The sequence below is a fragment of the Dendrobates tinctorius genome, unplaced genomic scaffold (assembly GCF_039654945.1).
Source record: "Dendrobates tinctorius isolate UK_male_01 unplaced genomic scaffold, ASM3965494v1 ptg000062l, whole genome shotgun sequence".
NCBI lineage: Eukaryota > Metazoa > Chordata > Amphibia > Anura > Dendrobatidae > Dendrobates > Dendrobates tinctorius.
In genome coordinates, this window is record NW_027361730.1 from 40062369 (window position 1) to 40116364 (window position 53996).

A 53996-nucleotide genomic window follows, 5' to 3' on the forward strand; every position below is an offset into this window, starting at 1 on the left:
AAAGGGTACCGTATCCCCGGATAACATGTATGGATAGCGTACACATTCAAAATATATGTCTCAGGAGGCAGGCTCAGACGGTGTCAGGCACAGTATGGATTTGACGGCCCAGATTACACAGTGGAGGAGCAGGGAGAGGTAAAGATTGCAAATGCTGGGGCCCTGCCCAAGCAAGGGGGGCCCACTCGTGGGCGTCGGTACTGGCACTGGGCCCCTCATAGTACAGCGGTGTGTCTGACGGCAGGTGTGCACCACCACCGTCAGAGACACTTGATTGCACTATGAGGGACCCTGTGCCAGTGCCCGCGCCCAAGAGTCGGCCTACCCACCTGTCCAGGGCAACGGCACTCGCACGGTGTCGTGCGGTAGGTGGTGACCCCGGCCATGGGGGGGAGGCAGCACAGTTAGGGAGTTTTAGAAAGTGGCATATGTTGATGTTGGACATTCAGCTGATGCAAAAGGCGAAATAGGTGAAGTACCAGGAAGAGGTGGACCAAAGCAAGCCATTTTTCTGTCACCCTATGTGTCATCAGGGGAAGGTGGGACAAAATCCTTGGAAACCCATGCGTGGTTCATTTTAATGAAGGTTAGATCATCCACATTTTGGGTTGACAGACGGGTCCTTTTTTCTGTCAGGATTGATCCAGCTGCACTGAAGACTCTTTCCGATAGCACACTTGCAGCTGGGCAAGCGAGCTCCTGTAAGGCATATTGGGCGAATTCAGGCCAGGTGTCCAGTTTAGCGGCCCAATAGTCAAAGGGGAATGACCTGTGTGGGAGAACATCGATCTGGGAGGAAAAGTAGTTTGTTACCATAGTTGACAACTGCTGTCTCCTGTCACTTTCCATCGATGCAGTATTACCAGTTGTGTGAGCGGTATTTGAAAAATCAGTCCACAACATTGTCATGAAACCCCTGTCTCCAACGCCACTTCTGCTGTGTGCACCACGAACACCTCTGCCAAGCTGCCCCCGGCCCGTACGGCTCATGTGAGAACCATCACCGCTGCTGTGTGCTGGGAATGCCTCAAGCAACCGATTTACCAGAGTTGCTTGTTTATTAGCCAATATTAGGTCAAGGTTCTCCTGTGGCATGATGTTTTGTAATTTGCCTTTATAGCGTGGATCCAGGATGCTGGCCAACCAGTAGTCGTCATCGTTCATCATTTTGGCAATGCGGGGGTCCCTTTTTAGGATCCGCAAGGCATAATCTGACATGTGGGCCAATGTTCCCGGTGTCAATGATGCACTGCGAGTGCTGGGTGGAGGAGCACTTTCTGGCAAATCCACATCCCTCCAATCACGCACAAACCCTGTACCAGACCTTGCCACGCCAACATTTTCACTTGCCCCACGAGATGCATCCTCCTCCCCTAAGTAATCATCCCCATCATCCTCCTCCTCCTCCTCTTCTTCCTCCACCTCGTCCAGGAGAGGTCCCTGAGCAGACAATGGCTGAATGTCATCAAGGATTCCCTCCTCCTCTTCCTCCTCATCAACATTGGCTGCAGACGCCTGCTCCTTAAGGTGCGTCAAAGTTTGCATGAGCAGACGCATAAGTGGGATGCTCATGCTTAGGATGGCGTCGTCTGCGCTTACCAGCCGTGTGCATTCCTCAAAACACTGAAGGACTTTACAAAGGTCTTTCAGCTTCGACCACTGCACACCTGTCAACTCCATGTCTGCTCTCAAAGTGCCTGGCCGTGTATCCTCCCACAAATGCATTATGGCCTGCCTCTGCTCGCACAGCCGCTCCACCATGTGCAGGGTGGAGTTCCACCTTGTTGCAATGTCGATAATGAGGCGGTGGTTGGGAAGGTGGAGCAATCGCTGCAGCTTCTGCATACGAACGGAGTGTACAGGTGACCGGCGGATGTGCGCGCACAGTCTTCGCACCTTCTGGAGCAGGGCTGTTAACTCCGGATAATTTTTGAGGAAGCACTGCACCACCAGGTTCAAGGTGTGAGCCAAGCAAGGTATGTGGCTGAGTTTTGAAAGGGCTATGGCTGCCACAAAATTACGGCCGTTATCACTAACTACCTTGCCTGCCTCAAGATGTACACTGCCCAGCCATGACTCAGTTTGTCGCTTCAAGTACTCGGCCAGCACCTCGGCGGTGTGTCTGTCGCCCAAACACATCATCTGCAACACAGCCTGCTGACGCTTTCCACTAGCTGCTCGATAGGGGGACACATCGTGTGCAACAGTGGCAGCTGCAGATGGAGTGCTCGTACGACTGCGCTCTGTGGACGAGCTTTCGCTTCTGGAGGAGGAGGAGGAGGAGGAGGGTCGAACGCCTACAGCCAACTGTTTCCTATACCGTGGGCTAGGCAGCACTGTCCCACCACCGCTGTCCCCTGTGGACCCTGCATCCACCACATTAACCCAGTGCGCAGTGATGGACACGTAACGGCCCTGGCCATGCCGACTGGACCATGCATCAGTTGTGAGGTGCACCTTTCCGCTCACTGACTGCTTGAGTGCATGGACAATGCGGTCTTTCACATGATGGTGGAGGGCTGGGATGGCTTTGCGAGAGAAGAAGTGGCGACTGGGTAGGTCATAGCGTGGTACTGCATAGGCCATGAGTTCGCGGAAAGCTGCGCTTTCCACCAACCGAAAGGGCATCATCTCAAACGAGATTAGTTTGGCAATGTGGGCGTTCAAACCCAGTGTACGCGGATGAGAGACTGAGTACTTTCTTGACCTACTCATAGTGTCTGGGAGGGTGAGCTGGACTTGAGAGCTGCATATGGTGGAAGTAGCGGTGGACAGGGCGGACTGAGAGAGGGTTGATGATGGTGATGGAGTTGGTGTTCTTTCTGATGGCCTAGAATCAGTCTTTCGTTGATATAACAGTGGGATTCCCTGACTGCTGTGGTCTTGCAACGACACCTCAACATTTGCTGCTGTGCTAACTGGTGGGCTTACAGTGGGGGAAACAATGTAGCGTTGCTGACTACCTTCGTTGTGATCAGTTGCACATGTGGCACTTGAGGTTTGGTGTTGTGTCCACGCTTGCAAGTGCATGCTGGTTAAATGTCTAAGCATGCAACTGGTATTCAAATTTTTCAGATTTTTCCCTCGGCTAAAGGTCTTTGCGCACTTCTTACAGATAACCTTGGCCTGATCATGAGGATTTTGTTCAAAAAAGTGCCACACTGCACTCTTCCTACTTTGGCAGACATTTTGCGGCCTAGCACGCTGTGATCTTTTGACCCTCTGGACAAGCTGTCCAGCAACTCTTTTGATGTTTGGAACCTGTCTTTGGAGTGCTCCGGGCCTGCCAGATAACAGCTGTTGCGATGTCGATGTCTGCTGTGGATGCTCCTCATCTGAGCTATTGGAAGCAGCACCCTCTTACCCCAATGGATGCCAATCTGGGTCAACAACTGGGTCATCCATCACCTCCTCTTCTATGTCATGTGCACCTTCCTCTGTGTCACCGTGTATGGTGGTATAGTGTGCGGGAAGGGGCACCTGAGTCTCATCAGGGTCAGAATCTGGCTCTGTACACTGCGAGGACAATGTAGTGCTCTGAGTGAATGTACCAGCAGAATCATCCATCAGCGGCTGTGCATCAGTGCACTCCATGTCAGATTCATCTTGGCCTGGGTAATTCACCATTTCACTTGATAATCCAGGCATGGTATGTGAAAACAGCTCCATGGAGTAATCAGTAGTATGGCCTGCGTCATCCTTCAATCTTGGTTGGGGTGAAGGACACAAGGAAAGGTGTGGTTCATGAACATGAGCCTCCAATGACGACTCAGTGCTTTTACTTTTTACAACTGAAGAAGAGGAGGCGATAGAGCTGGAGGCTGAGTCAGCAATGTAAGACAAAACTTTTTCCTGATGCTCTGGCTTTAAAAGCGGTTTGCCAACTCCTAGAAAACTAAGCGTTCGAGGCCTTATGTAGCCAGACGATGACGCAGGGTCAGCACCTCCTGCATTTGGTCCTATTTTGCTCTTGCCACTACCATCAGATCCACCACCAACACCATCATTACCAGCTGCCAACCCCCGCCCAATTCCACGGCCTCTTCCACCAGCCTTCCTCATTTTTGGTAGAAATGTAGACAAAATCCAACAAACTATATAGTAATGTAAAACAAGGTACAAGGTGTCTATAGGACAGGGGAGATTTTGAACTTCTGCAGACACTTGTGGACAGTGGACACTTTTGGGTTGTGTGAGGCCCACTGATATCTGAGCGCTATGTGACAGGCTCGATGGCACAGCTGTGACAAAAGTGACTAGAGGATAAGGGAGATTTTGAATTTCTGCACACACTTGTGGACAGTGGACACTTTTGGATTGTGTGAGGCCCACTGATATCTGAGCGCTATGTGACAGGCTCGATGGCACAGCTGTGACCAAAGTGACGAGAGGATAAGGGAGATTTTGAATCTCTGCGCACACTTTTGGACACTGGACACTTGTTGATTGTGTGAGGCCCAATGAATATCTGAGCGCTATGTGACAGGCTCGATGGCACAGCTGTGACCAAAGTGACGAGAGGATAAGGGAGATTTTGAATCTCTGCGCACACTTTTGGACACTGGACACTTGTGGATTGTGTGAGGCCCAATGAATATCTGAGCGCTATGTGACAGGCTCGATGGCACTGCTGTGACAAAAGTGACTAGAGGATAAGGGAGATTTTGAATATCTGCACACACTTGTGGACAGTGGACACTTTTGGATTGTGTGAGGCCCACTGATATCTGAGCGCTATGTGACAGGCTCGATGGCACAGCTGTGACAAAAGTGACAAGAGGATAAGGGAGATTTTGAATCTCTGCGCACACTTTTGGACACTGGACACTTGTGGATTGTGTGAGGCCCAATGAATATCTGAGCGCTATGTGACAGGCTCGATGGCACTGCTGTGACAAAAGTGACTAGAGGATAAGGGAGATTTTGAATTTCTGCACACACTTGTGGACAGTGGACACGTTTGGATTGTGTGAGGCCCACTGATATCTGAGCGCTATGTGACAGGCTCGATGGCACAGCTGTGACCAAAGTGACGAGAGGATAAGGGAGATTTTGAATCTCTGCGCACACTTTTGGACACTGGACACTTGTGGATTGTGTGAGGCCCAATGAATATCTGAGCGCTATGTGACAGGCTCGATGGCACTGCTGTGACAAAAGTGACTAGAGGATAAGGGAGATTTTGAATTTCTGCACACACTTGTGGACAGTGGACACGTTTGGATTGTGTGAGGCCCACTGATATCTGAGCGCTATGTGACAGGCTCGATGGCACAGCTGTGACCAAAGTGACGAGAGGATAAGGGAGATTTTGAATCTCTGCGCACACTTTTGGACACTGGACACTTGTGGATTGTGTGAGGCCCAATGAATATCTGAGCGCTATGTGACAGGCTCGATGGCACTGCTGTGACAAAAGTGACTAGAGGATAAGGGAGATTTTGAATTTCTGCACACACTTGTGGACAGTGGACACTTTTGGATTGTGTGAGGCCCACTGATATCTGAGCGCTATGTGACAGGCTCAATGGCACAGCTGTGACCAAAGTGACGAGAGGATAAGGGAGATTTTGAATCTCTGTGCACACTTTTGGACACTGGACACTTGTGGATTGTGTGAGGCCCAATGAATATCTGAGCGCTATGTGACAGGCTCGATGGCACAGCTGTGACCAAAGTGACGAGTGGATAAGGGAGATTTTGAATCTCTGCGCACACTTTTGGACACTGGACACTTGTGGATTGTGTGAGGCCCAATGAATATCTGAGCGCTATGTGACAGGCTCGATGGCACAGCTGTGACAAAAGTGACTAGAGGATAAGGGAGATTTTGAATCTCTGCGCACACTTTTGGACACTGGACACTTGTGGGTGGTGTGAGGCCCAATGAATATCTGAGCGCTATGTGACAGGCTTGATGGCACAGCTGTGACCAAAGTGACGAGAGGATAAGGGAGATTTTGAATCTCTGCGCACACTTTTGGACACTGGACACTTGTGGATTGTGTGAGGTCCAATGAATATCTGAGCGCTATGTGACAGGCTCGATGGCACAGCTGTGACAAAAGTGACTAGAGGATAAGGGAGATTTTGAATTTCTGCACACACTTGTGGACAGTGGACACTTTTGGATTGTGTGAGGCCCACTGATATCTGAGCGCTATGTGACAGGCTCGATGGCACAGCTGTGACAAAAGTGACTAGAGGATAAGGGAGATTTTGAATCTCTGCACACACTTTTGGACACTGGACACTTTTGGATTGTGTGAGGCCCAATGAATATCTGAGCGCTATGTGACAGGCTCGATGGCACAGCTGTGACCAAAGTGACTAGAGGATAAGGGAGATTGGATTGCTTTTAAAAAAGCAGTTTGCGGAACAGTGGGTAAACAGCAATGCCAGCCTGTCAGGAAGCCTTAAAAGGCAGCCCAACAACCAACACCACTGATACACCACTATATAGCCTCCCCTTGCACTGCACACACAGTGACTGGTGTGTTGTGCAGGCCAAATTGCTAGCAGCAGAAGCAGTTTTTTTTTCTTCTACAGCAGGACAAAAAAAAAAATTGGGATTGCTTTTAAAAAAGCAGTTTGCGGAGCAGTGGGTAAACAGCAATGCCAGCCTGTCAGGAAGCCTTAAAAGGCAGCCCAACAACCAACACCACTGATACACCACTATATAGCCTCCCCTTGCACTGCACACACAGTGACTGGTGTGTTGTGCAGGCCAAATCGCTAGCAGCAGAAGCAGTTTTTTTGTCTTCTTCCCTGCCTAACGCTCTCCCTACAGAATCAGCAGCAACCTCTCCCTATACTAAGATCGGCAGAAGTAAGATGGCGGTCGGCGTGCACGCCCTTTTATACCCCCTGTGACGCCCACCAAAGCAAGCCAATCACTTGCATGCCCTTCTGAAAGATGGTGGTGACCCGTGCCTATGTCATCACGTTGCCCACAGTGTCCGTGGATCCTGATTGGCTGAAAAAGAGCGCAAAACAAACTTTTGAAACGCGACTTTGGCGCGTAAGTCGCCGACATCGTGGCCGACCTCATCCTTGGGTCGGGTTTCATTTCATTTTTGCTAAAAGTCGGCGACTTTTGAATTTTTTCGACCCGTTTCGCTCAACTCTAGTAGTCACTGAAAAAACACTAGTATTAACTTACCCTTGTATGGACAGGTTTTGTGTTCTTTTGGTAAAAAATATATTTTTGTCACATATTACATAGAGTAATTCTGTCTAGAGTAGACCTGTCTGCAGAGATTTTGTATAATGCTACCGAATAACTGCATCTTGTGAACAGAAAAAAATAGAATAACCTGTGAAAATCTGGCACAAAAAATCCAATGTATAATGAAATGACTGCTCAAATCTATTTTTAAAAACTTTTTATTAGAATATTGTAAACACATTCCTGAAACTCGAACAATATAATGTGCTGACATGACTGTTAAGACATGCTCACAATTATGATGGACCTTTCTTTGCAAACCTGGTTAGATTTTAAAGAAAAACTGATGTAACCTGATGGACTTCATTTAACGCCAACTGAATCTGTGTTACGAATAGAGTTGAGCGAATTTGTTCCGATTCGTTTGCCGAATCTGAATTTGCCATATTCGTGCCGAATATATGTTTGATGATCGGTTCCAAACATATTCAGTAATTTCTACTCCCGTTGACTCTAATGACATTCGGCTGTGTTCGACGAATATTGTATAAACAATATTCGATGCCGATCGTATTCGGAACCGAATCCAAATTCGCTCAATTCTAGTTATGAATCCCTCACTTGGCTTCTGTTATAAATGGAAGCCACAGAGCACATTTAAAAAGGACTTTAATAAATACAATGTATTTAGAGATGTTGTATTTTCTGGACCAAGGTAGCTGCAAACAGCCATATTATAGGTCTGAGTAGGATTCGACAAAACATCGGGTTACACCTGGACCGATGTTTATGGGCCTTGCACATATCTGATTTTTTTTCGCCTCAGATAGAATATGGGAAAAAACACCATATGCTCAAATTTGATCCAATATTTGGATCTCGCTTAGCCAGGCAGATCTATAGGTGTGTGTGGAAATCATCAGACTGTACTCGGGTGACTTCTAAGTGCAGTCTAATTCCTGCCCTCTGACGCTATGGAGAAATTTGATTAGTCATCTTCTCATAGTGTGCTCCGATTCGCTCATCCTAGAGAATTGGATCACACGACGCTGACTTGGATCAAACTTTAATCAGAGATTGATCACAGCGTAATTTGCATAATCGACCCGATTCTAGCTCCTCAAGCCCTAAATGTTAGAATAGCTGATCTCTTTGGGAACAATAGTCTTAAATTGGTATCCCCGAGGATGAAAATCCAGGTTTTACCTTTTACTAGTCAATCTTATTCCATAGACTTCATGTGTAAAGCAGAGCTGTGTCCAGAAGGCTGTACAGTCACTTGGAGGTCCCTGAAACTTCATACAGCTCTGGTGTCTGTCTGACATGTTGCTTGTCGACAATATTTCTGTAATACTACAAGAGCACACTATGATTTTTCTATCTGATTCAAAAGGACTCTGACAATAAAGACCTCTGTATAAAATCTGAGGTACATTTGGCCCCAAAGAAGTTGAATGCAACTGAAATGCAGCATGTGCACTAACCTTTCCCCTGTTTTACATACATAAAAGCTTTTTCTAACAGGGCATGTGATTGTATTTTATCCGTTTTCTTTTATGTGTTACTTAGTTTTCTTTACTATGTATATTGCTACTGTTTGTCTACTCTGTTTAAATAAAGAATTTATAACAAAAAGAAAAATATACAATAATAAATAGAAAACTCAGCTTAAAAGGGCGTCAGCTATATATCAAAGCTACCCTGCTTGAATGAAAAAAAAAAAAGAAAAGAAAGCATAGTAGTACTATTGTAATCCACACCTTCCACCTTTCTGCTCCAGCGATGTCATTTTGGCTGTCAATGCCAGACAGGAAGTGAGGACATCCTTACCACCTCTCACCTGACCCTGCAGCCGGTCAGTGGCAGCAGCGGTTAGGTCACTGGTGTTTACTGTTGCATTTTCAGAAAGAATTTTTCATGATCACGTTTTCTCATCTTTAACCCATCTGACCTTTTTCGTTCGGTCATCATATAGGATGAGAAATTACAGAACAGAGTCCCTTCTATGAGGACTACTTGACACAATAATTATACAGCATACAACTTGCTATCAAATAATTCTAATGAGAAAAGCGCTAATAAATACAAAAGGAATGTTTCCTTCATGTTCGAAAACGTCCCTCCACTGAAACTGAATGGGACCCTTGGAGTGGTTGATTGCACGAGAAAGGAGGTTGTGGTGGTGAAGAGGTTGAAGAATAGAAAATGTCATTATTGAAAAATGGATACAAAAATCCCATACCTAGAGGATGCTGAATTGTAAAAAAAAAAAAAAGTGACAGCATAAAAAAAAGGCAAACAAAAAAACAAACACACAAAATGTGGAAAAATTGGCAAAAAATAACCCACTGTTTGTAATGTGTTTCTTATTTCTCTGTTATTTGATTGCAGAGTTCTTTGTTTTTAGAAAGAATGCTGCTTTTTTGTATCATTTTTCCTGGTATTTTCATGGGATTGGGATTTTTTCAAGCATTGTGTGTGAAACCACCCCTGTTGCTCTACCACAAAGGTAACCGTGTCTGATAAAGCAGTGATTAGCATTTAGGGTTCTTTGGAGCTTGATCATGGATTTTCCAGAAGACGACAGCAGATGAACTTGGATCTTCTTCAGTCTTAATAGCAAAACCAGTGGCCCTTTTGCTATGAGAATAGCCAAATTACACAACCATAAAATGCTTTATCCTGTGCAATATACTTGCTCTTTAAGGTGGGATATGTAGTAGAAGTTCATAGTGACTGAAATTCTTTTTAAAGGATTCCATTACTGTCAAATGGATATGAATCACAGAGATATAACGGTAGACATGTTGGTTAATGCCAATATTCAGTCCCAAACACTTCAGATGAAGATAATTCAATTAAAAAATTGATCACAATTTTTTTTGTAGATGTAGAAAATATCCCACAATGTTGCATCCAGGGTAAATGAGATAGATGGCATCCTCTAGGCTAAAAAGTCTTTGTTGTATTTTTCCATGAGAATAATCTTTCATGAAAATCTATTTTTGACAAATGATTCTTATTGTGTCCTCCAAGGAATTTATGGGAATTGGGTGCATGTTGTACAAAGTCCATATGGATGTGTATCCTACTGTTTCATTTTTGAGAAGATTAATGTGGAAAATCATAGGAGTGAGTCTAGAATATGGAGAGAATTGAAAAAAATAAACATTCATAGAAGCAAGAATTGAAAAATATTATCCATATCTAATTCTGTGCCTGATCTAAAATGGACTATAAATGATAGTTACATATGATTAGCATTAATAATGGCAAAGGATGGGAGGGTCTGCAAGCGACATTAAATCCAGTATACATCATACACATTACATCTCTTCTGACGTCTCCTGTCTTTGTGCCGACACCTCAGGAACTACTTTGCTTAATGTTCAAATCAAACATGCTTGATCCTATTTTCCCTCAACAGCAGATATTGGGGACAATTAGGATGTCTGATGTACCCATTAACTCAAGATTGGAACCTAATTCACCAGAATATTCCTGATGTATACTAAGCACAGTGTAAAAACAAGACTTGATATAGTATAGCTAAATTTCTACTACCCAGCCAAAATCTTGTATTATAGTTGCATGATCAAAAAAGCAATTGGGTACAAGAAAGTGCACTAAAATGTTCAAATGTACCTCTTATTTCGCTTTTAATCCCCCCAGATAGGTATGTTTTGCTGGTCTTCCCTATATCTAATTGCTAAAAGCAACTTATGTTTCTAATTGTGTTTAAAGAGGTTCTCCAAGAATGTGATAAAACTTCAGGTAAGTCAAGCTGCAATCTGTCTTAGTCACTTATCAAGTGCAGTCTGAAGAAACAACTCCCTATACCTGTGTCTCCACTGATGAGCTGTATAGTAAACACAATAATATTAATAACAACATATACCTTTGTGAGATGAAGAAAAGTGTATGACAAAGCTGACTACACTCAGAGACTGAGGCCCTAGAACGCATACCTGGGGCCTCGCAGGCCCGCCCTGTTAATTGTTTTCTATTTTATGCAAGATTACTTTAGTTAGAACTTTGAAACTCTAGGTATTCCTCAGGTATATAGTTGTTTGTCATTTCCAGTTGTTCATTTATTTTTATGTTACAGGCATTTTGGATTAACAACTCTTTTTTGTGAATGCCCCATATTCACATACCTGGGGCCTTTTAGGCCCGTACTAGGTTTACATGTGATCCTAAGTCATTTTGTCTTCACTGTTGCTGGGGAAGTCTTTGACTCAGTCTTTATGACTCTGCTGTTGCTATGAAGATTGTGAATTCTGCCTGACTACATGGTCATGTGATCTTGGGAAGGAGGCTCCCTCACAATGTCATGCGTCTCTGACATCATCATAGGTCCTGAACACTGTTCATTGTGTGCTACTTGCTGAAGAGACTTTGGAGGAAGGAGTCAGCTTTCTTGTTTATTGAAAAAGAAACTTTCTGAGTTCCAAAAATCCAAAAGCTTCTACTGCACCTAAAAGAAAGTGGTGACCTGCTGAAGGTGAGAAGAGGGGTCTGCACTTTACCCTTAGCACACACACTAACAAAGAGTGTACAACCCTGATTGTAATCATTATTTTTTTCTTCATTTTAGTTTACTGATATCTAAGGTTACAATGGCACAGTCTACATCCAGGGGTTTGACTGACCAAGAAATCGAAGCGATCATTTTTGATAGTGATGAAGACAGTGAACTTTCTTTGTCTGATGAAGAGTACATGCCACCAGCTAATGTCTCTACTTCATCGTCCAGTGATTCTTCAGATGATGAAGAAGTAATGGATCCAGCAGAACGTACAAATAGAACATCCAAAACTAATGTTTTTTGGAACAGTACCGCTGAGGTTCTTGGACGAACCCCATCACATAATATTGTAAGAGTTGCTCAAGGAACTGTAGGAATTCCACAATTCTTGTCCAAAAGAGAGATGTTCTGTAAATTTTTTTCAGATATTGTAGATGAGGTAGTTTTGTATACTAACTTAGAAGGAAAATGTATCGCTTCAGGAAAAAAAAACATGGAAAAATATAACAAAAGAGGAACTGTATGCTTATATTGGCCTTACTCTTCTGGCAGGGAGTACAAAAGCATACGATAAAAAAAGAAAGCGATGTTATATTTGTCCTGCAAAGGAGGACAGGAAATCTGAGCGTGTCTGTACTACTTGTGGACAAAATGTCTGCAAGGAGCATTCTTCCGAACAGATAATGTGTGAAAGTTGTTGCGGTCATTAGTAAAGTAGAAAAGGAACCTTTGAAAAGAGATATTCCTGCAGAATGTTTACTGCAACTTTTATATAAAAAACTTTAAGACAAAAAAACATTATTAAGAGTTATATCGAATGCGTATATTGGGCGTTTTAAGCTCGTTCAGTTACTCTTTTGTTTTTTTTTTGCACATAGTAATGTTTTGAATTATTCACATCTTAGGCTGTGTTCCCACTGGTGCTGGGGTCTGCCAGGAGGTGATCCGTAATGGATCTGATCTCTTGGTAACTCCAGTTAAGGCTACTGGAATGCCGGGATTCCGCCAGCCTTAGCTGGAGTCACCAGGAGGTCAGATCCATTACAGATCTCCTCCTGGCAGACACCAGCGCTAGTGGGAATGCATCCTTACTTTGCAATTTTCAAATAAACTTTGAAAATTATTTTTGTTTGAGTTATTCCATGTTATTTGCACACGGGCCTAAAAGGCCCCAGGTATGTGAAAGTGTAGATTTTTATGGTCATGCGTTCTAGGGTTAAAAAAATCCTTTATGCTCAGTCAGCTTAAAAGATGATTTATTTCTGCTCATGTCAACGCCATTTTCTGGCAGCTTCTCTCGAATGTGTTCTTACATTTCAGCTCCTTTGTCAGTTGAGACATAGGTCTCAGGAGCTGTGTTTAATCATACTGCAACCCATAATGACATGTGACAAGGGTGGGCTATCGCTTGATTTATGTTGATGGGCTATTTAATTACAGTCTTGGTCAACCTCTTTAAAGTGGCAAGCAGCCCCCCTTTGACCTGGAAGTTTGCGCACATGGTATATTAACCCTGGTACAGTCCACTTAACTTATGTAGGTTATAAGCAGGCTATTAACTATGGGTAATGCAACTTGCTAGTTACCATTGTTAAATTATTATTTGAAGGAGTTATTTGAAAATAAATCAGATGCACAAGGAGTAGTTCTTAATTATTCATGCACTGTCTAAAGGTAAATTCCTGAAATAAGGACTATTTCACACTTGCGTGGACTATAGCTATGCCTTGTCCTACTCTACTGCATTTGATGGCTAAACAAGTGTGACCCAAATATGTGTTTAGGTGTATCACAAAGCATTTTACCATGGTGTCTCTGGTTGGTGAGTCGTAAACTACCAATATATGTGCAGTGAAACTTTTTTGAGATAACTTAAATAGAAATATGTTCTTACCCTGTAATTAGTCAAGGCAGTTGGAACACTAACGCCATGATAGCGCTCATAGGGAGGCTTAAGAGAGCAAGCGTTGGAAAGTTTCCGACACAAATCTGTTTTTAAAGCCTAATGAGAGGAAAAAGATTTAGTTAATCTTTTGACCAATATTTGGAATTGCTGTCAGAAATCATTAATATATTTTAATAAAATACCATTCTACCACGTCTTTCCTGAAAAAAAAAAAAAGGAAAAACACATTCCTGAAGAAAGCAGATTCAAGCCTTGCTTTGTAAACAATATGTAATCTAAGCATTACTGATTATTTCAAGAATAATGCAGCTAGTGCTTGATTATTGTAAGATGAGTGGCAAAGTGCATTCACAAAATTTGGAATAGCTATTCTATGTGTTTTGATTATATTAGCCTTAATTCTATGCTGCCTAGCTCCATGCCTTAAAAAGTTAATGATGAAGACCATGGAAACCACAGTAAAGGCCCCGTCTCACTAAGCGATCTCAGTAGCGAGATCGCTGCTGAGTCACAACTTTTGTGACGTAACAGCGATCTCACCAGCGAGATCACTGTGTGTGACAGCGATCAGCGAGCGGCCACCCTGCCGGTATCGCTGATCGCTGGAAGAAATCTCTGGACATTTCTTTGGTCGCTGGTCTCCCGCTGGCCAGCATGCATCGCTGTGTGTGACAGCGGGAGACCAGCGATCAGGTGTAAAAAAATAATAAAAAAAAATAAATATAGTTATTCTCACCTTCCGATGTCCCGTTCAGCCATCCTGCCTCTCTCCACGCTCCGGTCCCAGTGATCCTTTGCACGAATGACCGCGAGACTTTGTTATCCCGCGAGACTGTGACATCTCGCGGTCATTCGTGCAAAGGATCACTGGGACCGGAGCGTGGAGAGAGGCAGGATGGCTGAACGGGACATCGGAAGGTGAGAATAACTATATTTTTTATTTTGATTCTATTTTTTACAGGATGGCAAGCGATGCCGGGCGCTCGGCATCGCTGTGCTGATCGCTGGTGAAGCTGTCTGTGTGACAGCTCACCAGCGATCACATAGCGACTTACTAGCGATCCTGACACCTTGATATCGGTGTCGGGATCGCTGGTAAGTCGCTTAGTGTGACGGGGCCTTAATGACCATGCATGACAACTTTGATGTCCTAGATGAAAAGATGCTGCTGTGAAACCATGAGAGGAATGCCATATCCACCTCCCCCAGAATATGCCTGCCTGAAACAACTAGTGAGAGAGAGAGAGTAGGATCTGACTTCCTTCTGCACTAGTCCGTTAGGAGAGGGTCCATCTGCTAGAGATGGGTCAAGTGAAGATTAGCTCAGCTAGTTGCCAAAAAATTTAGGTCCAGTTAGATAGGTGCACTAGGACAGATCGATAAGCTCGACGAGATTTTGATTTAGCATATCTCCAAAGGGGGACTTTTAAGGATATGATATAGATATATAAATGATATATGTAAATCAAATCAAGCTTATATTACAAATGGACACTTTGCATCTCAAAGTACACTCTTATCACCAGGTTACATTGACCTCCAGATGGACTATAAAATGATTGCATAATCCATTAATCTTATCAAGAGTAAATAACTGTGTTTCTATTAATAGGGTAATGACTTTTAGTATCCCCTATAAAAATCAAAAGATCGATGTGATGCGTGAGAGACAGACGTCAGTTCGACATGGAGCATGATCGCAATAAAGATAATGTCATAGAATATGCATAATCACGTAAACAATAACTGCAATAACTTGCAATAATTATTAGCAAAAAACAAATGAAGTAATGTGGAAACCAAATAATTTTTCCTATAAATACTGTGCTGTTTAACCAATAAAATCAGAATTCATTTGAGACACAACTGTTCTGTTATGTCTTGTGTGTTTTCTCCGTGCAAGTTAAATATCTCTCTGAGGTACGATTTGGCCACAGACAATTAAGACGAGTCACCCCCTAGTGGTGACAGAATCAACACCATCATAATCCATATATGTGAACCGAATTAGCTGCAGAAAATATGATGTGTGACCTTTGGGTCATACTGTAAAATCTGAGCCCCCATTTAATGTGTCAATTATAATATTGGTGTCTTATATGATAACTGGGCCTTTGGGTCCCTTCAGGCACAAGGATCTCAGTGTGACTGCAACCTCATCACCGTCCATAACTACACCCTTGATCAATATGACTATAAACCTCCCACCTCCACATTTTTTTTTTTTTTTTTAAACCAAAGATTTTTTATTATATTCAAATGTCGTTATAATTACATTTAGGCAAAGCTTTCAAATCATCTCCATTGCATACAGAAAAAAACGGAACACGACATTCAATTTCCTCCCCGTCATAAAAGAAGAAAATAAAAAACAGAACCAACCTCCTCCCTCCTCCCTCCCCCCCTTCCCAACTGCAATACAGGCTTTCTCAATGTGATTGTCTCGACTGTAACCACATGGCCCAGAGTTTTTCAAAGTGTGCCTCTTTATGTCGTTTTCTATAAATTCTCTCTTCCAATCGGATTACATTATTCACACGAGTGACAAACTCCCCAATCGTTGGGGGTACAACATCAATCCATTTTTGTGCGATCAGCTTACGGGCAGTATATAAGAGTTTTGCTATGATGGACTTATAGGCATTTCCCACCGACGCCTCCTCCACATATCCCAACACACACGTGATTGGATCTCTTCCTATATCACATCGGTATATCTTCTCAACAAGCCCTATAACCTCTTCCCAGTATGACAAAAGTCTTGGACAGGACCAGAGCATATGAAGCAGTCCCGCAGGTTCGTACCCACATCTTGGACACTCCGCGTTGTCCCTCAAGCCCATTTTCCTCATAAGTTCTGGGGTCTTATAAGTTCTATGAATGATATATAGTTGAGATATCCTACCCGGCTCACTCAAAGAGAGTTTAGGTATATACTCTAAGATGGTCTCCCATGTCTCATCTACTATGTCCCCCAATTCTCTCTCCCATTTAGATTTTACGGTTAGAGGAAACCCAGCCAAGTAAGAGTATAATAGATCTCTATAAATGGTAGAGATAGCACCTCTAGTACCCCCGGGTGCACACACATAATCCAGCACCACATCCCTCTGTACCGTCATATTCGTTGTCTGTTTCTGTGCTTGAAATGCATGCCTAAGACCAAAATATCGAAATTCCCCACTACATGAGAGTCCAAACTCTTCTTTTAGAACAGAGAAAGGCTTGATCTCAGACCCCTCCAATAGTTGCCACACATTTTGCAAACCTCTCCTCTCCCAATCGATAAAGTCCTTCAGTTTATATAGTTCCGATAGATTCACATTATCCCAAATAGGTGTGTATATCGTCAGTTCCTCAACTCGTCTAAGAAGTTTGATATGCTGCCATATCTTGTGCATTAGTCCAAATGTGGGTATGTCCTTCCCAATTCTCCCAAAACTTCCTGCTTCCAAACTTTGTACCAATGTTCTCTTGTTGGTCAGTTGGACCAAAATTTCCACCATAACGCTCAAGTTCCCCTCCTCTCGCCAGCCCCTAAAGTGCTGCCCCTGCGTTGCTACAAAGTATATCCATGGATTTGGCGCCGCCAACCCTCCCTCTTCCTTCCCCCTTTGCAGTATTTCCAATTTAATTTTTGCTTGTTTTTTCCCCCAGATCAGTTCTCTAAAAATGGTATTAACTTTGTAAAATTTTTTCTTTGGGATCCAAACCGGGGCATTATGGAGGACATACATCAACTGAGGCATCATTATCATTTTAATTAGATTCATCCTCCCCACTATTGATAATACTAACTTACACCATGCTGTCATTTTAACTTTGAATTTAACTAGTAATGGGTCGAAGTTTAGTTCGAGAAATCTAGATACAGGCATAGATACCCATATTCCGAGGTATTTAAACTCCTTAACTACTTTCAAATGACCAACCGCCTCCCCTACAGCTCGACAGCCCAACTCTCCATCAATCCCCATGATACATGACTTGTCCCAATTAATTCTCAATCCGGAAAAGAAACCAAATTCCCCTATAAGGTCCATGACCGCAGTCAGTGTCTCTCCACCGTCTTTTAAGAACAGGAGTATATCATCCGCGTAAAGGGCGATCTTTTCCTCCAGTTCCCCATTTCTAAAGCCTTGTATTTCTTTGGAGTTGCGAATTTTAATCGCTAACGGTTCCATCGCCATAGCAAACAATAACGGTGACAATGGACAACCCTGACGAGTTCCTCTGAACAACCCAAATGCCCCCGAAGTCTCCCCATTAATCCTAATATATCCTTTCGGGTCTACATACAATAATTTAACCCAAGAAATAAATCTGTGCCCAAATCCCATACATTTCAATACTGCCCATAAATACTTCCACTCTACCCTGTCAAAGGCTTTCTGTGCGTCCAGTGAGGCCACCACCCTTTCCCCCCTATTATCTGCTGGAATTTGAATATTTAAAAACAGTCTTTGCAGGTTAATGGCGGTAGATCTGTTTTGCAGGAACCCTGATTGGTCTGGATGTATTAATTTTGGGACAACAGTAGACATTCTTAACGCCAACATTTTGGCTAGTATTTTAACATCTGATGTCAATAACGAGATTGGTCTATAGGATTCTACGGATGAGGCATCTTTCCCTTCTTTAGGAATCACCACGATTACAGCCTCCCTCATAGAGCTTGGCAATACCCCCTTCTCCACTGCCACCTCAAGTACATGCTTAAACTTAGGCGCTACAATTTCTATTAATTCTTTGTACACTTCTCCCGGGATTCCGTCAGATCCAGGTGACCTGTCATTTGTTAATGATAGGATAGCCTTCTCTACCTCTTCTACAGTGAATAATGCTTCCAAATTTTGTTTATCAGTATCATCTAACCTAGGTAATTCTATCCCTTGTACGTATTTATCCAACTCCAAGTCCGAGGCCCTCATTTCCGAGGTATACAATTCTACATAATATTCCTTAAAACATTCCAATATCCCGACGGTATCCCTATGAACTGCCCCATCTTTAGTGACAATTTTGTATATTTGTGAAGGTTTTTTCTGCGCAGCAGTAATCACTGATAATAAGTGTCCCACCTTTTCCCCCTCTTCATAGAACAATGCTTTTTGGAATGCCCTTTTCTTATCTATCCCTTGTAGATATAACTTATTTACTTCTTCTTGTGCTTCTTTTAATTCTTTCTGGGTGTCGGCATTGGGTCTAACTATCATCTCTTCCTCTGCCCTGCTGAGTCTCTCAGCAGCCTCTTGGTTTACCTGCCTCGTTCGTGTCTTCTGCCTCGAGATAACTCGTATGAATAAACCCCGCAGATAAGCTTTCATGGCATCCCATACTATGAGTGGATCCGCAGTGCCTTCGTTAAACTGAAAGAACTCAACAATATCATTCCTAATAGTTCCCATGTTTAAGCATTTGAGCCATTCCGGATGAATCGTCCCCCCTACTCTCCTCCTTTTCCCCACTCCCAATCTCAGACTAACCTCAACTGCCCTGTGATCGGAGATAAGTCTCTGTAAGTATTCCACTGTTCCAACCAATCTGTCCATGCCCATATTACCCAGTGCCAAATCTATGCGTGATAGAGTATGATACGAAGTCGAATAACACGAAAAGCATTTCTTCCCCTCATTGCGTACTCTCCATAGGTCTATCATATCCATTTCACCAACATATGTCCCAAATGGAGTCATCCTATCTTTCCTAGGGCAATTTCCCTCACTGCCCGCCCGGTCCCAATACTCATTCATAACATTATTGACGTCTCCTAATATTAGCACTGGGCAATCCCCTCTCCCCCAATCCACTCAAAAATCTCCTGTAGTTTCTTTTTCGAATATGGGGGTGGGATATAGAGGGCCACCACAATTATGCATATTCCAGAAATTCGACAACGCAGAGAAACAAACTGACCGTCCTTATCTATATAAGAGTCAATTTCTTCATAATGAGTATGAGAGTGTATTAGTACAGATACACCCCTTGCGTAAGCCGAATACATAGAGTGATAGGCCCGAGTGACCCACTTTTTCTCTAACCAATTTTCCTTTCCTTTAATCAAATGAGTTTCTAATATACATGCGATATCTGGGTTATGCTTTCTAATTTCTGCCATAACTGCCGCTCTTTTATTTGGATCTGACATTCCCCGTACGTTCCAACTTAGAATTTTAACATCACCACTCATTATGTCCTAAAAAAATAAAAAATAACCGGACTTCTGTGGTCACTATATTATATTGCAGTATGCGAACTCCCCTGTAGCCAACCCACCCCTGTCCCCTTCCCCTCCCCCCCTCCCCTCCAACCCAATCTAGCTGATTCTCTCCTTCCAACGAGAGAGAATACAGCCAGCACCCAATTGCTTCACACCCATATAAAGCCACTGAGTCTCCCTTGTTTGGCGTCCTTCACTCCCACCATCAGAAAACAAAAACAATCATCAATACTAATCAGGCCGCATAACATTTTCTAACAAGGATATTGCAATAGTCATCAAAAAACACCCGGGGATCAACGCCCCCAAAAAAGTTTTTGAAAAACCAGGTGCCTCGGAGCACAACATCCAAAAAAGAAAGGAAAGGAAATATGTCCGAGAGTCTCTACTTCATCCTTCACCGTCTCTCACTGCTCCCAGCTTGGAACGATTGTTCTCCATCCATTTGACTGCTTCTTCTGGGGACGGAAAAAACTGAACAGACCCCAACGCTGCTACTCTCAGTTTAGCAGGATACATCATAGAGTACTTCACTCCCAGCGCTCTCATTTCTCTCGCCAAATTTCATCCGCATTTTCTGGACCTCTGCTGAATAGTCCGGATATATTTCAATACGGCTTCCATTAAACGCAAGATCCTGCAGCTTCCTTGCTTCCCGGAGGATAGTCTCTCTGTCTCTACAATTCAGTATCCTGGCCAGCATAGTACGAGGAGCACTACCCGGTGGGAGGGGTCGTAGGGGGACACGGTGTGCTCTCTCCACCGCGAACACTCTGGAAAGCGTGTCTCTGCCGATCTTGGATAAGATCCATTGCTCAATAAAGTCGGTGGGGTCGCTGCCCTCTACTTTTTCCGGAAAACCCACAAATCTGAGATTGTTCCTCCTTGATCTATTTTCCAAATCATCCTGCTTTAAATGCACTGCTGATATCTTTTGAGCATGCTGGGACTGAGTCCTCTGCATTTTGTTTACAGAGTCCTCAGTGCTGCTCACTCTCTCTTCCACAGCACCCATCCTGGTATCTGCTTTGTTCAGTGCCTCTTTAATGCCAGTGATTTCTTCTTTAATCTTATCAACCCGGCTATTCAACTTAGTCAGTGTCCTCTTGCAGAACGACACCACCATGAAGACATCTTTCAAGGTTGGCTCTCTCTCAGGAGTCTCATCATCAGCTTAACTGTCTTCCTCCTCATACACACACTCAGGGCCAGCGATTTCCCCTCCCTCTCTTCTCCTGCTATCAGCTTCTCCCACGGTTTCACCGCTCACCCCCTCTCCTTCCAGCACTATACCTTCTTCAGTGTCCCCGTCCTCCTCTCTTGCAAAGCGCTGAAACTTCTGAAGGATCTGTGACCTTTTACCAAAGCTCTCAGATTGTCTCCGCGCCTCCTCCACTTTCCTGGCGCCATCTTGTGCAGTCACGCTGCCGTCCTCCCCGATATCTTTCTGCCTCCTCCTCCCCATCTCGGCGCTCCTCTGCACTCACGGCGTCTCCTCCCGACTATTGGGCACTCACTGTGCCAATAGATGTGTCCAGGTCAGTGTTAGAACGGCCTGTTTAAGGATAATTCATAAATCTGACGGCGGAGCTCTTCTACCTAGCGTCCACTCACATCCGCGCTAGGCCACGCCCCCCCACCTCCACATTTTTAATGAAAATGAAATCTCAGAGACAATAACAATCAGATACAAAATTGCATAAGATAAAATGAAAAATAAGCTTACAAATATGGCTACATATGTCTCTTCATTATACATGGTGTAAATCTACATCATTATATGGAAAATGTTTTTCTTTATTATATAATATTATTATTATATTTTCTTTTTGATTATGAGAATTCATTCTGTTTTTTAGTTTCTGGCCTCTTTTACCTGCATACTTTATATAGTAACTACACTTGTCATACACTGATCATTCACTCTCAAAAACTGTTTAACTTTGTCTACAGATCTGTCTTCAGTGAGAGAACAAATTACAACTGCTGCCTATAAAAGTCTATGGAGAAAGGCAAGCAGGGGGGAAATATAAATAGACAGACACAAACAGACACTGCTTTCCTCTAATGCAGAGGAAAAAACTGCTAAAAAATACAGAATTAATTTATTTTTCAGTTTGAAAAGTCACCTGAAAGTAGTGACATTTTATTCATTCTTGAAAGCTTGGTTTAGTTAGCCATTGTTGCATGAGGACAACCCATATTCATATGCCATATTCGGGCAAATTAACATAATTGAGGGAGTACTTTCTTCTGTAATTTTTAAGTTTTCTAGCGAATGGCTGACATTGTAAATTTTTTTTTTACAAAATGGCAAATTTTAGTTTAGTTTAGTCATTAATTTAGATTTATTTCCCCTCATCACAAATGTATCACTAAATAGATTATGTAAATATGTTGGATTTTATTTCACTAAATTTACATGGCAATATGTGAGTTATCTAAGGGAAGTGCAATATAAAAGAAAGTCACTATACATAAATTACTTATCAGACACATCTCATATGGAAACTCACCAGGACTATGACAAGAGGTATTGCCAATATGAGGAGGATGCACATGACAATAATTGCCACTCCATAACCTGGGACAGAACTTGCAGGAGGTGGATTGGTCGGTGCTACAGGACTTGTATCTGGAATTAGTAAAATTATTTGAAACACATTAATCCACGTATGCTCAGTTGTACCTTTCTTAAAATACAAGCTGTAGAATTGTGGCTAGCAACATTGACATTAATTGGGTTCATTCATTGAATTTAATAACAGGATTCAGACAGAACCTCTAATGGCGCCATTAAGTGCCAAGGGACAAAAGGAGTTCAGATATGCTCAGTTTGTGCTTTTCATGTGGTGTCCATCTTTTCAAATCGGTACAATAAGAACCTAGTAGACTACAACACAGAGTCAAAACGTAACATGATTGGTTCCTTAGTTAAAGGGAACCTGTCACCAGGAAAATGCAGCCCAATCTCTAGGCACCATGTTATAGAGCAGGAGGATTAGAGTAGATTGATATATAGTTTTATGATAAAATGTTAAACTGGGTTTTAACATTTAAACCATTTTGCCTTCTGGGATTTTCGGTTTAGTGGGCACTCCTATCAGTGATCGACAGCTACATCTGCGTGCACACACATACAAAGAAAGCTGTTAGTCACTGATAGGACCACCCACTGGACTGAAAATCACAGAAATACCGGAAGATTAAATGATTAAAACATAGATTATATTGAGCCTTTTTCACAAACCACCTCTGCTCTATAACATAGTGCCTTCAGATTGGACTGCATTTTCATGATGACAAGTTCACTTTAATGGTTTTAACTAGGACTATTTAATTTTTTTTACTATGAGTCTAAGAACTAACTGGAATTTTAGACCATTCTTCTTTGGCAAACTGCTCCAGGTCCCTGATATTTGAAGGGTGCCTTCTCCAAACTGCCATTTTTAGATCTCTCCACAGGTGTTCTATGGGATTCAGGTCTGGACTCATTGCTGGCCACCTTAGAAGTCTCCAGTGCTTTCTCTCAAACCATTTTCTAGTGCTTTTTGAAGTGTGTTTTGGGTCACTGTCCTGCTGGAAGACCCATGACCTCTGAGGGAGACCCAGCTTTCTCACACTGGCCCCTACATTATGCTGCAAAATTTGTTGGTAGTCTTCAGACTTCATAATGCCATGCACACGGTCAAGCAGTCCAGTGCCAGCATGGTAGAGACAGGAACATTCAGGTCTTTGGAGATGGACTTGTAGCCTTGAGATTGCTCATGCTTCCTCACAATTTGTTTTCTCAAGTCCTCAGACAGTTCTTTGGTCTTCTTTCTTTTCTCCATGCTCAATGTGGTACACACAAGGATACAGGACAGAGGTTGAGTCAACTTTAATCCATGTCAACTGGCTGCAAGTGTGATTTAGTTATTGCCAACACCTGTTAGGTGCCACAGGTAAGTTACAGGTGCTGTTAATTACACAAATTAGAGAAGCATCACATGATTTTTCGAACAGTGCCAATACTTTTGTCCACCCTCTTTTTTATGTTTGGTGTGGAATTATATCAAATTTGGCTTTAGGACAATTCTTTTTGTTTTTTAATTTAAGACAAATTAAATGAAGATAATAATACCAAAGAATTTGTGTTTGCAATCCTTTTCAGGAAGAAACTGAGTATTATCTGACAGAATTGCAGGGGTGTCAATACTTTTGGCCACAACTGTAAATAAGTAATACTAAAGCCGCTTTACAATATGTCTGTGGATATGTCAGTTACTCACACAGAGACTGAGGGTCCAGATAGAGATTCAGCCCTGCGAGGTTGTCTTTTTTGTTAACTATTGCTTGAGTCACTTGAGAATATGATGTAGCTTCAGAAGGAAATGTAGTTTCTACTGTGCTGATCACTGATCCTTGTCTGTAAAAGAGAAAACAAGAGTCATAAAAGAAAAAAATGTAGAATTTAACAAAACATTGCACATTTTTACGCATTGTTTGGCCACGTAGAGGGGAACAAGAAAAACCTGAAGAAAGTAGATTGTGATCTCTCGCGGGCAGGGTCCTCTCTCCTTCTGTACTTGTGTGTCCCTTGTCTTACATATGTTTATTGTACTTGTCTATATTTCCCCTTTTCATATGTAAAGCGCCATGGAATAAATGGTGCTATATTAATGTATAATAGTAATAATAATAATAATAATAATAATAAAGAAAGATGCATTTTAAAAGCAACCCAAAGACTGTACTTAACAAAAACATGACCACATCTGCATCAAGAAGAAGGGTATAGGTGTTAAATACAGCCATTTTGGTTTATATAAGATTATCGATCTTTGTAGAATACTACAGTAAGTACAATAATGTGAAATGTGAAAAGTATTGATTGGCGAGATCAAAGTGCTCAGTCTCCACCAATCCCTAAAAGAGAGGGGCAGAAGCACTCAGACAAGTGTTTACTCTTCTCTGAGACTGAAGATGGGCTCAATAAAAGGTTTATCAGTCCGTCTTCAGCTAAGAGATTGTATTCAGATGAGCGTCAAAAAAGGGCCTGTATTGGTTTCAAAACTTCTAAAGAGCAAAACTTCTCATAAGCCGTTGTGACATATGAAAAGTGATGTGAAATGGTTTTAGAAATAGGTTTGGGATTGATTCATAACAATTAATACATTTGAAAATTGTTTAATTTGTTTCATTCTGACAAGCACCTTAATGGCAGGGGTAAGATGATTTACAACATTTCTTGTAAACATAATATTTGTACCGTACTTGATGGGTTTGGGGGAATTAGAAGGAGGATAAAATACAAAATGTGCTTTTTTTTTTTTTTACAAAATACGATATATGTATATATATACTTATAAAATAAACTAATTATATTGATAAAAACCCTCATAGTCACCACCTTTCCATATCTCCTTAAACCTTCAGTTCTTAGTAAAAGAAATGAAATAAACCTCAAGGAGATTAAAACTAAGTTCACCCTCTGCATTTTTACTGCTTTTTTATGCTAATTTTCAGCTGCTTTTCACAGCACCAGCAAAGCTTTTGAGATTGCAGAAATCTCATGCACACAGTTTTTTTTCCATCAGTATATTGTGCATGGTTTTTTGGACATAAGGCATGCCACTTCTTTCAGCGTTTTTCACCTGAATTGAATGTAAAAAAACACACCAAAAACACCATAAAAAATGCAGCATAACCAGCATTTATTCAGAGCTTCTTACCTGCCAAGTTTTGCTGCAGAAAAAAAAAGCAGAAAAAAAAAGCAAAAATGCCCAGTGTGAACTAAGCTTAACACTTAACTACATATAGTCTAGTTCCCTTGCACTTAGCCAGAATGTATGACATGCAGCCTCAAAATTGCTAACAATTTATGAAAATTTGTAGTGGTTTTCTTTTACTGGGATACAAAAAACTTTATTGATTTTAAATATAGAGCTAAATCAAAAACAGAATTGCTCATTTATAATAATTGATAACCATGTAAGAGAAAGAATTCAATAAAAATATGCCCACTGCTGACTAGGTAATTCAGCAATAGGAACAACAGGGGGCAGTAATAATAGATAACAGTTGACTAAAGCTGGAGTCACACATAGTGACTTACCAGCGATCCCGACAATGATATCAACGTGTCAGGATCGCTGGTAAGTCGCTATGTGATCGCTGGTGAGCTGTCACACAGACCGCTTCACCAGCAATTAGCACAGCGATGCCGAGCGCGCAGCATCGCTGTGTTCGTTAGCGCTGATGCCATCCCTGTAAAAAAATAGAATTAAAATAAAAAATATTGTTATTCTCACCTTCAGACATCCCGCGCAGCAATCCCGCCTCTCTCCACGCTCCCGGGCCCAGTGATCCTTTGCGAGAATGACCGCGAGAATGTCATGGTCTCGCGGGAGCGCGACGTCTCGCGGTCATTCGTGCAAAGGATCACTGGAACTGGGAGCGTGGAGAGAGGCAGGATGGCTGCGCGGGACGTCAGAAGGTGAGAATAACAATATTTTTTATTATTTTTTACAGCTGATCGCTGGTCTCCCGCCTGTCACACGCATCGATGCGTGCTGGCCAGCGGGAGACCAGCGACGAAAAAAAAAGTCCAGAGGTTTCTTGCAGCCATCAGCGATACCGGCAGGGGGGTCGGTTGCTGATCGCTGTCACACACAGCGATCTTGCTGGTGAGATCGCTGTTGTGTCACAAAAGTTGTGACTCAGCAGCAATCTCGCTAGCGAGATTGCTATGTGTGACTCCAGCTTAAACCTATTAGTGATTGGTCCAAAGTATGAAGCATTCACTGTTGCAGGTACTTACTGAAATGATTGCACAAATATCTGTTTCACGTTGAAATCCTTTAAAATACCACTGAGCTGAAAGAATAAAAATATTAGGATCCAAAATTAGAAGAAATATATAATTGTTTTAAAAGTCTTCTCGCTTGCCTAGCAAAATAGAGAAAAATAACTTTCAAAACCTTATAAATAGAACTCATTTTGATATATTTCTAACTTTTATGGATTCTCTCTCATGTTTGACAGTTATGTTCAGACTTAGGACTCATTCCCACTTGCGATGAAATCAGTCAACTGCAATCCGATTAAAATTCGGATAGCATTCGGGCCAATGTTATTCTATCATTGTGTGTTCATTAGGGATGGGCGAATCCTGAAATACTCGGAATCGCTAGACTCTAACGAGTCCGACTCGGAAACTCGCTATTCGTTGCAAGTCTAGCGAGTCCAATGTTAATGAATGGGGATGCGAGTATTGCAGCGATTCCTGTGCTGCCATTTTTTTTACTCTTTAGGAATGCATTGTTCCGCTTACTTCCCGCATGTGGCTGTGCACACCATGCGGAAAGTAAGCAGAACAATTGCGGATGGTACCCACGGTCCGGAGGAGAGGAGACTGTCCTCCGGGCTTTGGGTACCATATCCCTGTAAAAAATAGAATTTAAAAAGAAAAAATATTGTTATTCTCACCCTCCAACGTCCCGCGCAGCCTTCCCGCTTCTCTTCACGCTCTCGTTCCCAGTAGTCCTTTGCGAAAATGCCCGCGATGGCGTCCGTTCTCGCGGGATCGCGAAGTCTCGCAGTCATTCGCGCGATGTCCCGCGAGAACGGACGTCATCGCGGGCATTTTCGCAAAGGATTACTGGGAACGGATGCGTGGAGAGGCGGGAAGGCTGCGCGGGACGTCGGAGGGTGAGAATAACACCATTTTTTATTTTTTTTTACATTTTATCTTTAACTACTGATGCTGCATAGACAGCCTCAGTAGTAAAAAGTTGGTCACACTTGTCAAACACTATGTTTGACGAGTGTGACCAACCTGTCAATCAGTTCTCCAAGCGATGCTACAGATCGCTTGGAAAACGCTAGCATTTTGCAAGCTAATTACGCTTGCAAAATGCTAGTTTTTCTGCCGGAAAATCGCGGGAATTTAAAATGCGATTTTCCCGCGGAATGGAATTCCGGAATTCTCGCGGTAATTTCCGCGAGAGTTCCGGTATGTGTGCACTTAGTCTTAAACTCTGAAAAAACTAGGATTGCCATTGATTTGCATTGAACTCGTTACTGTGCGAGTAATCGCTTGGAAACTCGCAGAGTACCGACTCCTGCGAGTCCCCTACTACTCGCAGAGTAACGAGTCCTAACGAGTAGATTCGCCCATCCCTAGTGTTCATCTGTCTTTTTTTCCCAGCTCGAATCGGTTCACGATTGGACTGGAAAAACAATTGCAGCATGGTGCGTTTGTAATCAGAAATCGGATCACATCCCTTAATAGAAGTCAATGGATGCAAGAAAAAAAATCGCACAGCACTCGGACCATGTGAGTGATGTCCGATTTTTTTTTTTTACACACAGATCGCATTTGAAAAAACAGCAATTCATGTGCCATGTACAGTAAAATCACACTGACAGGTTAGAATAGAATAGATGGAATAGATATATACACATAGAATACACAGATATATAGATGTCAGTGACACACACATAGATATATGTATTTATATTGCATAGATAGAAGAAAAGCCGGCAATTCATGTGCCATGTACAGTAAAATCACAGCAGGATCCGACAGGATAGAAGAGATGGATAGGATAAATAGATATAAAGATGTCAGTGACATATGCAATTAACAAGTAGAACAATGCATATTATACACAAAATATTACATTTTTTTTAAAGTTTTTAAATTTTTTTTTAGTTTTTTTATGATATATATTTTTAAAAAAATAATACAAGCAACTTGAGACTAAACAAGGAACAAATTGAGGAAAGGGTTATAAAACAAAAGTAACTGATAATTTTTTTTTTTTAATAAAAGCAAAAAATCTAAAATAAAAGCATAAAGACAGAAGTGGCCATTTGGGATTTATTTGAAGTAATGAATTTGTACAGAGAGGGAGATGACCCTTTTGGGGAGGTCTTCTCTCTTTTTCTAGTAGGTTGAATGTGTATATTTGAACAGAAATCAATTTGACAATTTTCTTAGAATGCTATAATTTAAATATATTGCTCTCTATATATCCACAACCTGGTTTTAACACTAGAATGCGTGACGTCGTAAATCTACACTTTTACGTAACGGGGGCCTCTTAGAATATTCTATAACTAAGGGCTTCGGCCAGAAACGCGTCAGAATTTCTTCTTGTTCTTAACCTGTCTGGACTCATTTTAATGACATGAAATAAAGGAGAAGTTTTTGTATCCATCTCCAGCTGGTCGATCCTTCTTTCTCTTTTTTTTACAGCTCATTACTGTGTTCAGAAGAACCTGAGATGATGTCATGGCCTTATCACTTCGTCCCAAAATCATATGACATCCTCACATGGCATGATCCACCCCCTGGCCCCTTCACCAGCAACCCTGACTACAAATAAAGTAACTTGAGACACAAGCACTGCTGAGTACACTATAAAAATAGTAGGGGCCTAAAAGACCCCCGTTTCGTACAGATGTGGTTTTCCCCAAAAAAGCATTGTTATAGCAAAATGCCTATCAAAAAAATTATATGAACATCTGGATATTACCAACAACGACTTACTTGAGGAATACCTAGAGTTTCAAAATTCTGACTAAAGTAATTTTGCAGATAATAGCAAAAAAGTAAGCGCCGGGGCCTTTTAGGCCCCTGATCCGCATTCTAGGGTTAACAATACAGGAAAGACAAGAGTTTTCAGGGTTGTAACCACACCCACATCTGATGGGGTTATATATTAAACTCTCCATATGCCACATCACTTCATACACCTGAGGAAGGCTCATTCAGAGCAGAAACACATTATTTTTTAAAAAGTTTTTTTAAAAGTTGTTTATGTTGTTAGTGCATGAGCACTTAAAAAATATTTTTTGAACAAATTTAATTGTAAAAACGCAAGTATAATTGTTATTCAAGGTCTTGTTGGGATTCCAGCTACTACAAGGAAGCGCCTCCGAAAAAGCTTTTTCCTCTAGATTTTCATTTGGAGCAGTAAATGGAACAGGACTAACACTTCCCCACCCTATTTTGATGGGCAACAAGCCATGAAGTTGGAATCAAACACCTAACAAAATAATTCATAGAGTTGTGCCTAGTCTGTACCACCCCTACAGGTGAGCATATCCAAACCCATCACCATTGTCATTTTAAAGTTTTTTACTGTGTTTTGGGTAGCGCTGTCTGTTTTCTCTCTCCCCTTCTTCAACTTCCTCCTATCATACATCTATATACAGTTAGTACAGTGTGTGCAACTGAACATGTATTTAATTATACATGCAGGAACAAAATCGGACTGATTTTAAAATTGATAGTGTGACTCCAGCCTTAGAGATTGTTGACTACCGCAGTATCGAATCGGTGACTGGATCTTTAGCAGTATTTAAATGCCTATTCATATTTCCTGGGTTCCTTACAATTGAGATGACTTTCTTCCAAAAGATTGTCAGTTCTTGTGGATCAACATCTATTGACATAAGGACTTACTGTGAGTCCCCAGTTAAACAATTAACAACTAAGTAGTATTTTCCATTTTTTGGGAGGTAAAAAAAACAACAGAAACCAGCAATTTTGAAATTGTCTTTAAGGGTTTTTCTTCACGCATTCACTGTGCAGTATAAATTATGCTTTATCTCCTTAAGAGACAATGTTACATCCTATATGATCAGATACTTTTTAGTAACATCGGAGGGACAGATACCAAAGTATTTTTTTTATATGACACACTGTGATGTTTTGTGTTCTAATTTTTATAAAACATTTTGTAATTATTGCTTTTCATTAGAGGTGAATAAAATGTTTAAAATATATGACTGTTTTTCCTTATAGTTCTTTAAGTTTTAAAATAGCAAATTTATACTAAAGTATAAGAATGAGATTCTCTGTTGTGAGTTCATTTTCCCCTTCACCATTGAGGTCTGATGAACTCCCTCTTCTGGTGAAGGAAGGTAGTGAGGCTGATTACCAAGCACCTGAGCAGAATGATGATGACTGGGTGACTGGAATTGCTAACTGGATATAAGGCAGCCGAAGCCCTTCTGCCTTGCGGGTGATTTCTCTGAGGGATTCTAGGAGACCAGTCTGATTCCTGCTCCTCAAAAGCTAAGTTTTCTGCTCTGCTTTTTGCATTTGTGTTTTGGTTTTGTTTTGCCTTGTTTTTCTGGATTTCTGCCATTCCCTGCGGGGGTAGCTGAATTCCTTTTTTTGCTCTGTCTTCAGAAAATACCTGAGTACTCATATAGTCTTTTTGAAGCCTAGCGTCTTCAGGGCTTTTTTCCCTATCAGTCTGTTGGCTCTTGTTTTCATAGGGTTTTGGCGGATTGCAGACAGCAGCTTTTCTATCCTGTCCTATTTAGTTAGCTTGGGCCCCATCATTTGCTCAGCCTATCTTTCTATCTGTGTGAGTGTTTTTTCATCTTGTTTCACCGTCATTATATGTTGGGGGCTGCCTATTGCTTTGGGGTCTGCTCTGGGGCAGTTTAGATTTCCCTTTCTGTCTTTAAGCTATTTAGTTCTCCGGCTGTGATCGAGGGGTCTAGGGCACCGTAGGAACCCCCCACGGCTACTGCTAGTTGTTGTTGATAGGTTCTGGGGTCTGCAATCCGATAGCTGCCAACTTCTCTGGTTTTCTGGACTTAGCTAGTATTTCTGTTTTTGCCTCCTACGGTGACTCATTCATAACAATTCTCTGTGTATTCTTGGTTGTTTTGATGCATAATATGTGTTGTCTTGGATAATGGGTGTCTGTGCTGGTGGCTTGTGTTGGCTTGTAGCTTTTTTTTTGAGAAACAATGATGGGGTATGTGTATACAGTATTTTATCAAGGCCGGTGCACCACTGAGTTTTTACTATAGGAATACTCTTCAGGAAAACAACAGCAGTGTTGTTCCTGACGTGTCATCTTTCTGTGGTGTTTACTGTGGTGGCTTTTTTGGCAGTTTTCATGATGGCATCCTTTGGAGGCTCATCCAAAGGATCATGACTCATCCTCTGGACTTGTGATCAGCTGCCAAATAGAATCAGCCAGATAAATGATCAGGTCACTTTTTAACCGCTTCATGGCTTTCAAAACCTAAAGTGGTTAAAATAAAGTGAAAAAGACTGAAAATATGAACAGCAAGTCATTTTGACATTACAGTGCACATGGTCATTCTTTCTCTCTCTCTCTCTCTCCTTTTCCAGACGACGGTTCCTTTAAATTTCCTGCTCTTTGCAACTTCGGCGGATGTGTCCAAAAAATGGTCCGCTGACATCCGTTTGTTCCCTAACGGAAACGGATCCGTTTTTTTTCCTCTGATCACAAAAGATTGAAGTGTGAAAAAGGCCTAAGCAGCTTGGTCATTCTGAAGGGCTCCAATACAGGCAAAAGAATTGCTGATTGCGCTACTCAAGGCCTGATGGTTGTAAAGCTGTATGATGACTTTTTTGTGAGTGGGGCTGCAGTTTTTGACACAATTTTATGGTACATTTTAACTTTTTAGCATTTGGGGAGGCAGGATAAACAAAAACAGTTAACCTAGCATAATTTTTTTTATGTCATAATGGGATAATGTGAAATAGTTTAGGTAATTGATGAGTTTATCCCACCACGAACAAAGTACATTTTAATTAATAGATTTTAGAATAAAAATAAGTTCCATGATTACAACCCCTGGCAAAAAATTATGGAATCACCGGCCTTGCAGGATGTTCATTCAGCTGTTTAATTTTGTAGAAAAAAAGCAGATCACAGACATGGCAAAAAACTAAAGTTACTTCAAATGGCAACTTTCTGGCTTTAAGAAACACAAAGAAATCAAGAACAAAACATGTGGTAGTCAGTAATGGTTACTTTTTTAAACCAAGCATAGGGAAAAAATTATGGAATCACTGAATTCTGAGGAAAAGATTATGGAATCATGAAAAACAAACCAACAAAAAAACACTCCAAAACATCACTAGAATTTTGTTGCACCACTTCTGGCTTTTATAACAGCTTGCAGTCTCTGAGGTATGGACTTAATGAGTGTCAAACAGTACTCTTCATCAATATGGCTCCAACTTTCTACTTTCTGCTTTTTTCTACAAAATTAAACAACTGAATGAACATCCTCCAAGGCCAGTGGTTCCATAATTTTTGCAAGGGGTTGTAGATGTGTTAAAAAAAAGTTACTGTGTTGAGATAATCTTATAAATGCACGGTCAAACACGGCTATTACACAATACACAGCAGGGCCACATTTATAAGATTGTCTCAGCACAGGGACATTTTTTTGTCCTATTGTCAAACTTATTTTTATTCTAAGATCTAATGAATAAACTGTACTTTGTTCGTGGGACAATCCCTTTAACTGCAACAATTATGTGCGTTTTTTATTTTGTTGTTTAATTTTCACATAATAAAGCAGGTAATAGCTTATTGTGTTTTCTTTTTCTTTTTTAACCCTTTAATGACCGCCGATACGTCTTTTAATGGTGTCAGCTAAGGGGCCTTATTCTTCAGTGCCCCTTTTTAATGGCGCTGAGAAATAAGTGTAGAGCGCCCCCCAATTTTGGAAAATCTTCGCGGTCTTGGCTACCGAGGGTAGCTGAGACCCCGGAGAACATGATTCGGGTCGGTTTTTACCATTACCAGTCACGTGATCACCATTATTCACCAAATAACGGCGATCACAAAAAAAGTCCAATTTCCATTCATTTCTCTCACCTCTGATATGCTCTAGCATACCAGAGGAGCGAGAAATGGAGTCTCTGAGCCCCACCTGTACCTCCGCCATTCAAGGACCCTCCTGCTCCGTCCACCGGCCACCAGCATCATCTTTCTGGATGAAAATGGCGGGCGCTTGCCAATAGGAGATTTTTCCTATGGGTTCATTTTGATCACTGTGATAGACCCTTCCACAGTGAACAAAACAAAAAAATAGTAAATAAAACCTCCCTTTGACACTCCCTTAGCTAGATAAAAAATAATAAAATAAAAAAAATGTATTTTTTCCAATCTTTTCTGCTAGGGTAGGGTTAAGGTTGGGGTTGGAGCTACGGTTGGGGCTAGGGTTATGGTTAGGGTTGGGACTAGGATTGTGTTGGCGTTAAAGTTGTGTTAGGGTAAGGGTTGGGATTACGGTTGTGTTGGAGTTACGGAAGTGGTTTTGGGATTAGGGTTGTGATGTTGGAGTTAAGGTTGCCTTATGGTTGGGGTTGTGGTGTGGTTAAGGGTTGTGGTTAGGGTTAGTGTTGGGATTAGGGTTAGCGGTGTGTTGGGGTATGAGTTCATTTTTATGGCTGTGTTAGGGGTGGAGTTAGAATTGGGGGTTTTCACTGTTAAGGCACATCAGGGGCTCTCCAAATGCAACATGGTGCACACCATCGATTCCAGTGCTCCCTCCCTTCTGAGCCCTGCCATGCGCCCAAAGAGTGGCTTTCCCCCACATATGGGGTATCGGCATATTCAGGAGAAATGGCACAACAAATTTTGGGGTCCATTTTCTCCTGATGCCCTTGTGAAAATAAAAAAGTTTAAAGTAAATTTTTTGTGAAAAAGTTAAATGTTAATTTTTTCCTTCCACTTTGCTTTAGTTCTCGTGAAGCACCTAAAGGGTTAATTAACTTCTTGAATGTGCTATTGCACACCTTGAGGGGTGCAGTTTTTAGAATGGTGTCACTTTTGGGTATTTTCTGACATATTGACCCCCCAAAGTCACTTCAAATATGAAGTGGTCCCTAAAAAAATGATTTTGTAAATTTTGTTGGAAAAATGAGAAATCGCTGGACAACTTTTAACCCTTATAACGTACTAATAAAAAAGAATTATGCTTCCAAAATTGTGCTAATGTAAAACTGATGTAAAGTTGACATGTGGGAAATGTTATTCATTAACTATTTTGTGTGATGCGACTCTCTGATTTAAAGGCACAAAAATTAAAAGTTTGAAAATTGCTAAATTTTCAAAATTTTTGCCAAATTTCCATTTTTTTTCATAGATAAATGCAAGTCATATAGAATAAATTTTACCTCTAAAAAGAATTACAATATATTACAAAAAAAATTCTCAGAATCAGTGGAATTAAATAAAGCATTCCAGATCTATAACCTCATAAAGGTGACAGTGGTCAGAAAGTTCAAAATTGACTCAGTCTCACTAGAGGACAATAACTTGTTGACTTTTATAATAAACAAAAATACATTAATAATGAAGTGCATTATTGTCTGTCAACATTCATTCTTGCCTTTGCCTGTGCTAGACCATGACGTACAGTTGCATGTAAAAGTGTGGGCACCCTGGTCAAAATTACTGTTCTTGTGAACAGTTACAGTGGGTACGAAAAGTATTTCTGTTTTTTTCAGTCAAGATGGGGTGCAGAGTGCACATTAATGAGAAAAAAATGAATTTTTTTGAATTTACCAAATGGCTGCAATGAAACAGTGAAAAATTTAAAGGGGTCTGAACACTTTCTGTACCCACTGTAAGCAAATTGAAATTAAATGATCTCTAAAAGGCCTAAAGTTAAAGAAGACACATTTCCTTTGTATTTTCTGCAAAAAAAATATATACATATAATTTTTACATGTTAAACATTTCAAAAAGGAAAATGGGCCCATGCAAAACATTGGACACTTGGAGATTTGTGTGCTCACATAACTTTGAGTAAGGTTTCAGACCTTAATTAGCCTGTTATGGCTTGTTCACTATCATCTTTAGGAAAGGACAGTTGATGCAAAATTCCCATCTTTATAAAAACCCAGCCTCCTCTATCCGTGTGCCAAAAAACAGCAGTCATGGGTTTTTCTAAACAGCTGCCTAACACTCTGAAAATGATGGAGGCCCACAAGCAGGAGAAGGCTATAAGAAGATAGCAAAGTGTTTTCAAGTTTCCTTTTCCTTAGCTTGAAATGTAATTTTGAAATGGCAGTCAACAGAAACAATGGAGGTCAAGATAATGTCTCAAAGTCCAAGCAAAATTTCTGTGGGAGCTGCTCATAGGTTTCCCAGAGGCAAATCAGGACTTGTGATACATTGTTCATTTGTTCAGAGACACCTTCACAAATATGGCATTAATAGAAGAGTCATCAAAAGCAAACCTCTCCTGCATCCTCACCATAAAATTCAGCGCCATAAGTATGCAAAAGAACACCTACACAACCCTCATGCAGTTTAGATACAAGTCCTGTGGACTGATTAGGTTAAAATGGAAAACTTTGGCTACAATTATCAAAGGTGTGTGGAGAAAAAAAGCACAGAATTTCAGGAAAAAAACATTTTATCAACCATTCAGCATGGGGCTGGATCAATCCTGCTTTGGGGTTGTGTTGCAGCCAATGACACAGGGAACACTTCATGGGTAGAGGGAAAAATGGATTAAATGAAATTTCAACAAATTCTTGTTGCAAACATAACATCATCTGTAAAAAAAACCTGAGGTTGAAAAGAGGATTGCTTCTACAAATAAACAATGATCCTAAACACAAATCAAAAGACGTAAGCTGAAGGTTTTACAATGGCCCTCACAGTCCCTGATCTGAACATCATTGAAAATCTGTGGCTAGACCTCAAAATAGCAGTGCATGCAAGATGACTAAGGAATCAAACAGAGCCGGAAGAATTTTCCAAGGAAGAATGGATAAAAATCCCTTAAATAAGAATTGAAAGACTCTTTGTTGGCTACAAAAGGAGTTTACAAGCTGTGAAACTTTCAAAATGGGCTGCTACTAGGTATTAACCATGAAGGTGTCCAAACATTTGCATCGGCCCATTTTACTTTTTGTAATTTTTAAAATGTAACAGATGAAAATATATACACTGTGCTCCAAATTATTAAGCAAATGATATTTTTCTCTGATTTTCCTAAATAGTCGGTACAAATGACAGTCAGTCTAATAAAGGTCATCACCGGTTAGAGTATACATCAAATTTTATTGAAGAAACCTCCCAATGATAACAGTATAATCTCCAAAATGAATAAAAACTCAAATTGCACTGTTCCAAATTATTAGGCACATTAGAATTTCTAAACATTTGATATGTTTTAAAGAACTGAAAATGCTCATTTGTGGAATTTGCAGCATTAGGAGGTCACATTCACTGAACAAAAAAGCTATTTAACTTCAAAACATTCCTAACAGGCCAAGTTACATGTTAACATAGGAACCTTTCTTTGATATCACCTTCACAATTCTTGCATCCATTGATATTGTGAGTTTTTGGAGAGTTTCTGCTTGTATTTCTTTGCATGAAGTCAGAATAGCCTCCCAGAGTTGCTGTCTTAATGTGAACTGCCTCCCACCCTCATAGATCGTTTGCTTGATGATACTCCAAAGGTTCTCCATAGGGTTGAAGTCAGGGGAAGATGGTGGCCACACCATGAGTTTATCTCCTTTTTTGCCCATAGCAGTCAATGACTCAGAGGTATTCTTAGCAGCATGAGATGGTGCATTGTCATGCATGAAGATGATTTTGTTCCTGAAGGCACGGTTCTGCTTTTTGTACCATGGAAAACAGCTGTCAGTCAGAAACTCTATATACTTTGCAGAGGTCATTTTCACACCTTCAGGAACATTAAAGAGCCATACCAGCTGTTTCCCCATGATTCCGGCCCAAAACATGACTCCTCCACCTCCTTACTGACGTCGCAGCCTTGTTGGGGCATAGCGGCTGCGACGTCGACGTCTTCATGTATGTCTGGGCCCACTGCAACCATTTCTGCTTGTGAACACTGTTTAGGGGTGGCCGAATAGTAGATTTATGCACCACAGCAAGCCTTTGAAGGATCCTACACCTAGAGGCTCGAGGGACTCCAGAGGCACCAGCAGCTTTAAATATCTGTTTGCTGGTTTGTAATGGCTTTTTAGCAGCCACTCTCTTAATCCGATGAACTTGCCTGGCAGAAACCTTCCTCATTCTGCCTTTATCAGCACCACATGTCTGTGCTCAGAATCAACCACAAATCTCTTAACAGTACGATGATCACGTTTAAGTTTTTGGGAAATATCTAATGTTTTCATCTCTTGACCAAGGCATTGCACTATTTGATGCTTTTCAGCAGCAGAGAGATCCTTTTTCTTTCCTAAATTCCTTGAAACCTGTACCATGCTTAATAATGTGGAACATCATTCTTAAGTAGTTTTCCTTTAATTGAGCTCATCTTGTAAACTAATTATCACAGGCGTTTGAGATTGATTTCAGTGATCCAAAGAGCCCTGATACACAATACCATCTATGAGTTTATTTGAAAAACAAAAAATTACATCTTTAGGACACTTAAATTCAATTTGCATAATAATTTGGAACACAGCGTATACTGCTCATAGAAATAAAGGGAACACAAACAGCCTGTTGCAAATGGAATAGTGTTCCCTTTATTTTTTTGAGCAGTATATATTTTTTGCCTAAATACAAAAGAAATGTGTCATCTTTTACTTTGATCTTTCAGAGATCATTTAATCTTCAGCTTGCTTAACTATTCACAATAACTGTAATTTTGACCAGGAGTGCCAAAACTTTTACATGCCACAGTACATGAAAGAACTGCTCTATCTTTTAAACATCATGAAGAACATAAAATTTTAAGAACACAATACAGACTTTGAGTCTATAAATTTAAAGTATACATTGTAGGACCATCCTGAAAATCCAGAAATATATATGTATGTATATATATATATATATATATATATATATGTATATATATACAGTGCTCAAAAAATAAAGGAAACACAAACAATACAATGTAGCTCCAAGTCAATCAAATTTCTGTGAAATCAACCTGTCCAGTTATGAAGCAACATTGATTGTGAATCAATTTCTCCTGCTGTTGTGCAAATGGAACAGACAACAGGTAGGAATGATAGGCAATGAGCAAGACATCCCCTATAAAGGAGTGGTTCTGCTGGGGGTGACCAAAGACCATTTCTCTGTTCTTATCCTTTTTGGCTGTTGTTTTGGTCGCTTTTACATTTTGTCTTTGCTCTCACCCCTAGAGGTACTGTACAGTAGAATGAGGCGGTGTCTGCAACACACAGAAGTTGCTCAGGTAGTACAGCTCATCCAGGAGGGCACATCAATTTGAGCTGTGGCAAGAAGGGTAGTTTTGTCTGTCAGCACAGTGTTCAGATACCAGGAGACAAGCCAGTACACCAAGGGATGTGGAGGGGGCCGCTACCTCCTCCTTTGTGCAAGGAGGAACAGGAGAAGCAGTGCCAGAACCCTGTAAAATGACCTCCAGCAGGCCACTAATATCCATGTGCCTGCTCAAACTGTCAGAAACAGACTCCAAGAGGGTGTTGTGTTTACAACCCAACACCGTGCAGGGTGATTGGCATTTGTCAGAGAACATCAAGATTGGCAGACTCATCATGAGTGCCCTGTGCTCTTCACGGATGAGAGCAGGTTAAAACTTAGCACATGTGCCAGACGTGACAGGGCCTGGAGATGCCGTGGAGAACATTCTGCTGCCTGCATCATCCTCCAGCATGATTGGTTTGGCAGTGGGTCAATGTTGGTGTGGGAATGCATTTCTTTGGAAGGTTGCACAGTGCTCAATGTGCTAGCCAGAGGTACCCTGACTGTCATTATGTCCCGGTATGAGAGATCCTCAGACTTTTTGTGAGACCATGGGGAGGTGAAGTGGGCCCTGGGTTCCTTCTGATGCATGACAATGCTAGGCCTCAAGTGGCTGAAGAGTGTCAGCAGTTCCTGCATGATGACGGCATTGATGCTATGGACTGGCTTGCCCATTCCCCAGACCTGAATTCAATCAAGCACATCTGGGAATTTGTCTCGTTCCATCCACAAACAAACCACCACATTGCACCAGAGAAAGTCCAGGAGTTGACTGATGCCTTAAACCAGGTCTGGGAGGAGATCCTTCAGGAAAACATCCGGCTTTGTAGGGAGATCGTACCGGCACATGGAAGCCACACGCACTACTGAGCATCATTTCCTTGTCTTGAGACATTTCCACTGAAGTTGGATTAGCCTGTAATTTGATTTTCCACTTTGATTTTGAGTATCATTCCACCTCCAGACCTCCAAAGGATATTAATTTTGATTTACACTGATCATTTGTATAGTTTATTGCTCTCAACGCATTCCACTATGTAATGAATAAAGATTTGCAACTGAAATATTTCAGTCAGTGATATCTAGTATGTGGCATTTTAATGTTCCCTTTTATTTTTTTGAGCAGTATATTATATATATATATATATATATATATATATAATATACTGCTAAAAAAAAAATATATATATATACAAATTTGTATATATTGTATATATTGTATATATTTGTATATATTGTATATACATTTGTATATATATATATATATACAAATGTGTGAAAAAAATATACAGTACATATATTAATATAACATATATAATATGAACCTTTATTCTATCACCATATAAACTGAGAAAATAATTTGACTTTAAGTTGTCCACTGGCACCCCACGTAAGGGTTTTACAACTACTAAACAATCTGTCATCTTACCCCTTGTGTAATATTGTCCTTCAATTCTATGAACCTTTTACTATTTCTATCTTTTAAGTCTTCACCATAATCTTGATTGGTGAACCTCGGATTTAGCGTAAATACATCAAGAACTGGTTTAATGTCTGGAAATTAAAAATAAAAACAAAATACAATTAACCCTCATGCTATCAAACACAAATCAATGATGAAAGGAATCAAAATGAGAAGGTGAAGACACTGCTGATATTTTTTGTTTCAATCTCATTCAATCAAACATAAAGTACATATGGTTTGGGTAAAAAAAAGATATTTACATTGTCCGTAATAATGGACACAGCTTGGGCAACAAAGCAAAGGATCATTAGTAAAAAAAAAAACTATGATCAAAGGAAAAATTAGATAAAACAGCATGTTCTGATTCTTTGTATAAAAAGATCCAAATTTTATTCCATCTTGACTTAAAAAACAGCATATCGTAGCATTGCATAGACTCCATAGAAAGCATCTAGCACGTTTCTGGCGTGTTGCTTAATCACAGTTCAGTATGACCCTATGAACCCGTCTATAAGGCTAGTTTCACACTAGCGTATGGAGGAGCTGCGGAGGGATGCGGACTTCCTCCATGAAGCTCTGCCCACTGCCATGCCTCCTCCATTCAACAACGCCTCCGTAGGCATGCTGCATGCGTACCCTATCTTTAGCATTGGGTACGCAGGCCGTGTATGATGCCTCCGCATGCGTCGTTTTGACGGTGCGGTGACTTGCGCCGAACGCAACATGTTGGATTTTGTTGCGGTCGCCGCACCATTAAAATGAAACATGTGGAGGTATCCGCATACATTGGGTACGCAGGCCGCATGCCAACAGAGGCGGAGCTGAACGGAGGAGGCGCGGCAGTGGGCAGAACTTCACGGAGGAAGTCCGCATCCCTCCACAGCTCCTCCATATGCTATTGTGAAACTAGCCTAACAAAGCAGCAAAAAACAGCAGGGGGGTTGTTCCAAACATCTTGGAGAACTAACCATAAAACGTAATCATCGAGTCTGTGTACCTGAAGAAACAGAAGGATCTGCACAAGCCTACATCAATATAAGATCTGTTAGTTCTCCAAGATATTTCAAACCACCTCTCTGCTGAGATCCTTCACATGTTGCTTGCAAGTGTAACTAGAAAATTGATGCGGTCACACCAAATATTGATTTGATTTAGATATTTATTTTGATATACAGTGGATATAAAAATTCCACACACCCCTGTCAAAATTTTTGTACACTTTTTATATCCATAAATTATGTGACTTTAAAGATGGAAAAATGTTCTGAAATGGTTCTTCTTGGTATGATTTTTTTTTAACATAACAAAAACCTGCCATTTTAATAGGAGCACATAGACTTTTTGTATTTCCTGTATAATTCTTATACATGCTGTAAACATTGAAATATTCTGCCACACACACACCAGACTCCATACAGACAGTATGCAGCGCTGCCACATAAGAGTTGTCCATTCTCTAAATGTGAATGACATCTGTCCTAACAAGAAAAGTTACAAAACTTAATAAGATGCCTGCATGTCATTGATTCCACCTGTATGTGATTTGTGGGTTGGGGAACTATGTTGACCCCTTCACTCCCCAAGCCTGTTTTTTCCTTCATAACCAGTTCAAATTTTACAATTCTGACCAGTGTCACTTTATGTGCTAATAACTCTGAAATGCTTCAACAGATCCCACTGATTACGTGAATGTATTTTCGTAACATATTAAACTTCATGATAGTGGTAACATTTCTTTAATATGACTTGCATTTATTTTTGAAAAAATGGAAATTTGGCAAAAATATTGAAGATTTAGCACATTTCAAATGTTTTGTTTTTATGCCCTTAAATCATAGAGGTAAGGAACACAAAATAGTTAATAAATAACATTTCCCACATGTCTACTTTACATCTGCACAATTTTTGAAACATAATTTTTTTTTGTTAGGAAGATATAAGGGTTAAAATTTGACCAGCGATTTATCATTTTTTCACCAAAATTTACAAAACTATTTTTTTAGGGACCACGTTACATTTCAAGTGACTTAGAAAGGTCTAAATGACAGAAAATACCCAAAAGGGACACCCTTCTAAAAACTGCACCCCTCAAGGTGCTCAAAACTACATTTAAAACATTTATTAACTTCAAGTGCTTCACTGGAATTTTTGCAACATGGAGAGAAAAAATGAACTTTTTACACCCAAATTTTTCTTTAGACCCACATTTTTATTTTCACAAGGATAGCAGGAAAAATATTGACCCCAAAATTTGTTGTGCAATTTCTCCTGATTTGGCCGATACGCCTTATTTGGGGTAAAACTACTGTTTAGATGTATGGCAGGGCTCGGAAGTGAGGGTGCACCATGCTAAGTTGGGACAGCCCCTGATATGCCTAAACAGTGGAAACCCTACACAAGGGACCCAATTTTGGAAACTAGACCACTCAGGGAATTTATCTAGAAGTGTGGTGAGCACCTTGAACCCTCAGGTGCTTCTCAGAAGTTTAGAACATTGAGCCGTGAAAATACAAAAATCAAATTTTTCCCACAATACTGTTTATTTAGCCCCAAATTTTGCATTTTCATAAGGGTAACAGGAGATATTGCACAATAGAATTTGTTGCAAAATTTCTTCTGAGTACGTCAATGTCCAACATATGGAGGCAAACTACTGTTTGGGTGAACAGCAGGCCTTGGAAGAAAAAGAGCACCATTTTTTACTTTTTGAAAGCAAAATTTGCAGGAATAATTTTAGTGGGTGCCATGTTGCATTTAAAGAGCCCATGATGTGCCTAAACAGTGGAAACCCCCCGGAAGCGACCTAATTTTGGAAACTAGGAACTTACATTATCTAGATGTGTGGTGGACACCTTGAACCCCCAGGTGCTTCACAGAAGTTTATAATGTAGAGCTAAGAAAATAAGAAAATAACATTTTTCCCACAAAAATGTTCTTTTAGCCCCATAGTTATATTTTCTAAACAGTAACAGGAGAAAACAGAGCTTGCATATTTGTTGTGCAATTTTTCCTGAGTGTGCCAATACCCCATATGTTGGTGAAAACTACTTTTGAGGCATTGAGGCATAGTGCAAAGCTCAAAAGAGAAGAAACGCCATATTGGAATTCAGATTTTGCTGGAATGGTTTGGGATAAACACCATTTTGGAAACTAGACCCCTCAGGGAACATATATAGATGTATGGTGAGATCCATAGAAATTTATAAAGTAGAGCCGTGAAAATAAAAAAAATCATATTTTTACCACAAAGATATTATTTTAGCCCCAAATTTTTTCTTTTCATGAAAGTGACAGAAGAAAATGGAACCCAAAATTTGTCCAGAGTATGCAGATACCCCATATGTAAGGGTAAACTACTGTTTGGGTGCATGACAGGGCTCAGAAAAGGAGGGATGTTTTGGAATGCAAACTTTGATGGAATGGTGTGCAGGTGTCATGTCATGTTTGGAGAGTCCTTGTTGTGCCTAAAAAGTAGAAAATCCCCCATAAGTGACCTTGTTTTGAAAAGTAGACCCCACAAGGAATTTATCTAGATGTGTCATGAACACCTTAAACCCACAGGTGATTCAAAGAATTTTACAATGTTGATCTGCGGAAATGAAAAAAAAGGATTTTTCACACTAAAATGGTGTTTTAGCCCCAAATGTGTTCATTTTCACAAGGATAGCAGGAAAAAATGGACCCCAAAATTTGTTGTGCAATTTCTCCTGAGTACAACGATACCCCATATCTGGTCAAAACTACTTTTGAGGCAGTTCACAGCTCAGAAGGGAAGGATCGCCATATTGGAGTTCAGATTTTGCTGGACTGGTTTGAGGGTGTCATGTCATATTGGCAGAGCCACTGAGGTGCCAGAACAGCAGACCCCCATAAGAGACCCCATTTTATAGACGACACCTTTCAGTTAATTCAGCCAGAGGTGCACTGATTATATAGACACCACAGGAGGATCACAGAGTTTTACACCATTGGGCTTTGAAAAAAAATAATTACATTTTTACCACCAAAATTTAGTTTTGACCCCAGATTTTACATTTTCACACTGGAAAATAGGCAAAATATCACCAAATTTGTCCCACAATTTCTGTGATCTGTCACAGTGATCTGTGATGTGACAGATCAGCGATCTGTCACAGGACAGTGATGTCCCACCTGGGACTATGTAATAAAGTAAAAAAAAAAGGGTTAAGATAATTTTTAAAAAATCGCCAAATAAATTAGAAAAAAAAAAAATATTACCCCAAAAAATCTATTTTTTGGAAATAAAAAAAACAAACAATAAAAGTACACATATTAGGTATCGCCGCGCCTGTAACGACCTGCCCTATAAAACTGTCCCATTAGTTAACCCCTTTAGCGAACCCCTTAAAAAGTAAAAATAAAAAACGAAGCAAAAAATAATGATTTATTATCATACCGCCGAACAAAAAGTGCAATAACGCGCGATCAAAAAGACACATATAAATATCCATGGTACCGCTGAAACCGTCATCTTGTCCCACAAAAAAACGAGCCACCACACAGTGTCATCAGAGAAAAAATTAAAAAATTATAGCTCGCAGAATAAAGCGATGCAAAAATAATTATTTTTTATATAAAATAGCTTTCATTGCATAAAACCGACAAAACATGAAAAAACGACCTAAATGAGTTATCGCTGTAACCGTACTGACCCGAAGAATAAAACCGCTTTATCAATTTTACCGCACGCGGAACGGTGTAAACGCACCCCCCCAAAAGAAATTCATGAAACGCTGGTTTTTGTTCATTCTGCGTCCCAAAAATCGGAATAAAAAGCGATCAAAAAATATCACATGCCCGAAAATGGTACCAATAAAAACGTCAACTCGTCCCACAAAAAACAAGACCTCACATGACTCGGTGGGTCAAAATACGGAAAAATTATAGCTCTCAATATGTGGTGATGCAAAAACTATTTTTACAATAAAAAGCGTCTTTTAGCGTGACAGCTGCCAAACATAAAAACCCGCCATAAATAGTAAATCAAACCCCCCGTTATCACCCCCTTAGTTAGGGAAAAATAATAAAATTAAAAGAAAATGTATTTATTTCCATTTTCCCATTAGGGTTAGGGCTAGGGCCAGGGCTAGGGTTAGGGCTAGGGCTAGGGTTAGGGCTGGGCTAGGGCTGAGATTAGGGTTAGGGGTGTGTTGGGGTTAGGGTTGGAGTTAGAATTTGGGATTTCCACTGTTTGGGCACATCAGGGGCTCTCCAAATGCAACATTGCGTCTGATCTCAATTCCAGTCAATTCTGAGTTGAAAAAGTCAAATGGTGGTCCTTCCCTTCCAAGCTCTGCCATGCGCCCAAACAGTGTTTTACCCCCACATGTAGGGTATCAGCCTACTCAGGACAAATTGCAAAACAACTTTTGGGGTCCAATTTCTTCTATTACCCTTAGGAAAATAAAAAATTGGGGGCAAAAATATCATTTTTGTGGAAAAAAATGATTTTTTTATTTTCACGCCCGGGCGTTATAAACTTCTGTGAAGCACTTGGGGGTTCAAAGTGCTCACCACACATCTAGATAAGTTCCGTGGGGGGGTCTAGTGTCCAAACTGTGGTCACTTGTGGGGAGTTTCAGTAGTTTAGGTACATCAGGGGCTCTCCAAACGCACATGACACCCGCAGACCATTCCATCAAAGTCTGCATTCCAAAACGTCACTACTTCCCTTCCAAGCCCCACGTGTGCCCATACAGTAGTTTTCTCCCACATATGGGGTGTCAGCGTACTCAGGACAAATTGGACAACAATTTTTGGGGTTCAATTTCTCCTGTTACCCTTGGGAAAATAAAAAAATTGGGGACTAATTGATCATGTTTGTGGAAAAAATACGATTTTTTTATTTTCATGCCCGGGCATTATAAACTTCTGTGAAGCCCTTGGGGGTTCAAAGTGCTCACCACACATCTAGATAAGTTCCTTAGGGGGTCTAGTTTCCAAAATGGGGTCATTTGTGGGGGGTTTCCACTGTATAGGCACATTAGGGGCTCTCCAAATTGCGACATGGCGCCCGATCTCAATTCTAGCCAATTTTGCATTGAAAAAGTCAAGCGGCGCTCCTTCCCTTCCGAGTTCTGCCATGTGCCCAAACAGTGGTTTACCCCCACATATGGAGTATCAGCATACTCAGGACAAATTGCACAATAACTTTTTGGGTCCTGTTTCCCTTGGGAAAATAAAAATTGGGGGTAAAAAGATCATTTTTGTGGAAAAAATATGATTTTTTTAACTTTATGGCTGTACGTTATAAACTTCTGTGATGCCCTTGGTGGTTCCAAGTTCTCACCACACATTCAGATAAGTTCCTTGGGGGTCTAGTTTCCAAAATGTTGTCATTTGTGGGGGGTTTCCACTGTTTAGGCACATCAGGGGCTCTCCAAATGCGATATGGCGTCAAGTCAATTCTACATTGAAAAAGTCAAATGGCGCTTATCCCCTTTCGAGCTCTGCCATGTGCCCAAACAGTGGTTTACCCCCACATATGGGGTATCAGCATACTCAGGACAAATTGCACAATACATTTTGGGGTCCTGTTTCCCTTGTGAAAATAAAAATTGGGGGTGAAAAGATCATTTTTGTGGAAAAAAATATGATTTTTTTAATTTTATGGCTGTACGTTATAAACTTCTGTGATGCCCTTGGGGGTTCAAAGTTCTCACCACACATCTAGATAAGTTCCTTGGGGGGTATAGTTTCCAAAATGGGGTCACTTGTTGGGTGTTTCCACTGTTTAGGCACATCAAGGACTCTCCAAATGCTACATGGCATCCGCTCTCAATTCAGCCAATTTTGCGCTGAAAAAGTCAAATGACGCTCCATCCTTTCCAAGCTCTGCCATGCGCTGAAACATTGGTTCCCCCCCACATATCAGGTATCAGTGTATTCAGAACAAATTGCACAATAACTTTTGCAGTCCAATTTCTCCTGTTACCCTTGGTAAAAATAAAAAAATTGGACCTGAAGTAATTTTTTTGTAAAAAAAAGTTAAATGTTCATTTTTTTTAAACATCCAAAAAATTCCTGTGAAGCACCTGAAGGGTTAATAAACTTCTTGAATGTGGTTTTGAGCACCATGAGGGGTACAGGTTTTAGAATGGTGTCACTTTTGAGCATTTTCTATCATATAGACCCCTCAAAGTGACTTCAAATGTGATGTGGTCCCTAAAAAAAATGGTGTTGTAAAAATGAGAAATCGTTGGTCAAATTTTAACCCTTATAACATCCTAACAAAAAAAATGTTGATTCCAAAATTGTGCTGATGTAAAGTAAACATGTGGGAAATGTTACTTATTAAGTTTTTTGTGTGCCATATCTCTGTGATTTAAGAGCATAAAAATTCAAAGTTGGAAAATTGCAAAATTTTCAAAATTCTCACCAAATTTCCATGTTTTCACAAATAACTGCACCTTATATCAATGAAATTTTACCACTAACATGAAGTACAATATGTCATGAGAAAACAATGTCAGAATCACCGGGATCCATGGAAGCGTTTCAGAGTTATTACCTCATAAAGGGACAGTGGTCAGAATTGTAAAAATTGGCCCAGTCATGAACGTGCAAACCACCCTTGGGGGTAAAAGGGGTTAAGTACCATGTGGGCTAGAAAAACATCTTTAACAAATGACTGAAGGCTTGTTTGAATTAATGTTGCTGCTGCATAAACAACTACTGTTAGCATTTAACAGCTACTGAGCTTTCCCTGCAAACAAATTAAGGCTAAATAATGAAGTCAATAGTCTTTTCCAATGACCTACCATTAACAGACATACTTGATAAGCGGGTAATATTGATTAGACCAGCATTATTTACAAGATACTCTAGTACTGAAGAAATGGCCACATTCGTTGTGTAGTTAAGATTGTAATCAATATCCATAGCTGCTAGTCCATCAGAATTCCTAAAGGAATAAATTATGGAAAATGAAAAGGAATAAGTATAGTTTTACGATGTATGAACTCGTTTGCTTGCTTAGCTGAGTTACCAAAGCTCATTATTACTGTATGGGCCAAAGTGCTATGATTCATTATATATCAAATGGAGCAAAATTTGAAAGACTTCATGGAAAAAAACAAAACATAATCTAGTTTATTAACATTTATTGGAAACAATTATGACAAATTTGATTAAATTAATCCATTCCCGACGTGGCCAATTTCCATTTTTTCCCTCCCCTTCTTCTTAGAACCATAACTTTTTTATTTTTCTGTCCATATAGACGTATGAGGGCTTTTGTTTGCAGAACAAGTTGTATTTTTGAATGACAGAACTCATTTTACCACAATGTACTGGAAAAGAGGAAAAAAATTCTAAATCGTGAGACAAATGCAAATCTGTCTCCTTTGAAGCCTGGCAACATGCTGGGCTTCAAGGGAGCTCTGTACTGAAAAGCACAAAGGTTTTCAACAGACTCCAAGCTTTCAGAGCATCACGTCAGTGAAGCAGCGATGTGTGCACAAAATAACACACCCCCAAGCTGGCGCACTGTTAATGGCGCTGCCAGAGTGTGTCAGCGCCATTTAACAAGTTAACAATCGCTTTCTTTAGTTAAGTCCAAATAGATGCTTTCATTTGGGACATATACTTCTTCCTGTGTGAGATGCTATCTAGTTAAACCAGCTTGGAACAAACTACAAGAAGATGGACCAGCTGTGGAATTGAGCACTGTGGGCCTTCAGCCGACGCCAACCCTGAGACCAGCTGATCGGTGTCAGACCCCGACCGGTCAAACATTTGATGACCTATCGTAAGGATAGGTCATCTATCAGTATTGGACAACCTCTTTAAGTCTTTAGGTGCTAATAATTTGCTAAAATCTCCGCAACAGAGAGGTGAAATAAAAAAAAGTTTGGTTTCGCCCTGCAGCCACTATTATATCGTCTGTCCAGTTCAACATGAAAAATTTTGTGAAAAGTCCTCTTTAATGAAAAAATACCCTGCTGGAACATTGCCATGTCTTGGGACACATTTGGAAAACCTCGGTCTTGTTAGCAAAATTCTCCTAAAATACCCCAGAACAAGATGATTTTTGTGGATATTTTAGCAAGCTTATGATTGTAGCCCCCCCGTATTTATACTGATGTAATATACAAATTTCTAGTCTCTATGGCAAGTAATCTAAAATGCATTTTTAAGTCTGTTCATTAATATTTTACACAATTATTGCAAAAGGAAGGTCAAACCTGAAAGACACTGATGGTGGATCTTGTAAACTATTGCCATAGAGCGTTCTTAATCCTGGTGTTAGCTGAAAATAAATAAAGTGGAAATAATGTATCAGCAGCCTTTATTACAGCTTTGGTCTTCATGTATTGGAATCAAACAGTATAATTATGGCTGCCACAGGCCATGTGAATTTAGTTGTACAATGACATGCATAATACAGATTAATGTTCATTTTTAACTACAAGAAGACAATTTGCAGTATGCTTCTTTTAGGGGAATTATGTTCAATAGGAGCAAAGTGAGCTGTAAGGCTAGTTTCACACTAGCGTTTATTTCCTGCAGCGCACGGCGCCGCTAAGCCCCGCCCCCTCCTGGCTCCCTGCCCGCCCCATCCGGTCATCGGCGCCTACTAGCGCACATGGACGCTTGCGATCTGCGCACCCTATCTTTAGCATAGGGTGCGCAGATCGTGCGCTGGCCGTGCACTAGTAGGATTTTAGCGTGCGCTGCACACTTTTGAAGGTGCGCCGGTGTGCGCCGAACGCAGCATGTTGAATTTTGGTGCGCACGGCGCACCTTCAAAAGTGCACAGCGCACACTAAAATCCTACTAGCACACGGCCAGCGCACGATCTGCGCACCCTATTCTAAAGATAGGGTGTGCAGTTCGCAAGCATCCATGTGCGCTAGTAGGCGCCGATGACCGGATGGGGTGGGCAGGGAGCCGGGAGGGGGCGGGGCTTAGCGGCGCCATGCGCTGCAGGAAATAAACGCTAGTGTGAAACTAGCCTAAGCCAAGTAAAATGGATGTTACATACCTACACAAAATAAATAAAAATATTTTGAAGGGTACATTTATATATGTATTTCTGCTATTGACCTCCCTTAGCAAAAAAATCAATCCACATATTATTGCAAAAATTATGTAGGTAAACCGCCCTCACATCTGCAGCATAAATTGCATTGCTGCGGATTTCAAATATGTAGCTCTGGCCAGTTTACGCTGCAAATATGTTTTTCAGCTTGTGTATACTAGTACTGTAAAACCTAGTGGACATACCATCCCCAAAATCTAGATGTAAAATCTGCAGTGGTTTCCCTATACAGGAAAATACCATGAGAACCCCAGAAATGGCATGAATAATGACACAATGTGTTTTTTAATCCTAATCAAAAACTATATATACTGTGTTATACTGTACATACCAAGTCCAGCACTCTATTCTGGAGTTCAGTGGCATCAGAAGATGAAGCATTAGACAAATTTGAAGTATAGTCCTGCATGAGTGTGGATTTCACTTGAACGCCAACTACAAGTGTAATAAAACAATACAATGATATTATAGAATTCTTGATTCTATGGCTGTGTTCACACCATGAGCTTTTGGTGCATTTTTAAAGCTATGTATTTTCGCTGCATCAAAAATACAGGGTCTTACAGTTCCAACAAAATGGATAGGATTTATAGTAACCTCATGCCTGGGTAAGTAGGTAGCGAGGACCCTCACATGTCTCCTCTCCCCTAGTAGCAGCTCACAGGATTGCAAGCAGCACCTCATTGTTTATTAATGTGAAATGCAAATTTTATGTACTGTAATGTCGTGTGTCTGTCAGGTACTGTGCATAGGCTTAGGGCTTGGATAAGATCTTAGATAGTATAGGACCATAGGGGGATTAGAATAGAGAGGGGCACACTAGAGATAGAGATTAGAATAGACAGGAGTTTTAGCTAGATACAGGCAGCTTAAAGGTTAAGCAACTGGGAGGGGTCACAGAGCAGAGCAGCATAGAGCAGGGAAGTATAGGACGGGCACTTCCTGATTAGAGGCAGAAGGATGCAGTATTGAGTCCAGACGGATTGCTGGCTGTGGGGATAAAGCTGTGATGGCAGTAAGGGGCTCCAGGTGGTGAATAGTGCAGTCAAGCACCAGCTCAACAGGACCAACCCCAAGAAGGATTTGGGGTCAAAGACCAGGGCGGGAACAGCTGAGATGGCACTCCCAGCACCTTTCCCAATTGTAACCGGACGAGGTGCTGACAGGGAGATGGTGACATGGAAGGCACGGACTGTCCAAACAGTCTGCCTGGATGGCAGGAAAAAGGAAGGCACGGACAGAATGGAGTCTAACTAGAGGTACGGCAGTGAATGCCGGGAAGAAATAGAGAGTGATTACAGAAAGAATAGAGTCTGCCCGGGAGGCAGGAAAAGTGCAGAATACATGGCTCTGTGTGAATACTGTAAGTGATCTTTGGATTCCTGCTGGTTGGTTATATTCTTCCCTATATTACCTTTAGGATCCAGTAGGAAGAGATCCAGATTGAGGTTCCTTTTCGTGAATGTTCCCACATTAGCTTCCACTTGGTTGATCACAGTTGTTTTGTTTATCGCATCACTTTGAAAATACAGATCAACGGAGACCATACGACTCAGAGGGTCATTTCTGCAAATTATATATGTCAACAATAGATAGGTATGAGTGACTATGCTAATAGAAGGGGAATAGAAAACATAAAACCACTGTATAATGAAAATAAAATTCTGTATAGGTTCTGCAATACGAGCTGATTATGTGCAGTTGCTTTCACAGCAGTTACAACATTCAGTGTTTTTGTCACAAGTATCATTATTAAAGGACTGGATAGTCATGGCACTTGGTGATACATACTGTGGGTTATGGATAATATGAATAATATCATATGATCCTTCACTCCATGTTCTCTTAGTCCACATGTCTGAGTCCAGGCAAACATGACCCTGCATCTATCGTGCTGGGGAGAGGGGGCACCTACAAGCCATTGGTCAATGTATTTAGTTATATGGCAGCAATAGTAATTCTATATTGGAGGAGCAAACTTATAGTTGCTATGACTGTGATGAGGATCTGGATGGCGTGGGTGTGGATTCACTATCACACGTTTCATAGCAGTTGTGTGGTCTGCCTCATTGACTCATATGCCACTTTTCCAGGGCATGATCAGACATGTACCACTTGTGACGGTGCACATAGCAAAAATGTGTATAGAATCAGATAGTATTCTGCAGGGAAATATTGCAGAACATCATTACTCTAGAAACAATATCTGGAAAAACAGCTACTTACGTGAAGCTTGTTACTATTGGTTCTACCTGCTGCTCCCCAAATATATCTTTAAACTAGAAAGAAAAGATTAAAATGAACAGGATTGAATGATCACATAAACAATGGAATTTAGCCCATTGTGTTTGCTATTGGGGGATAAAAGAGGGAAGTCTAGAGTTCCCTTAGGCCATGTTCACACATCTTTGAGGTGTAAAAATCCCAAAGAAATGAATGGGGCTAATTGCTGTGGGGTTAACGTACCATTATAGCTATGCGGGAGGCCAGTAACTGACCTGTCACTTTTTTTTGCAGCATAGATTCCCAATTTGCGCTCTTTAAAGAGCAGATTTCCCATTGAAATTCATTGTAAGTGGATTTTACACAGATTTTGGTGCAGAATACGCATCAAACTCTATGTGAAAACTTTGTGTGAACATGATTCTAACCGCTGTATTGTTGCTGAATAATCTGCAAAAATCACCCCACATGTAAACTAATGTGTCTATAGACTTTAATAACACAAAAGTAGAGAAAATATTCCTAGCAAATGATGCTAATAATCAAAAATAATTATATGGTCCAGTGGGACAAAAATTTTTCTAGCATCCAAATAGGACTGTATAAAAAGCTGTTCTACACCACAACAGATAGAGCACATAAGGAGAGGTGTAAGATGAACAACAAAAGTACAATGCTTTATCTAATATATAAAGCTCAATGTATGTATGTATGTCCGGGATTGGCATCTGCACCGTCGCAGCTACAGCCACAAAATTTGGCACAGTCACACGTTTGGACCCCGAGAGCGTCATAGGCTATGTTCTGAGGCGAAATTGTAACCCTGCGTGTTCCAATTCACCAAACAATTTTGCCCCTATCTACATAATGAGGAAAAAGTGTGTGCGTATCAAGCCCCGCCCCTCATTATGATGTCATAATGGTTGACTATGGGATGGAGGATGTGTGATGGGTGTATGGGCACTGGACTATGGGATGGAGGATATGTATGACGGGTATATGGGCACTGGACTATGGGATGGAGGATATGTATGACGGGTATATGGGCATGGGACTATAGGATGGAGGATGTGTAATGGGTATATGGGCTCTGGACTATGGGATGGAGGATATGTATGAAGGTTATATGGGCATGGAACTATGGGATGGAGGATATGTATGACGGGTATATGGGCACGGGACTATGGGATGGAGGATATGTATGAAGGTTATATGGGCATGGGACTATGGGATGGAGGATATGTATGACGGTTATATGGGCACGGGACTATAGGATGGCGAATATGTATGATGGGTATATGGGCATGGGACTATGAGATGAAGGATGTGTGATGGGTATATGGGCACTGGACTATGGGATGGCGAATATGCATGATGGGTATATGGGCATGGGACTATGGGATGGAGGATGTGTGATGG

The 53996-nt window shown here is 40.9% G+C and overlaps 1 protein-coding gene across 1 annotated transcript; it reads right to left on the reverse strand.

The window, feature by feature from the left end:
* Nucleotides 1–7423: 7423 nt before the first annotated feature.
* On the reverse strand, nt 7424–51913 carry LOC141093154 (mucin-1-like). Its single transcript, XM_073579616.1, has 10 exons — nt 51769–51913; nt 50686–50789; nt 49498–49562; nt 48073–48215; nt 40256–40380; nt 26625–26680; nt 24094–24230; nt 22339–22457; nt 13591–13698; nt 7424–10306 (listed from the first exon to the last, which is right to left on the reverse strand). The coding sequence occupies exons 1-10, from the start codon at nt 51899–51901 to the stop codon at nt 10280–10282; spliced, it is 1017 nt and encodes a 338-aa protein (XP_073435717.1). The 5' UTR covers nt 51902–51913; the 3' UTR covers nt 7424–10279.
* Nucleotides 51914–53996: the final 2083 nt, after the last annotated feature.

What these genes read in the sequence shown, in the direction of transcription:
- LOC141093154 (XM_073579616.1), bottom strand. Translation starts at nt 51,901, where the DNA reads ATGGTCTCCGTTGATCTGTATTTTCAAAGTGATGCGATAAACAAAACA. An exon ending in ATCAAGTATGTCTGTTAATG is followed by an intron (nt 40,381 to 48,072) that starts GTAGGTCATTGG and finishes TTTAATTTCCAG; the next exon opens with ACATTAAACCAGTTCTTGAT. An exon ending in ATATTTGTGCAATCATTTCA is followed by an intron (nt 24,231 to 26,624) that starts GTAAGTACCTGC and finishes TCTCTTTTACAG; the next exon opens with ACAAGGATCAGTGATCAGCA.